Genomic DNA, 70,997 nt, shown 5'->3' with positions numbered 1-70,997 from the left:
GCGTGCTCGGAACACTCTGGTGGGTCCCATGAGCGTCCTCCATAGCTGGATGGCATCCTTGTGGGCAAGGATGTAGGCTCGGATTGGCCCGCTGCGAACAAAACAAGCACATGTGAGGAATCTGGCCATCTAGACTAGGAGGGTGTGCTGTGAGCAGGGCCTGAATAAACACGCACTCTATAAGAGTTTTCCTGCCTCTCCAGCTGAGTACCAATGCTGCTTCAAATAGGAGATACAGAGCCCCTGCTGGTGTACATAGAGCCTGAAGAGATCAGCAGGGTGGTTATGCAGCATTCAACGGGACTTTCCTAAACGACCACAGGACAGGTGCCTAACAGGTCAGCATTGGCTCAGTGACAGCCCAGACCCATGTTTCTTCAGACTTGACATTGATTACAACTTTATTTTTTGAGATGGAATCTCACTCTGTTGCCCAGGCTGGAATATGATGGTGCAATCTTGGCTCACTGCAACCTCTACTTCCCGAATTCAAGTGATTCTCCTGTCGCAGCCTCCCGAGTAGCTGGGATTACAGGCACCCACCACCATGCCTGGCTAATTTTTTTGTCTTTTTTGTTTTTTTTTTTTCTGAGACAAAATTTCACTCTTGTTGCCCAGGCTGGAGTGCAGTACCACGATCTTGGTTCACTTCAACCTCCACCTCCCGGGTTCAAGCGATTCTCCTGCCTCAGCCTCCTGAGTAGCTGGGATTACAGGCGCCTGCCACCATGCTGGGCTAAGTTTTTGTATTTTTAGTAGAGACGGGGTTTCACCATGTTGGCCAGGCTGGTCTCAAACTCCTGACTTCAAGTGATCTACCCGCCTTGGCCTCCCAAAGTGCTGGGATTACAGGCATGAGCCACTGTGCCTGGCCTGATTACAACTTTAAAGAATGGCAGTGAAATGAACAAATCCATTTAGGGGCAGGGGAGATTCGCCTCAGTGGATAAAGATGCTGGAACCAAATTAGAAGTACCTGGCCATGAATTCCACCAGCCGCTGATAGAAAAAACGCCCTGCAAAGAGAGAGGACCTTCATCAAGATACCTTCATCCTGGTGCCCAAGGCAACTTTCTGTACTTCTACCTCCTTACCTAGAATAAAAATTGTTTTAGAGAAAAGAACAAGCACCTTGGAGTCTGACAAACCTGGGTCTGAATCTAAGGTCTGCCACTTACAACCCGCGTAGTTTTGGGTAAATCATTAACCTCCAAAACTTGGCTCCCTAATCTGTGTACGAGGGATACAAGAACACCTACTTTTTAGAGTTGTTGGGAAAACTGAATGAAAAAATGAGCATGAGGACGATGTCTGACGGTGAACATTCATTCACTATATGTTAACTACTGACATCAGGACATAAAACTAAGTTTCTGGTTGGGACTACAAGGTAGAACCCTCCTTGGGAAAAAAAGATGGATAATCATGAAAAGTGTGTGTTTTAAACCAAGATTTTAGAAAACTGGCTGCAACTGTACACGGTTGGTAGGTCAGAGAGCCTGCCATTGTGTTCCAGGTAAAAATCTCTCTTACGGGCCTCTTTGGATTGAGGCACCTTCCGTTCAGAGGACTACTGATCCTACCTTCGTGCTCTCGGTAAAACCTCTGGCAGTCTTCCTTTCTCCACAGTAGTTCTCTCATTCGTACAATCAGGAACTTGTTGCTTAGAATCTGCTGATGAACAGCCTGAATAAAGACCACCCCCAAAATAAAAATCAATCAGGAGACTGAAACTGACCAAAAGAAACCATGAGGACCACTTGTTGCTCAGGACTTGAGGGTCTGTCCCATTGGAGGGTGAGAAGATGAGGTGGGGTGAGGTCAAGACCTTCAGTCACACAGCTACAGTGTGCACCTTGGGTGAAAGGGGATAGGATGCACTGTCTCTCCTCTTCTATACCTGCAACCCCTTGAGCTCAAGACCACAGGACCCCCCACTCAGACCACCGTAAAAGTCTTATTAGTGGTCCTGCCTTGAGTTTCTCTCACTCCCTCCAAACCATCACACTTGATAGATGAGAAACTCTGTAATTTACATGTCACACTCTGGTCAGGTGTTAACTAGTTCCTGTTATTCAAGGAATGAAATGCAACCACTTTAGCCCAGTGCTCAAGGTTATACTTTCCTTGCTCTGTACCAATTCTCTAGTCTCACCAATCCAGGCTGCCTGCGGCCCTCAGACCCATCACATGCATTCTTTTCTCAGCATCTCCCTTCTGTGCAACACCTGTCCTTCTCCTGGCACTAACCAAAATTTACCATTCCTTTGAGGCCCAGTTGAGTCCTGCCACTTCCAGGCTCCCATTCCTGACTGCTTGGATCTTCCTCTGCACCACAGTGGGCTTACTTAGCAGTGCTACTCTGTTAGTATTTATTAAACTGTGGTATGCAGAATGTGAAAATGACCCCGAGCCCCACCAAGACTTCCCACCCGAATCTCCAGGGCTGTGAATATGATGCCATATGATTATGTTACATTACATAACAATAGGGATTTTAGAGGTATAATTAAGTTACTCATCAGTTGATTCTGCTGTAATCAAAAGGGAGATTATCCAGGTGGGCCTAATCACGTGAGCCCTGTGGGATTAGAATTGTGAAGGCTTCTCAATGCCAGGCATTTTCTCTGGCTAGAGGCTGAGGAAGTCAGATTCAAAGCATGCGAAGGATTCGATGCACTGTAGCTGTCTTGAAGATAGAGTGGGCCATGTGATGAGGGATGTGAGTGGTCTCTAGAAACCGAAAGGAGTTCCTGCCCGAAGGCCAACAGAGGAATGGCAGCCTCAGTCCTTCCATCATAAGAAATCAACTCTGCCAACAACCTGAATGAGTTTGGAAGTGAATTCTTCCCCCAGACCCTCCAGATAAGGGCCTGGTCAGCCAATACCTTGACTTTGGCCTTTTGAGACGTTAAGCAAACAATTCAGCCAAGTCTATGGACCTCTAAACTATTGAACTGTGAAGTAACAAATGAGTGTTGTTTTAAGCTCTCAAGTCTGGAGTCATGTGTTATGTAGCGATAGAAACGAACACAGATACATTGTCTTGAGATTTGGTTCTATTATTGCTTTGGGTCCTTTCTTATATTTTAGATCTGCCTCAAGTCTCCAATAGATACTTAGCCTCCTCAGGTCAGAGTTCACGGCTTCTAGCTTTGCCTCCACAGCATCCAGCACAAGTCTGTGTTGTCAGTCACCATAAGTGGCCTGATGGCACCTGAAGCAGTGGCAATTCCCAGGGCATGTGGTAGAGGCTTAGGATTCATTCTTACCTCCAGAATCAGCGGATGGGCGACTGCATCAGGCTTGATCAGGGCTAGAGTGAGCTGGAGAGCCTGAGGGCTTCGCAAGATTGAGGCCATCTCACTCCTGCCATTAGAAAGCTGTATTAGGAACCATTCAGGACTGCACTCCCAGCCTTCCCTACATTGAAGCCATGTAGCCTTGCAAGCCAACGAGTGTTCTCACTCCTGACACTCATAAAGAACCTGACAGTTTCATCTTAAGGCCATATACATTATTTTATTTAATTGCCCATTTGGGGTCATGGGATCAAGGGAGGGGAGTGGTAGAGGGAGCATTCAAGTTTCCCCGTGGAGTATACAATCTGGTGCAACTGTAAGCCTATGAAGGAATTACCCATTCAAAAGAAACTCAAGTTTAAATACTACCTGTCTCTGCCAATATCCCTTCCTAACTTCCTTTTGTATTTTACAGAGGATTTGCAACTTATACTCCTCAACAGCCTATCCACAAGGGTATAATCTCTTAAAATCTTCCATCCCATAGTGCTCTCCTATCAAATCTAGAATTGGAATATTGATGGGCAGGAACTGAGGTGCTGCCAGGATACCAAAAAGTCTGCTGGATAAACACCATCTCTATTCTAATATTATGGAGAGATCAGGATCTCCTGTGCCCAAATCAAACCTGTTAATACACTCAGCTGTCCTCAGTGGCAAGACCTGTCAACACGCAACTCCAATGTCAGGAACAAGTCATAACCATTTTGCATTTGAAACAGTGCCTGGCACAAAGGTGCTTGATCAATTTTATTTACTAAATAAACCTATATAGTCTTATTTCTATTCATCTTTGTATTCCTAGTGTCTAGCATGGTATAAGAGCTCAACATTGTAGAAATGACATAATGGACATAAAAGCATTTTATAAACTGGACTAACGGGAATTTTGAGGTCTTTTCCAACTGTGAAATCCAAGTTATATGTGAGAAACTGATCACCTCTGCAGGAGTAAAGACTTTGTTTCGGCCGGGCGCAGTGGCTCAAGCCTGTAATCCCAGCACTTTGGGAGGTCGAGACGGGAGGATCAATGAGGTCAGAGATCGAGACCATCCTGGCTGCACAAGGTGAAACCCCATCTCAACTAAAAATACAAAAAATAACTACTGGCTTAGGTGGCGTGTGGCTTCTGTGGTCCCAGCTACTCGAGGCTGGAAGCAGGAGAATGATGAACTGGGCATGTGAGCTTGGAAGTGAGCTGAGATCTCTGGCCACTGCATCCCAGCCTGACATGAGCAAGACTCCCTTCCTCAAAAAAAGACTTTGTTTCAAAATCTTATCTCAATATTATCTCTCATTTGGCCATTGTGTAGTGGCTCACACTTGTAAATATCAGTACTTGAGGCCAGGAGTTTGACCTGGGCAACAAAGCAAGACCCTGACTCTACTATATGTGTGTGTGTGTGTGTGTGTGTATATAAAATCTCTCATTTGTCAACAAATACAGAGAAGGCTTCCATGAACACAGTCAGCAGGGACAAAGTCTAGACAACATTCTCATTTATTTTATCCTAAAGCCTGTCAATCATGTTAAAGGTGGTATTAGAATTTGGCTCAAGCAATTATGTCATGGTCTCTTCTATTCATGTCCTTTCTACAGCTTTCAACCTGATTTTCCACTCAAACCATAAAGCCACGTCCAATCTAACCAGCACAAGATCAGCCAACCCACTCTCCCTAATGCCACAGGTGGTAACATGTCATTTTCAGCAGTTGTCTACAGAAACATCCATGACACCTCCCCTCCCTCACTCTTCATATCCACACAATCACTAACTTCGGGCAATTTTCCCTACCTAATATATCTCAAAACCCATACCATTCTCCAACCCTCAACTACTATCACCATAACTCTAAGACATCATCATTCCTCTCTGGACATCTTGACAGCCTCCTCTTTGGTCTCCCAGTTTCTGTCCTGCCAACCTCTACAATCTCCACACAGCAGCCAAAGTGAACCAAACATGCAAATCTAATCATATGGTTCCCCTCCTTAACCCTTTAAAGGGCACCCTGCTCTTAGAATAAAAACCAAAATCCTTATCACAGCCTCCCAGGCTCTGCATGATCTTGTGGTTCCACACGTACCTCTCTAGCCTCATCTGGAACCCCACACTCCGTAAGTTTCTCTAGCTCCAACCTCATGGGCCTTTCAGTTTCGAAAGACCTTCTGGCTTGACAGCCTTTGTGTGAGTTTTCACAGTCCTGAATGTGCTTTCTCTGGTTGCCTCCTGCTCACCTTAATGATCTTAGCTCACTTCCCGTTGTACTTTCTCACAGCTCCTTGCAAATTCCCTTCAGTTCCATCTTCCCCACCAGAAGGTGTAAGAAGTACCTAGCACACAGCTGGCTCTTAAAAGTATCTGAAAGAACCAATGAATGCATCTGATCCAGCTATTCCAAGGCCAGGCTGCTAGGGGTTCTCGTAGCAAGAACACGCGGCCTGTAGGGAGAACATGGTTCCTTTATTAATGCAGCTAAGTTGTGGCGGTCTTCACTCTTGGTTTACAACAAACTGATACGTCGAAAATCCTGTTCGACTTAATGGTGACTCCATCAGAGAATTAAAAATTTTAGGCAGGGCTTGGTGTCTCACGCCTGTAATCCCAGCACTTTGAAAGACCGAGGCGGGAGGATCACGAGATCAGGAAATCAAGACCATCCTGGCCAACATGGTGAAACCCCGTCTCTACTAAAAATACACACACACACATACACACAAATTAGCCAGGCGTGACGGCGCGCACCTATACTCACAGCTACTAGGGAGGCTGAAGCAGGAGTATTGCTTGAACTCTGGAGGCGGAGGCTGCAGTGAGCCAAGATCGCGCCACTGCACTCCAGCCTGGCGACAGAGCCAGACTCCGTCTCCAAAAAAATGTAAAGCTATCGGTACATTGCCCCCCAGCACTCGAGCGGGCCACCACTCGGCTTCCTGGAGGGCGGCGGCCCAGTCCTAGTCCACCCACGCGCGGCCCGGATCTGCGCCTCTACCCCTGTGGCCCCGCCCTCCAGCCCCCCGGACTCACGGCTTCAACTCTCGACCCAGCCCCCTACTTCTCTAGGCCTACAACCGCGCAGCTCTCGTACCCGGGGCCTAAGCCCACCCCAGATTCTAGGTCATTCGGAGCCCCAGTGCAGCGGAAGTCCGGCTCCGGGTTCACCTTGCCCTCCCGCATAGGGCCCGGCCACCAGGCACCACTCTGGATAGCCTGCGGCCCTCCCGGGGTCCTTCAGGCGCTTGTTGGGCAGCCCTGCTCGGGGTCCTCGTCCGGTTGCGCCGCGGGGTGAAGCGAGGTGTGAGGAACTCTAGCGGGCAGCGGGTTTCCTAGGCGGGTGCACTTGCCGCGACGGGACTAGAGGATGCAGCCGTCCTGGGCGGCGGAACTGGCTTGTGGGAACCGCCCCTCGGAAGCCGGCGTGGGCGCCCTCGGCGGGAGGGAATGCCGGGCCGGATGCCGACGCAGTGCTACGCAGAGTGGCGGAAGCCAGAGGACCGGACGGGCCCGTTCAGGGTGGCGGGCCGGCGGGGGCGCTGCCGGCCAAGAGGGACACCGACGGGAACCTTGCCCACCTTGTTATTTTCTATGCCTAGGGTAGTTCCTGGAACATGGTTGATGCCCAGTGTTTGTCAGAAGTACGCGGAGGGCAAAGAACTTCAGCGCTGGATCGCGAGGGCACAGGCAGCCCTTCAAAGTCTTTTGAGCTGGGAGCGATACATTGGCACGAAGGATCGTAGCTAATATGGGGGTTGATGAAGGAGAATCCTTAGCTGGAGCCCAGGTGTGCATAGGGCCTGAGGGAAGCAAGTCATAACAGCCTTTCACGTGTAATTAGGAATCTGGGCAGCAGGTTGGTGGTTGCGTTACTTGAGTCTATTGAAGCAGCCCAGGGTGAGATTAGAACTGGGGGTGTTCCTGGTGTGTACTTGGATGTATGGAGAGGATGGGGACAGGGAGAATGGATCGGGGGTCACCTGTGGCAGGTGTGAGCAGAAACTTGGTGACAGGCTTAATAAAGGTGGTAAAAAAAAAATGTGTTTTGGTTTCTTGGAGATTTTTTGAGGGAAATCACTGAGAATGAGAAGAATGAAAATAAACGATAACTGTCATCAATTTAAAGACTTAACTTGCACATTTAAGTGACTTCAGTGTCTGCCTACACAAGGTATTGCCCTCTTGGAAGGTTTGTCCCCAACTCCTCATGGCTTCTCTCTCTGCAGCAATAAGAAGTCACTTCCCATTAGTTTCCTGATACCCAGTCACCTTTGGGAACTTCTGAGGAAAGTTTTTCCAGTCTCTCCAGAGAGCCTTGCATTTCTTCTCTTTTTGTTTTGACCCCTGACCACCACCCCCTACTCTAACCTTAACTGCTCTGATACTCAGTTCCAATCCTAACCCAAGCCCTAGTCCCTAAATTTATAACCCTTTAATCCTAGACCTGGTCTCTAGATCCTGAGGCCTTGATGCTTATCTTCTAACCTCCTAATCCCAACCTCTAATCCCTAAACCTCAACCCATGACCTCTGATTCTCAAACCCAGGCCCCCAACCCTGACTCCAAAAATGGCAACCCAGTACTTCTCCCTACCCTGAGTCACAGACAGAGGGAGTTGTAGCAACTGAAACTGCAGTAGGCCAAAGGACCCAGTGAGTCAGCCAGCAAACTACTCTAAATACAAGATATGGTGGATAACAGCGAGCCTAAACAAATCTTCCTTGAAGATGAGCAACAAAAATCCCAGTCATTATGACTACGCCTCTGTATCTCAACAAAGGGGCTTAAATCAGCAAGTCATCCCAGCCCCTGAAGGAAGAGAACAGTCCTTGTAAGTTGCAAAGCTCTCAGACAGAGGACATGGGTGGTTCAGTAAAGCCCCTGTTCTAGGACACAGCAAAATAAACAACACAATAACCACTATGGCCCAGCAGATGAGGGCCACAGCCAATATCGCCATCCCTGAGTCTTCCTTTGCAGAATGATCATCAGGACTCCAGAAGTCCCAGCAAACCAGTAGCAATCCAGCTGAACAGAAGACAAGAACCCTATGTGAAGCCAGATTCCAGACAACTGATATAGATGGCATTCCAAAATCTGCAGCATTCCAGCATGTAACAAACTGCAATAAGTGACACAGATCTCTCCCCAACAGTCACCTTATGAGAAGTAAGGGGAAAAAATGCTCCAATAAAATGGAATCCCAGAATCCCTTTACCATCCCACCCTCAAACCCCTCCCCATTGCCAGGATGCTATGGCATAAGAGACAAAGGACAATTCACAGTAGTAATAAAAAAACATTTACTGGCCGGGCGCGGTGGCTCAAGCCTGTAATCCCAGCACTTTGGGAGGCCGAGACGGGTGGATCACGAGGTCAGGAGATCGAGACCATCCTGGCTAATACGGTGAAACCCCGTCTCTACTAAAAATACAAAAAACTAGCCGGGCGAGGTGGCGGGCGCCTGTAGTCCCAGCTACTCGGGAGGCTGAGGCAGGAGAATGGTGTAAACCCGGGAGGCGGAGCTTGCAGTGAGCTGAGATCCGGCCACTGCACTCCAGTCTGGGCGACAGAGCGAGACTCCATCTCAAAAAAAAAAAAAAAAATTTACTAAACACTGAGAAACAGTACTGACCAGGTGCCTCATTTGATGCTACGCTTATGTGAATTCTGTATGTATACTGTACTTAGATATAATTTTTAAAAAATTGATACTGCTAAAGCTTTGCTTAGATGGAAATTTGTAGCCTAAAATACATATATTAGAAAAGAAGAAGGACTGGAAATTCAGTAAGCCTCCATCTCAACAAGTTGGAAAAAGAGGAACAGAGCCTCAGAAACCTGTGGCACATCATCAAGCATATAATATTGTTGTTGTTGTTATTATTATTATTATTATTATTTTTGAGATGGAGTCTCGCTCTGTCGCCCAGGCTGGAGTGCAGTGGCCCATCTCTCCTCACTGCAAGCTCCGCCTCCCGGGTTCACACCATTCTCCTGCCTCAGCCTCCTGAGTAGCTGGGACTACAGGCGCCCGCCACCACGCCTGGCTAATTTTTTTGTGTGTTTTAGTACAGACGGGGTTTCACCGTGTTAGCCAGGATGGTCTCGATCTCCTGACCTCGTGATCCGCTCGTCTCCGTCTCCCAAAGTGCTGGGATTAAAGGCGTGAGCCACCGCGCCCAGCGTTGTTATTTTTTTTTTTGAGGCGGAGTCTCGCTCGGTTGCCCAGGCTGGAGTGCAATGGTGCGATCTCGGCTCACTGCAGCCTCCGCCTCCTGGGTTCAAGCGATTCTCCTGCCTCAGCTTCCCGAGTAGCTGGAATTACAGGTGCCTGCCACCACGCCCGGCTAATTTTTGTATTTTTAGTAGAGACGGAGTTTCACCGTGCTGGCCAGACTGGTCTTGAACTCCCAACCTCAGGCGATGGATTGCCCGCCTTGTCCTCCTAAAGTTTTGGGATTACAGGCGTGAGCCACTGCGCCTGGCTGTTATTATTTATTATTAGCTCTTGCTTTATGCAGTTGTCTTTTAAGTCATATAGGGTATAAAAGATTTACAAACAAAACCATATATTTATACTGTCTTTACCTGTGTAGTTACCTCTACCAGTTCTATTTCCCCATGTTGATTTAAGTGTCCTTTCATTTCAGCCTAAAGTATTCCCTTTAGTATTTCCTGTAGGGTGGATCTGCTGGACACAAATTATTTCAGTTTTTATTAGTTTTGTTGGTCTATCTTACTTTCTCCTTCATTTCTTTTTTTTCTTTTATTTTCTTTCTTTTTTTCCCCTTTCTTTTCTTTTTTTTTGAGATGGAGTTTTGCTCTTGTTGCCCATGCTGGAGTGCAATGGTGCAATCTTGGCTCACTGCAACCTCTGCCTTCTAGGTTCAAGCAATTCTCCTGCCTCAGCCTCCCAAGCAGCTGGAATTACAGGCATGCAACACTGTACCCAGCTAATTTTGTGTTTTTAGTTGAGAGGGTTTCACTATGTTGGCCAGGCTGGTCTTGAACTTCTGATCTCAGATGATCCACCTGCCTCAGCCTCCCTGAGTGCTGGGATTACAGGTGTGAGCCACCGCTCTCTTTCATTTCTGAAGGATTTTCTTTATGGATATAGAATTCTTGGCTGATATTTTTTTCTGTTAGCACTTTGAATATATTATGTTACTGCTTTCTGGCCTCCATGGTTTCTGATGAGAAACTAGATGTTAATCTTACTGAGGATCATTTGTACTTAATGATTTACTTCTCTTTTGCTATTTCAAAATTCTCTCTTGGTCTTTGGCTTTTGACGGAGATTATGATGTGTATAGGTGTGGATTTCTTTGAGGTCGTCCTACTTGGAGTTTGCTGAGTTGCTTGGATGTGCATGTTAACATTCTTTGAAAAATTTGAGATATTTTCAGCCATTATTTCTTCAAATATCTTTCTGCCCTTTTCTTTCTTCCATTCTCCTTCCTGGACTACTATTATCTTCATGTTGTCTTGTTTGATTATATCCCACAGGCTTCCAGGGCTCTGTTCCTTTTTCTTTCTGCTCCTCACACTGGATAATGTCAATCTTTCTTCAAATTCACTTGTTCTTTCTTCTGGGCCTGTTCAACTTTGCTATGAAGCCTCTCTAGTGAATTTGTCATTTTAGCTATTGTACTTATCACCTCAGGAAAGTTATATTTTTTAAAAATAATTTCTTTATGATGTTCTCTACTTGTTCACACATCATTCTTATACTTTATTTCTTTAGACGTAGTTTATCTCTTTGAAAAAATATGTATACATGTATGTATGTGTATTGTTTTTAATAAGGCCTTGCTGTCACCCAGGCTAGAATGCAGTGGCACAATCATAGCTCACTATAGCCTAAACCTCCTGGGCTCAAGCAATCCTCCCACCTCAGCTTCCTGAGTAGCTAGGACTACAGGCACATGCCAGCATGCCTGGTAATTTTTTATTTTTTTGTAGAGATAGGGTCTTGCTATGTTGTCCAGGCTGGTCTTGAACTCCTGGCCTCAAGTGATCCTTTCACCTCAGGCCCCCAAAGTGTTGGGATTATAGCCATGAGTCACCTGTCTGGGCTGATTTAAAGTCTTTGTCTAGTAAGTCCAACATTGGAGCTTTCTTGGCAACAATTTCTATTGACTGATTTTTTTTCTTGTGTATGGGCCAGTCTTTCTTGTTTCTTTGTTTGTGTCATAATATTTCGTTGAAAACTGGATGTTTTAAATAACATAATGTGGCAACTTTGGAAATCAGATTCTCCCCTTCCCCTGGGTTTGTTGTTGCTGCTATTAATTTGTTTAGTGATTTTTATCAACTAATTTTTTAAAGTATGTATTCTTGGTAGTACGTAACCATTGAGGACTCTGTTCCATTAGTTTAGTGGTCATCTAATGATTGGACATAGTGTTTTTAAATACTTGGAATCAATAAGTCTTTCTGCCTTTGCTGAGGTGTTCCGTATGTATTGAGCCGTGCCTTCAATGGTCAGGCAGGCAGTTTACAACTCTGCTTTAGACTTCATTTCTTGCTATTCAGAGCATTAAAGTCAGCCAAGGTGAGCATATAGGGCCTTCTAAAGATTCTCCTGACATGTTACAGACCTGCTCATGCCCATGGTCTTCTAGGTTCCCAGAAATATGCCAGAGCTTTTCAAAAGCTCCGTGGACATTCTATTCTCAGCTTTTTCTTATAAGATTTTTTTTTTTTTAATTTTAGGTTATTTGTTTGTCCCAAATGTTATCACTGCTTAAGGTTTTTGCAAATTTTAAAAATTGAGGCTGTTTTTGACAGATGCCTCAGGGAAAAAGTTCTCGGTGAGAGAACTCTCAGTCAGGTTAAAACAAAACAAAACAAAAAGTCAAAGGCAAGCCTGCTAGAGGAGGTCTCTAGGGAACTGCCAGGCAAATCAAATAATGATCATTTTCTGGAAATGGTGTTTTTGGGGACCTCCAAACCTGTTCTTCCCCCTTTCGTGTCTTTTAGGAGCTGGTTTCCACCATGATATCAGGGTTGGTTTAATTTAAGCCTACAGCAGAGTTGGGGTAGGGAGAATGGGTATAAGGCAAGTTAAAAACACCACAAAACTTGCTCTTCTTACTAAGATTTTAGATTTCTGTGGTCATTTGCTCACAATCTGTGTAAGAACAGAGGGAACCCATGGCATGAGTCATGTAGATTTGGGATGAGAAAATAGAATATCTGATATTTTTTAAAGATTCTTATTAACCAAGAGAAATGTTTGCCAGCCAGGTTTTCTGCTGAGAACCATTTACTGAAGACAGAAATCAACGAGTTTGATCCAACCATTAGTAATTAAAGGGGATGTATTTGAAGAGGCAACCATTGTGTTTCACTTGGCCATCTGGAGATTCAGTAGGTTTTCTAATTCTTTGTGGTACGTTCAAGAGTTTTCCTGTAAGAGAAGTATCTGCTTAGAGAAATCAAATTTGAGGAAGTTAAGAGAAAAGCCACCACATTGGTAGCCACAACCATAGTCCAGCAGGGGAAATGCTAAACAATTATTCTCTGAGTTAAGGCAGGTTAGAGACATTCTAATTTCACTGGAGAAGAAAAAAGCAGAGTGGAAGTGGGTAGAAAAGAGGAAGGCAAAGGATGGGGATGTCTGGGTGAGCCTTTGGACCCCAGGAGAGCCTCTGGAAACTCCCAAGCGGGTAGAGGCAGTGGAGTTGACATGAAGCAGGATCCTGGCAGAGGCCCGTTGGGGGATATGGGAGGCATAGAAGATGGTGTTAAAGAACAGAGTCTAGAGGTTGACCCACTGGATTCAAGGCCCAGCCCTGCCAGTTCCTAGCTCTGTGGGTTTGGGCAAGTCACATGGACTCTCTAGACCTCTGCTCCTTTGAATATGAAATGTAGCTAATAGCAATGCTTTCCTCATGGCAGGGCTGTGAGGAACACAGGAGTGGAGATACAGGCAAAGCATATGATGCAGTGCAGGGCACATGGCTGGCAATCAGTGATATCACTAGTCTTCCTGTTACAGATCTCTTTTTTGTATGTGTGTGAGATCCTATCAAAAACAGTTTCTATGCTGCTTTGCTGAAGGGCTGTAGGGAGGAGCCACTATTCATTCATTCATTCATTCACTAATTCATTCATTCCCTTCCTCCTCACACCAGAGCCAATGATTTCAATGAGTTCAGTGTGTGTCTTTTTATGTTTGTGCCAAATATATATAGTGTTTATTTTTAGTTTATATAATGCTGTCATGTTACTTGTATTATTCCGTCCCTTGCTTTTCCTCTCAGTGTAGTATTTTAAGATCTATCCATACTGCTAATGGCACATCTCATTTCTTCTGAAAGCTGCATTGAAATCTGTAAGGACTACCTTCCACAGTTTACCTATTGATTTCTTGACTAGTCTCACTCAGGCTGTCCCCATACCTGCCACCTGCCGCATTGAATAACCCTGCAATAGACATACATGTCATTTCACGAAGCGATGAGGGAATCTTTTTGTGATTTCCTAGGGTTGGAAATGCTGGACCATGAGATATGAATATATTTAATTTCTTACTTTGCCTAAAAATGGCAGATTGCTTCCCAAAGTGTCTGTAACCGTCTTCACTGTCACCATAGATCATGAGAGTACAGATATCTCCAGGTCCAACCAACACTGGACGTACCCAGCCTTCTGATTTTTTCTAGTATGATAGGCAAATAGGCATCTCATTATATTTCAATTTGAATTTGCCCCTGATTATTTATAAGCTTTTGAATATCCTTTATATAATTAGCCTTTTGTCTTTATTCTTCTATAATAAAACGATAGCCTTTGCGGCTGTCGGTTTTCTTGTTGCTTATTTGCATGTACATTCTATTTTCTAGCTTATTGCAATAGCTCCTCTAGTTCTGTGAGCTGTTTACTCACTTATCCATAGTGTTTTTCATTTATCAGCGATCTTAAATTCAACTGGTTATTGATTGGGAATGAAATGAAGTTTTAGAATAGAGAAAACTAACATAGTCATAATACTTAAGTTATAATCTGGGGCATAGACTGTCTCTCCATTTATTCATATGATCTTAAATATCCTTTGGTCAAGTTTTAAAGTTTTCTCCTTTGAGTTTGCTCATACATCCAGCAGAATTTCAGAACGCCCCCACCGTTTTGTTTTGTTTTTTGAGATAGTTTCACTCTTGTTGCCCAGGCTGGAGTGCAATGGTGTGATCTCGGCTTACTGCAAACTCTGCCTCCCGGGTTCAGGCGATTCTCTTGCCCGAGCCTCCTGAGTAGCTGAGATTACAGGCATGCGCCACCATGCCTGGCTAATTTTTGCATTTTTAGTAGAGACAGGTTTCATCATATTGGTCAGGGTGCTCTCGAATCCCTGACTTCAGGTGATCCACCTGCCTTGGCCTCCCAAAGTGCTGGGATTACAGGCGTGAGCCACCGCGCCTGGCCCAGAACCCCCTTAATAGTGTTAATATTTGTGATTCAGCCCACGCCAGAATTGATGATTATCATATCATTGTTCTTGTCAGAGTGTCATTTAGCAAACAGACACAAAAACGGAAAGACTCAAGGAAAATAACAATGCTCATGTAGCAGTCTCTGGGGAGGTGCTTTGCCTTGGAGTGCAGCCATCTTCCAAGAAGGGATTTAGTGATAGGCTTTGTGATGGTTACTTTTATTTGTCACCTTGGCTGGGTCCCAGTGCCCAGATACTTGATCGAACATTGTTCTAGATATTTTGGTGAGGGTGTTTTTGGATGAGATTAACATTTAAATTAGTGGACTTCGGGTAAAGCAGATTGCCCTTCATAATGTGGGTAGGCCCCATCCAATCAGTTTAAGGCATTAATAGAACAAAAAGAGCTACTCCCACCCAACCTCCCACCCCTGAACAACAAGTAATTCTACCAGAAGATAACCTTCAGACCTGAACCGCAAAGTCAGCTCTTCCCTGGGCCCCGAGTCTGCTGGTGCACCCTGCATATTATATAGGGTGGATGGTTAGCAATGTTTTCTACACTTTGCAAATATTATATATATATATATATATATATATAGAGAGAGAGAGAGAGAGAGAGAGAGAGAGAGAGTAGCTCAGGCTCTCTGGTATTGTGTTAAACAAGTGTTCGTGACTTGTGTCTAAACTCAAAGGGAAGGAATCTCAAATTTCTGTTTTGTCAGATAGGTTTGTAGCTTCAGCTTTCTTTTAGCTTATAACTGATTCTCATGCTTGGGTGCATATATTTATTTTCTGTTTTTCTGTGTCCTTTAAAAATCAAGTATGTCTTTGTAGGCAACATTTTGTTGGATCTTCTTTTTCTTTATCCAGTTATCCAGTCTGAGAATATCTGTCTTTTGATTCACTGAGTATAACCTATTCATATTTACTGTAATTACTGTTATATTAGGATTTTTTTTTCATTTAGTATTTTCCTCTTTCATCTCTCTCTTGCTCACTCCCATTTAAAATTTTCTTTTCTTTTCTTTTTTTTTTTTTTTGAGATGGAGTCTCACTCTGTCACCCAGGCTGGAGTGCAGTGGTGCGATCTCGGCTCACTGCAAGCTCCGCCTCCCGGGTTCACGCCATTCTCCTGCTTCAGCCTCCCAAGTAGCTGGGACTACAGGTGCGTGCCACCACACCTGGCTAAGGTTTTGTATTTTTAGTAGAGATGGGGTTTCACTGTGTTAGCTAGGATGGTCTCAATCTCCTGATCTCATGATCCACCTGCCTCAGCCTCCCAAAGTGCTGGGATTACACCTGGCCTCTTTTTTTTTTTTTTTTTTTTTGAGATGGAGTCTCACTCTGTTGCTCAGGCTGGAGTGTGGTGGCACGATCTTGGCTCACTGCAACCTCTGCCTCCTTGATTCAAGCGATCCTCCTGCCTCTGCCTCCTGAGTAGCTGGGACTACAGGTGTGCACCACAATGTCTGGCTAATTTTTGTATTTTTTATTATAGATGAGGTTTTGTCATGTTGATCAGGCTGGTCTCGAACCCCTGACCTCAGGTTGTCTACAGACCTTGGCCTCCCAAAGTGCTGGAATTACAGGCGTGAGACACCACACCCAGCCATTAATAGAATATAACTTTTTATCATGTTTGAACATTTGAAAGATAATTTGGGGTTGGGTATGGTGGCTCATGCCTGTAATCCCAGCACTGTGGGAGGCCTAGATGGGAAGACTGCTTGAGTCCAGGAGTTTGAGACCTACCTGGGAAAAATAGTGAGATGCCATCTCTACAAAAAATACAAAAATTAGCCCAGTGCAGTGTTGTGTGCTCGTAATCCAGGTACGTGGGAGGATCGGTTGAGCACAGGAGGTTGAGCCTACATGGGCTGTGATTGCACCGCTGCACTTCAGCCTGCATGACAGAGTGAGGCAAGGCAAAAGGCAAAGGAAGTAAAGAATCGAGAGTTTCGACTCCGGGAATCCGCTTCGAAACACCCGATCAGGTTTCAAAATCAAATCCGTCACGATCGTCGAAATCATTTCATCGGTTTCGAGATTTTCAAAATCATTTTCAAATCCAGTTCGGGCATTGGTCTCGAAGACAGGTCAAAGAGACAAAGGAACAAAGAACGGAAACAAAGGACAAAGAGGCTCGAGATCAAGGGCAAGGCTCACGAGAAATTATAAAGACAAAGAACAAAGGCTCGAGGAAATCATAGGAGAACAAGGCTCAAAGAGTAAAGGCTCGAGGCTCAAAAGGACAAACATAATAGGCTCAAAATCGTCTCAAAAGGATTTCAGATCGAGGCTCGGCTCAGAGACAGGATCATCCGTTTTCAAGATCACGTCAGAGCTCATCAAAAATCGCTTTTCGGCATAGCGCGCGCTTTCTTCGGATGCTGTTCCTAATCTCTGGATTCTGTTTTGTCATCAAGAGGATCATGTCGGAAAATAATCCCCAATGCAACAGTGTTGAGGAGGTGGAACCTTTAATTACACTTATTATGTCTTGAGGGGGCTCTGCCCTCATGAATGGATTGATGCCATTATCTGGGAATGGGTTAGTTATTGTGGGAGCAGGTTTCTGATAAAATGATGAGTTTGGATCCTTCTACTCTCTCTCTCACACACATGTGCATGTGTGCACAGTACATGCTTTCTGACCCTTCGCCTTTTGCCATGGGACAACACAGCAGGAGTACAAGATGCTGGCATCTTGATGAGTGAACTTCAGCCTCCAACACACCACAAGCAATAAGTTTCTATTGTTTATAAATTACCCAGTTTGAGGTGTTCTGTTATAGCAGCACAAAACAGATTAAGATATATATTTTTTTCCCTTTTAACTTCAGGATTATATACACACATTACGTAACACACATATTCCTTGTCTTGTTTTTGTTTGTTTTTTGTTTTGAGATGGAGCCTTGCTCTGTTGCTCAGGCTGGAGTGCAGTGGTAAGATCTCAGTTCACTGCAGCCTCTGCCTCCCGAGTTCAAGTGATTCTTTTGCCTCAGCCTCCCCTGTAGCTGGGATTACAGGAGCGTGCCACCACACCCAGCTAATTTTTGTATTTTTAGTAGAGACGGGGTTTCACCATATTGGTCAGGCTGGTCTCGAACTCCTGACCTCATGATCTGCCCACCTCGGTTGCCCAAAGTGCTGGGATTACGAGCCGCCATCGCTTCCTGGCCCGTTTCTTGATTTTTTTTATGATGGAGCCTCGTTCTGTTGCCAAAGCTGGAGCACAGTGGTGTGATCTCGGCTCACTGCAAACTCTGCCTCCTGGGTTCAAGTGATCCTCCTGCCTCAGCCTCCTGAGTAACTAGGATGACAGGTGCCTGCCACCACGCCTGGCTAATTTTTGTATTTTTAGTAGAGATGGGTTTCACCCTGTTGGCCAGGATGACCTCGAATTTCTGACCTCAGGCGATCTGCCCTCCTCAGGCCTCCCAAAGTGCTGGGATTACAGGAGTGAGTCACTGTGCCCGGCCTTCCTTGTCTGCTTGCATCCAGTGTTGTGTGAAATCTGATGCCAGTCTGAAGTTTTTTTTTCTTTAGAGGGAATCTTTTCTCTAGAAGTTTTTATAATTTCTCTTTATCTTTGATATTTATAATTTTATTATAATGCTTCCATGTGAAGGCATCTTTCCTCTTTGCCACTCTACTGAGCACTTTCAAACTGAGGTCCTTCATAGTTTTACTTCTGGAATAGTTACTATTATTTATTCAAATATTTATTCTGTTTTTATTTTCATTATCTTCTGGGACTCCTTACATAGATTTTGGCACAAGTAGCTTATTCTTCATATCTCTTTGCTTTCCATATCTCCGTATCATTTAGAAGGCAGTCTCTCTAGTATGTAACCTACCAGCCTTGGTGGTTTGGAGGAGGAGAAAGGAGGGGTAAATGCCAAGGGTAACTGGCCAGTCCCCACCTCTTTTCATCAGTTCTTTGCCCCAGTGAGGCTTTAACACTGCCATGACATTATTCCTCAGAAATGGCCCTGCTCTCAGGGTTGTTGCTGCCATTTTCTATAGTGAAGGGTCAATAATTAACACTCCCGGGTGCCTGTAGTCCCAGCTACTCGGGAGGCTGAGACAGGAGAATGGTGTGAACCCGGGAGGCGGAGCTTGCGTGAGCCGACATCGCGCCACTGCATTCCAGCCTGGGCGATGAGCAAGACTCCATCTCAAAAAAAAAACAAAAACAAAAACAACACTCCCAGGCTGCATGAACTAAGGCAAGGGTAGCACCCAATCCTGCAGGTGCTGGATAGGCAGCACCCTATCCTCCAGGCCTCCTTTGTATTGATACCTCTGGTCACCCTCCCTCAAGGGGGCCATCCTCCTCCACCAAGCATGGGTCAGTTCAAGACAGCTTTGCAGGCCGGGCGCGGTGGCTCAAGCCTGTAATCCTAGCACTTTGGGAGGCCGAGACGGGCGGATCACGAGGTCAGAAGATCGAGACCATCCTGGCTAACACGGTGAAACCCCGTCTCTACTAAAAAATACAAAAAACTAGCCGGGCAAGGTGGCGGGCGCCTGTAGTCCCAGCTACTCGGGAGGCTGAGGCAGGAGAATGGCGTAAACCCGGGAGGCGGAGCTTGCAGTGAGCTGAGATCCGGCCACTGCACTCCAGCCTGGGCGACAGAGCCAGACTCCGTCTCAAAAAAAAAAAAAAAAAAAAAAGACAGCTTTGCATCTCCCAAAGAGTGTCTCAGGTTTCCCCTTCCCCTTCCCCTCTTTTTCCTTTCCTTTCCCTTTTCTTTCCCCTTCCTTCCTTCCTTCCGTCCTTCCTTCCTTCCTTCCATTTTCCTTCCTTCCTTCCTTCATTTTCCTTCCTTCCTTCCTTCTTTTCCTCCCTTCCTTCTTTTTTCCACTTCCTCTTCCTCCCTCTCCTTCCTCCATTTTCATATCTTCTTTTCTGCTTTCTCTTCCTACTCTCTCTCTCCCTCTCCATCCCCCTACTCCCCACCTCTTCTGGAATTATTAGTTTCCTCAAACTCCAATTGATTCTCTAAGGACTGATTTAGGGGAAGGTGCCAATAGCTCATTGTACTTCATCATTATAGTTGGCTCTTAATGCAATTATATATTCATATATATGAGTACATATCTTTATTAAGCCTACATCTCATTTGAGTTCATTCAAGTGCATATCTCATTTGAGTTTCATGATAACCCAGAGAGATGAGTTCTAGCTGAGTCATAGAGGTATTAACTGAAAAACTTGTGACTTTTTCTTCAACGCTCTTCCCCAGACATCACATTCTGTACTTGGGGTAACTGGGTTCACTACCTATACATAAGAATAACTAAAGCTGTCAGTGGTACTAGCTCTAGATCACTTAGTTTGTGCAATGAGTTCTGACTTCAGTCTGCATTCTTAATCTCTGCAAATCTTTGGCATCCGAGCTTTCTGAATTACTTTATAAAAGCAATATTAATTATATCAACAATTTCATCAGAGCCTTGGTAGAGAGACAAAATTGTGCTCTGCAGTAAAATTTTCAGGCGGTCTCCTATAGTTAACTTTTCATCCATGGCACAATTAATGTTTGCATTTGAAATAAATGAATAAAATGCATCTTTGTCTTAAATAGACGGTTGAGGTCCCAACATGATATAGGGATCTGCCCTAGAAGATTTAGGATTTTCTAGTCCAAATGTGATGAAAGGAAGCTCACTGTATTTGGATGCCACACAATTCTTTTCTAGATCATTCTGATTTAGGGAAAATTCTATCATTTTATACTGATGTGATATCTTCCTTACCAATCGCTCTTTCTACATGTCCCTAAAACTCTTCTCCCCTATTAAATACTAGTCTTTATTTTGGTGCATAAGTGATTCTTAGAACACTTTGAACACCATTCTATAGATATCCTTAAGTTTAAAACCACCTCTTTGATGTTAAAAGTTTAAAATGGATATAAGACCAGAGAGTTATTTGACAAGAGTCATAGACTGAGGTATGGTCCGGGTATGAAAGGAGGGATTTAGCAGGATTTTAAATGAGTGAGCCCAGCTCAGCAAGAATCTGACAGAAGTAGAAATCATGTGAGATCTTTTCATAGTTACCCCAAATCATGAAAGTGTCTAAAAGTTCTTGTGATTTCTCTTTAGTGGAACTGGAGAACATTCAGGTAATGGACTGTCACTAAGTGAGTAGTATGTGTGCTCACCTGTAAATCAGATGAGCCCTGTGAGTTTGTCATGGAGATGGTGTCAGAAGACCTTGTTGTAAAATTATTACTAAATTATATAATTGTCCTGTTTTACCTGCTTTACCTCCCCCCCTCTTTATTTTCTCTTCTACATTGATTTCTCCCAGTCTTGTTGTCATGCCTCATAATGCAATAATGATCTCTATGGCTTTGGCTGAGTTCTTGCTTTGGAATATAACCCTGAAGTCAGGGACAGAATCTCTAGACCTGGGGCTCAGGCAAGTCCTGGCCCATTCACTCTCAGAATAACTGTTCACATTTCAATTAGTGTCTTTCATTAATATCCTAGATATTGGACATGAGAGGGAAGAGCAAGGGTGAAATAGATGTTCCTTACAGCTGAATTATCAGGCTAAATTACATTTCTTCCTCCAGAAGGTATTATTTTTGGGTGGGGAGATTCAAATATGAAGTATGTATTAGAAGATGACAATGAAATAATTAGTTGTAATACGACATTTTGAGTATGTAAGGAAATGCCCAAACTTATTAGAGAGGAACTTTGAAGTATGTAGGAGTAAATGACATGATGTCTGAGACCTGTGTTAATATACTTCATCAAAGAAAAAAGAGAAATAAAAGAATAGAGGGAGGAAATGTGGCAAAACATTATAATTTATTGAATACACATGATAGGCTTATGGGATCTATTATTGTCTCTTACGTATGTTTGAAACTTTTCATAACAAAACATTTAAAACCCTCTAAAACAGTGAGCTCTTATCTAGTTTACTTCTGAAAATAAAAAATAAAAGTGTCTTTACTTACACATTGTCCATCATACAGTTTAGTTATGTTAAGCCCTTCAAATCTGAAAGAAATTATATTTTGAAATTACTTTTGCTGTATGGTATATCATAAATTGTGACTACATTTTACTTGATAATCTTTGGCTAAGTTTGGGAAATAAACATTCTGCTAATAATGAATTCTTAACAAATATTAAAAAATTCTACTATATGAATTATTATTTGTCAAAGAGATTGAATATGTAAAACATACTCAGCCTACAATAAAATACAGAAGTTCAAAATAGCCTTTGAAAATTCAAATAGAAATACAGAGGATTAGAAAAAGAATGTGTCTTAAAGTTAAAACATGCATTTGATGAAAGCTGAAACTTCGCCACTGACCTTACAGAAACACAAAGGATTATAAGAGAATACTATGAACAATTGTATGTCAACAGATTAGATATTCTGAATGAAATGAACAAATTCCTAGAAACACACAAATTATCAAAACTTACTCAATAAGAAATAAAAAAATCTCAACCAACCTATGACAAGTAAAGATACTGAATCAGTAATAAATGTCCCGACAAAGACCAGATGGCTTTACTACTGAATTCTACCGGTTTTTGTTTTTTTGTTTTTTTTTTGTTTTTTTTTTGTTTTTTTTTTTGAGAAGTAATTTTGCTCTTGTTGCCCAGGCTGGAGTGCAGTGGCGTGATCTCGGCTCACTGCAACCTCCGCCTCCTGGGTTCAAGCTATTCTCCTGCCTCAGCCTCCCAAGTAGCTGGGATTACAGGCATGTGCTACCAGGCCCAGCTAATTTTTTGTGTTTTTAGTAGAGACTGGGTTTCATCATGTTGGCCAGGCTGGTCTGGAACTCCTGACCTCAGGTGATCCACCCGCTTCGGCCTCCCAGAATGCAGGGATTACAGGCATGAGCCACTGCGCCTGGCCTACCAAATATTTTTAAAAGATTTAATACCAATCTTTCTTAAACTCTTCCAAATAATAAAAGAGGAGGGAACACTGGGAGCATTACCTCCTCATAGAGGCCAGCATTACCATGTTATCAAAGACAGGCAAAGACATCACATAAAAGAAAACTATAGACCAATATCCTTTATGAATATAGATGCAAAGATTCTCAGAAAAATACCAACAAATTGAATCCAACCACATAGCAAAAGGATTATATACCATGACAGAATGGGCTTTGTCCCAAGAATTTAGAGCGGTTCAAAAAAAAAAAAAAAATCAGCCAATTTAATAATATCACATTAACAGAATGACAGAAAAATATCGCATGATAATATCAATTGATTCAGAATATACACACATAATATTCAACAAAATCCAACATCATTTCATAATAAAACACCCAGAAAACTAGGAATAGAAGAGAACTTCTTCAACATGATAAAGAACACTTATGAAAAACCCATAGCGAACATCATACTCAATGGTGAAAGACTGAAAGACCTGTCTAAGATCAGGAACAAGACATGAATACCTGCTTTCACCACTGAGATTCAACATTCTACTGGAAATTCTAGGCAGAGCAATTAGGCAAGAAAAAGAAATAAAAGGCATCCAAATTGGAAAGGAAGAAGTAAAATGATCTCTATTCAAAGATGATATGATTCTATATGTAGAAAATCCCAAAGAACTAATATAAAAAATGACTAAAGCTAACAAATTCAGCAAGTTGCAGAGCACAAGATTAACACACAAAAATCAGTTGTATTTCTATAACTATAAATCAGCAATGAACAATTTGAAAATAAAATTAAGAAAACAATTCAGTTTACAACAGCATCCAAAAAGAAAATACTTAGTAATAATCCTGGAGGTGAAAGACTTGTACACTGAAAACCACAAAACTGAAACTGCTGAAAATAAATAAAGAAGGCCTAAATAAATGAATGATGTCCCATTCTCACTGATTGGAAGAATTAATTTAAGATGACAATACTTCCCAAAGCAATCTACAGATTTAATGCAATCCCTATCAAAATTCCAGTGGTGTTTATATTTTGTGGAAATAGAAAAGTCAATCTTGAAATTCATACAGAATTGCAAAGGGCCCTGAGTAGCCAAAATCATCTTGAAAAAGAAACAAAATTGGAAAACTCCAAATGTCCAGTTTCAAAAACTTACTACAACACTATAATAATCTTGCAGTCTCAGCTACTTGGGAGGCTGAGGCAGGAGGATTGTGTGGGCCCAGGAATTCAAGACTGCAGTGAGCTATGATCATACCACTGCTCTCCAACTTGGGAGACACAGTAAGACCCTGTCTCCAAAAATAAATAAATAAATAAATATACAATAATCAGTGGTACTGGTACTGGTATTAGGCTATAAACACAGAACAAAAGAAAAGAATCAAGGATCCAAAAATAAACTCATATATCTATGGCCAGTTGATTTTCAACAAGGGTGCCAAGGCCATTCAATGGGGGGAAAGGATAGTTTCTTCAACAAATAAAGCTGGGACAACTGGATAACCACATGCAAAATAATAACATTAGACAGGACGGGCATGGTGGCTCACGCCTGTAATCCCAGCACTTTGGGAGGCCAAGTCGGGCAGATCACCTGACGTCAGGAATTTGAGACCAGCCTGACCAACATGGTGAAACCCCATCTCTATTAAAAATACAAAAATTACCCAGGGTTGGTGGTGGGCACCTGTAATCCCAGCCACTGGGGATGCTGAGGCAGGAGAATTGCTTGAACCCAGGAGGCGGAGGTTGCAGTGAGCTGAGATTGTGCCACTTGCACTCCAGCCTGGGTGACAGAGCGAGACCCTGTCTCAAAAAGAAAAAAAAAAAAAGTTAGACCTCTATGTCACACCATTTATAAAATTTAATTCAAAAATGGATCAATGGGCTAAAACTACTAAACTCTTAGAAGAAAAATTGTAAGAAAATCTTTATGCCTTTGTATCTTACAGTGGTTTCTTGGGTGTAATATCAAATGCAGGAGCAACAAAAGAAAAAATAGACAAATTGACTTCATAAAAATTAAAAACTTTGTGCATCAAAGAACATTATCATGAAAGTAAAAGGCAACCTATAGAATGGGGGGGAATATTTGAAAATCATAGTATTTAGTAGTCAGAATATATAAAGAATTCTTACAACTGAAAAATAAAAAGACAACACAATTTTTTAAAATGGGCAAAGGACTTGAGTAGATGTTTCTTCAAAAAAGATATATGGATAGCCAAAAAGTACATGAAAAGATGTCCAACCTCATTAGTCATTAGAGAAATGTAAACGAAAACCTGATGAGATACCATTTCATACCCACAAGGATGGACATAATAATATTTTTAAAAAGTAGTAGCAAGGATGTGAAGAAATTGGAACTCTCATATTTCTGGAAGAATGTAAAATGGTTAGCCCCTATGGAAAAGTTTGATGGTTCCTCAAAAAGTTAAACACACAATTACCATATGACTCAGCAAATTCCACCCCTAGGTGTATAACCAGAAGCCTGAAAACAGGTACTCAAATAAATACTTGTACACAAATGTCTGTAACAGCACTATTCACAATAGTTAAATGTGGAAACAACCCAAATTTCCATCAATGAATAAATAAAAAAACATTGTGGTATATACACATAATGGAAAACTATTCAGTAATACAAAAACAAATGAAGACATATGCCACAATGTGGATGAACCTCAAAATGATTATGTAAGTGAAAGAAGCCAGACACAAAGATCATATGTTGTATAATTCCAGTTATGTGAAATACACAGAATAGTAAATCCGTAAAAACAGAAAGTCTATTGCTAGTTGCCAGGGACTGTGGGGAGGAGGGAATGCGAAGTTAATTGCTTAATGGACATGAGGTTTTATTCTAGAGTGACAAAAATGTTTTGAAAGTAATAAAAGTGGAAGTTTTATAACATTGTAAATGTACTAAATGCTACCAATTTGTTCACTTTAAAATGGTTCATTTTATGTCATATGAATTTTACCTCAATCTTTAAAAATATGCATTTGCACCCATTTATAGTTATAAGAACTTTGATAAGTTGCTCCCCTCAGGTCTCAGTGTCTTCATTCAAAAGTGAGCCCTTTGGCATGGACAGTGAAAATGGAGAAGAACCTTTAAAAATTCTCTCCTCCACAAAAGCAACAAGAACACTGACAAAAAAAGTCAGAATCAAGTTTTCAAGAATTCTGGGAATTAAAAAAAAAAATCAAACCATGCAGCAATCCAAGGAACATCTATTCAAGAAAAATTGCTGCATCTCAGTAAGAATAGTGAGCTTCGTGGCATTTTATCTTGCTCTGAACCCATTTGCAGCATCCCCAGTTCCATGGTAGTAATGAAAAACAACCACCCAAAAATAATGGTGAAAACCAGCAGCCTGGTAGCACCTAGAGGGAGAAGACTGGTGTTGGAACACCTGTAATCCTAGCTCTTTGGGAGGCCGAGGTGGGCAGATCACCTGAGGTCAGGAGTTTGAGACCAGCCTGGCCAACATGGTGAAACCCCATCTCTACAAAACACAAAAATTAGCTGGGCTTGTTGCTGTGCGCCTGTAATCCCACCTACTTGAGAAGCTGAGGCAGGAGAATCACTTGAACCCCGGAGGCAGAGGTTGCAGTGAGTTGAGACCATGGCATTGCACTCCAACATGGGCAAAAAGAGTGAAACTAAGTCTCAAAAAAAAAAAAAAAAAAAAAAGAAAAAAGAAAAAAAAGCATTTATTTATTTATTTATTTGAGACAGAGTCTTGCTCTGTCACCCAGGCTGGAGTGCAGTGGTGTGATCGCGGCTCACTGCAAGCTCCACCTCCCGGGTTCATGCCATTCTCCTGCCTCAGCCTCCTGAGTAGCTGGGACTACAGGCACCCGCCACCATGCCCACCTAATTTTTTGTATTTTTAGTAGAGAGGGGGTTTCACCATGTTAGCCAGGATGGTCTCAATCTCCTGACCTCATGATCTGCCTGTCTCGAAAGAATTTTGCTCCGTTGCCCAGGCTAGAGTGCAGTGGCATGAGCATGGCTCACTGCAGCCTTGAACTCCTGGGCTCAAGCAATCATCCTGCCTCAGACTTCCAAGTAGCTACGACTATAGGCATGTGCCACCATGGCTGGCTAAGTTCTTAATTTTTTTGTAGAGACAGGATCTCGTTATGTTGCTCATGTCTCAAATCCCTAGGCTCAAGCAATTCTTTTGCCTTGGCTTCCCAAAGTGTTGGGATTACAGGCTTGAGCCACCCCTCTAGGCAAAAATATTTTTAAAGATTTTTGTAATTAAGTTGGTATTGATCCAAATTAGATTGGTATAAATTAAAATTTAACTTGTAATCTCCAGTGCAACTGCTAAGAGAATAATTTCTTTCTTTCTTTTTTTTTTTTTTTTTTAAGACAGAGACTTGCTTTATCTCCCAGGCTGGAGTGCAGTGGTGCAATCTCAGCTCACTGCAACCTCCGCCTCCTGGGTTCAAGGGATTCTTCTGCCTCATCCTCCTGAGTAGCTGGGATTACAGGCATGCACCACCACACTTGGCTAATTTTTGTATTTTTAGTAGAGACGGGGTTTCGTCATGTTGGCCAGGCTGGTCTCGAACTCCTGACCTCAGGTGATCCTCCCACCTCGGCCTCCCAAAGTGCTGGGATTACAGGCATGAGCCACCGCGCCCAGCCAGAATAATTTCTAAGATACACTGAAAGGGAGCTCTTTGGAGGCCATCTCTCAGATGTCTCCTGGTTCTAGCATCGTTTGACCCTGTGATGCTGCGCATTCCCCAGCTGATGCTTTCTGATAGTCAGGTGTTGGTGTCTGTGCCAGTGATTGAGGCTGACACCAAAGTTGTTTACCTTACAACTTTTTTATGGGTTCTAGTGTAAGCTTTAGTGTTTATTCAGCCAAGAATACAAGAAAGTCCGATCCTGCCCAGCCAAATATCCCTCATCCTGATCAAGAAGATTCTTATTCCTTCTCTGGAGGAGAAGCTAAGAAGAGGAAAGAGAGAGAGAACTAACTCTGATCTACTCTTGTGTTTTTACTTTTCTCTCTTAAGATACTGCACTCAACCTGTAAGCCTTAGTTAGACAAGGGTGTAGCTTTTCTCCTTAAAGGAGAAAGCAGATGTCAGAGAATCCTCCTCCTATCACTATAGGGAGTTTCCTTAATGCAAACCCCTCCTCCTTGCTATTCCCCTTGGGCTCAACAATTGGGCATTTCACTTGCGTGTTACTCAAAGCTTCTAACATGTGATAGGTGCAGAGACAAAACCACATACTAAGTTGAAAGCTAAAGAAAGTTGTTTTGGAAAATAATATCCATTTTAGGACCAATAAACTCTTAGCTGGGAAGATTCTTCACCCAGCTTCCTCTTTCTCTTCTTTTTGTTCTTTGTTTCTGTTCTTTGGCCTGAGGGGGCATGAGGATGACCTTCATGTAAGGTCACATGATCTAAATGCTGTGGCTGCTTGTTTCTGAGTGCCTCCACTTGAGGCTTGAACAGGTCACACACAGTGCCCTCACCTTGTGGATTTCTGTTTCTGCATTGTCTGAATAGGATCACATGTACCTTTTGAGGTCACAGAGAGGGATGGAAGAAAGGGAGGAACAAATACTGGAGGCATGTCTGGAGAGAAGATCTCATTGGATGATGTAGGAAGTGGGCTGAGGTCATCACCCTCTTTTGACCACCCTTAGCCTCTTGATTTGAAAGAAAGGGAGAACAAAATTAGGACTTACAGAATTTTGGAGCAGAGATGGCACTCACTACTGTAGGTAACCTTGTCACTGCCACAAATAGGTTCACTGGGCTTGATGTAGGACAAAAACCAGCAGTTATTTATATTCTTGAGGCATTCAACCTGAAGGTGAGACACACACAACTGCTTCAGACACTTTCATCCAGGTCCTTTGGCCATTACGATGTGTAGCTTGGGAGGTGGATGGAATATGAGCACCAGACCAGGAGTTCAGAGAACAGAATTCAGAAGCCTCAGTGTTTGACCCCAACAGTTACCACCCACAATATGTATATAATTGTAAAATAATATAAAATCTGTGTACTCTCCAGTCTCCCATAAATTCTTTATTAAGAAAAAAATACCAGCCTGGTGCGGTGGCTCAAGCCTGTAATCCTAGCACTTTGGGAGGCCGAGACGGGCGGATCACGAGGTCAGGAGATCGAGACCATCCTGGCTAACACGGTGAAACCCTGTCTCTACTAAAAAAATACAAAAAAAACTAGCCGGGTGCGGTGGGGGGCGCCTGTAGTCCCAGCTACTTGGGAGGCTGAGGCAGGAGAATGGCGTAAACCCGGGAAGCGGAACTTGCAGTGAGCTGAGATCCGGCCACTGCACTCCAGCCTGGGTGACAGAGCAAGACTCCGTCTCAAAAAAAAAAAAAAAAAAAAAAAGATAAAAATACCTGCCCTCTGTAACATAACAATCATATTTTTGTACCAACCACAAAATATGGTTGTTAGGTTACAGAGAACAAAATTAGGGAAATGTCTTTCCAGGTTAAAATTTCTAATGAATGGCCAGGCATGGTGGCTCATGCCTGTAATCCCAGCACTTTGGGAGGCCAAGGTGGGCAGACCACGAGATCAGGAGTTTGAGACCAGCCTGGCCAACATGGTGAAACCCCATCTCTACTAAAAATACAAAAATTAGCCGGGCATGGTGGCGGGCACCTGTAGTCCAAGCTACTCAGGAGGCTGAGGCAGAAGAATCGCTTGAACCTGAGAGGCGGAGGTTGCAGTGAGCTGAGATCGTGCCACTGCACTCCGGCCTGGGCGACAGAGTGAGACTCCGTCTCAGGAAAAAAAAAAAAAATCTGATGAACATTACCATATGTGATGTCTCAGATGGCAGGGGCTCAAACTTGTCACAGCAGGTTGAAGGCACCGAAGGAAGGAGATGGAGAAAATACCACATAGGGCCTTGGTATGAGGGAGGCAGGGGGTATGCCTGGCATATCACAGTGGAAGGAGTATCCACTGCAGCATAGGACCTACCTGAATTTGTGCCACGACATCCTCATCCATTTATTGGTGCAAAATACTTGCTTTCTACCCCACAGGTGAGTTATGTAAACTGATGGGGAGAACCCTTGAGAAGAGGGCTCAGGAACACATAAAATGTGCTACACATACTTGGTGACTCAGCTTTTATTGTTCTGTTATTCCCATGCATGCCCCTTCCACTGCCCACCTCCCAGAAGAAAGAGCTGGGGCTTTTGGGGAAACTGTCTCTCTCCCCATTCCTGTTCTTGGGAACCAAGGAAGCAGTACTCACTTTTGTTTCTCCTAGCTGACCTCTTTCAGAGGCCATAGGAAGGGGGAAGTCTGGAAGACAAAAGCACGTACAGAAAAGTTGCTTCTCTGTCTTCTGCCGTCAGGGAAAAAGGTAAGACGAGGGGAACCCTAGTTGGCACACAGGAAGCATCAAACCCCATTAGAAGAGACTGGGATCCTCTTTGATGCAAGCTGCCCTCTAAAGGAGTGAAGAATCAGGAAATACCTGCCTTTACCTTCTTGTAAAATGGAGAGCTTAATTCTAGCCCTTCCATTTCATAAGTAACAACTTCTATAATCCTTGTCAGTTATTTTTAGTAAACATGCTCTAAGTTACAAATTACCATGAATTCATTATATTGAGATGCCCTAAAAGATGCTGATTTTCATTAAGGTTTACATATTCAATCCAAAGCAATCTTTGCAATTACATAGTATATAAAATTTTATATAAGTATATATTATAATCATATGATATAATAGTATATAATATGTATGATATGTTATCAACTCTCATATATATCAGCTTTCTGGAGTATAATTCACATATCATAGAACTTTACCAGATTAAAAAAAAATGTTTTGACCAGCCTGGCCAACATGGTGAAACCCTGTCTCTACTAAAAATACAAAAATTAGCCAGGCGTGGTGGTGCATGCCTGTAGTCCCAGCTACTTGGGATGCTGAGGCAGGAGAATGGCTTGAACCCAGGAGGTGGAGGTTGCAGTGAGCCAAGATTGCGCCGTTACACTCCAGCCTGGGTGAAACAGCAAGACTTCGTCTAAAAAAGAAAAATGTTTTGAGACAGAGTCTTGCTCTGTCACCCAGGCTGGAGTGCATTGACAGGATATCAGCTCACTGAAGCCTTAACTACCTGGACTCAAGTAATCCTCCTACCTTAGCCTCCCAAGTGACTGGGACTACAGGCATGCACCACCATGCCCGACTCATTTTCTTGATTTTTTTTTGGTGGAGCTGAGGTCTCACTATGTTGTACAGGCTGGTCTTGAACTGCTGGGCTTAAGCAATTCTCCCACTCAGCCTCCTAAAGTGCTGGGATTACAAATGTGAGCCACCGTGCCCAGCCGAATTTACTGGTGTTTACCATCATATAGAGGATTTTTTTTTCTTTTTCAATGATTCACCAAAAGTGTACAGTTTGATGGTTCTTAGTATATTCACAGTTATGCCACCATCACCCCAAAAATAAAACCTGTAACCATTAGCAGTGGTTTATCATGCCCCTCTCCCAACAATTTCCCCTCCTGCCCCACCCTCGCCCCTGAAGAACAATAATCCACTTTCTTTTTTTTTTTTTTTGGACAGACTCTCACTCTGTCACCTAAGCTGGAATGCAGTGGCACGATCTCGGCTCACTGCAACCTCCGCCTCCTGGGTTTAAGTGATTATTCTGTCTCAGCCTTCGAAGTAGCTGGGATTACAGGTGCATGCCACCACACCTGGCTAATTTTTGTATTTTTAGTAGAGATGGGGTTTCACTGTGTTGGCCAGGCTGGTCTCGAGCTCCTGACCTCAGGTGATCTGCCCACCTCAGCCTCTCAAAGTTCTGGGGTTACAGATGTGAGCCACCAAGCCCAGCCTCTACTTTCAGTCTCTATAGATTTGCTTCTCTGGACATTTCATATAAATGGAGTCATGCAAGGAAGTATGTGGTTTTTTGTGTCTGTGTTTTAATGTTTTAACTATATTGTAGCTTGTTTCAGTACTTCATTCCTTTTTATAGCTAAATAGTATTCAATTTATGTATATTCCACATTTATCCATTAATCAGTTAATGGACATTTGAGTTGCTTTCACTTTTTTGCTGTTATGAATAAAGCTGCTATGAATATTTATGCACACATTTTGGTGTGGGCATGTGTTTTTACTTCCCTTGAGTATATACAAAGTGTGGAATTGCCAGTCATATTTAAAAGGAGTTGCCAGGCTATTTTCCAAAGCAGCTGCATTTTACATTCCCACCAGCAATGCACGATGGCTTCAATTTCTTCACATCCTTGCTAACACTTGTTACTATCTCTCTTTTTGCTTATAGCCATCCTAGTAGGTGTGAAGTGGTATCTCTGTTGTTTTTGTTTGGTTGGTTGGTTTGGTTTTGTTTTTTGAAACAGAGTCTCGTTCTGTCACACAGGTTGGAGTGCAGTGGCATGATCTCTGCTTACTGCAACCTCCACCTCCCAGGTTCAAGCAATTTTCGTGCCTCAGCCACCTGAGTAGCTGGGATTACAGGTGTGCACTACCACGCCTAGCTAATTTTTGTATTTTCAGTACCTCAGGTGATCTGCCTGCCTCAGCCTCCTAAAGTGCTGAGATTACAGGCGTGAGCCACCACTCCTGGCCATATTGGTATCTTTATTGGTATTGTTTGAATCACAAAAATTTTTAAAAGTCCAATTGATCTTTTTGTTTTTGTTGTTCCTTTCTGCCTTTGGTGCCATCATTAAGAAGGCTTTGCCTAATTCAAGGTCACAAAATTCACTCATATTGTTTTCTTCTAATAGTTTTATAATTTTAGCTCTTACATTTAGTTCTGTGATCCATGTTAGGGCATTATAATTTGTGTCTATGGTGTGAGGAAAAGGTCCAAATTTATTCTTTTGTGTATAGATATCCAGTTGTCCTAGCAGCATTTGTTTAAAAAGATTATAGGCCGGGCGCGGTGGCTCAAGCCTGTAATCCCAGCACTTTGGGAGGCCGAGATGGGCGGATCACGAGGTCAGGAGATGGAGACCATCCTGGCTAACACGGTGAAACCCCGTCTCTACCAAAAAATACAAAAAAAAAAAAACTAGCTGGGCGAGGTGGCGGGCGCCTGTAGTCCCAGCTACTCGGGAGGCTGAGGCAGGAGAATGGCGTAAACTCGGGAGGCGGAGCTTGCAGTGAGCTGAGATCCGGCCACTGCACTCCAGCCCGGGCGACAGAGAGACTCCGTCTCAAAAAAAAAAAAAAAAAAAAAAAGATTATTGTCCACTGAATTGTCTTAAGACCTTGTTAAAATCAATTCACTCCAAATGTAAGATGTTTTCCCCCTGGATTCTTATATTTTATTGATCTGTATTTCTTTTTCTTTTTCATAAAACGTATGACTCAAACATTGACCTATATTTCTATTCTCATGCTAGTACCAAACTGTCTTGATGTCTGTAACTTTGTAGTAAGCTTTGAAATTGAAAAGTGTGAGTACTTCAACTTTGTTTTTTTTTCAAGATTGTTTTGTCTATTGTTAGTCTTTTGCTTTTCCATATGAATTTTAGGATCAGCTTTTCCATTTCTGTGAAAAAGCCAGCTGGGACTGTGATAGGATTTGCATGGAATCTGTAGATTGATTTCTAGAGTATTGACATCTTAACAATGTTAAGTCTTCCAATCCATGAAGATGGGATATTTTTATGTTGGTTTAGGTCTTCTTGAATTTCTTTCATCAATGTTTTATAGTTTTCAGGTACAAGTCTTTCACCTCCTTTGGTAAATTATCCTTAGGTATTTTATTATTTTTGATGCTACTATAAGTGAAATTGGTTTCTTAATTTCATTTTCAGGATGTTCATTAGTAGTGTGTAGAAATACAAATGATTTTTGTATATTGCTCTTGTATTCTGCAAACTTGCTATTAACCCTAACTGTTTTTAGAGTCCTTAGGACTTTCTATTCACAGAATTATGTCATCCACAAATAGAGATCATTTTACTTCTTCCAATCCTATCTGGATAACTTTTATTCATTTTCTCTTGCCTAATTACCCTGTCTAGAACCTCCAGTACAATGTTAAATAGTAGTGGTGAGAGCAATGTTGCTCCTACTCACCTCCTTTGTGCTGTTATTGTCAAATATATTACATTTCTATATAGAGAACATACAGAAATACATTCAAAGAAATATTTCTATATAGTAGAAAAAGTACTTTACTTTACTTTACTTTACTAAAAGGATTTCAATCCTTTTAGATTTATTGAGGCTTGTTTTATGATCTAGGATATAGCCTATACTGGAGAACATTGCATGTGCACCTGAGCAGTATGTGTATTCTGATGTTGTCAGATGGTGTAGTCTGTAGATGTCTGTTAGATCTAGTTGTTTAATAGTGTTGTTCTAGTCTTCTATTTCCTTATTGGTCTTCTGTCTAGCTATTTTAGCCATTATTATTTTTATTTTTTATTTTTTGAGATGGAGTTTCACTCTTGTTGCCCAGGCTGGAGTGCAATGGTGCAATCTCAGCTCACCACAACCTCTGCCTCCTGGGTTCAAGTGATTCTCTTGCCTCAGCCTCTCAAGTAGCTAGCATTACAGGCATGTGCCACCATGCCTGGCTGATTTTTGTATTTTTATTAGAGACAGGATTTCTCCATGTTGGTCAGGCTGGTCTCGAACTCCTGACCTCAGGTGATCTGTCTGCCTCGGCCTCCCAAAGTGTTGGGATTACAGGCGTAAGCCACCACACCCGGCCTATGTTTTAGCCATTATTAAAAGTGTGAGGTGATGTCTCCAACTATTATTGTTGTATTATCAATTTCTCCCTTCAATTCTGTTAGTTTGCTTCATATATTTGGGGCTTTATTTTTAGGTACATATATGTTCATAATTGTTTTATCTTCCTGATAGACTGACCCTTTATCATAGAATGTCTCTCTTCATTTGTAGTAACATTTTTGTTTTGAAGTCTATTTTGTCTGATATTAGTATAACCATTCCAGCTTTTTATGGTTGCAGTTTGCATGATGTATTTTTCTCATCATTTTACTTTCAGCTTATTCGTGTTTTTGAATCTAAGGAGTATCTCCATAGAAAGCATATAGTTGGATGTTGGGTTTTTTTCTGTTCAGTCTGACAGTTTCTGCCTTTTGATTGGATTGTGTAATTCATTCACATTTACCATTTTTATTGGTATAGTTGAATTGACTTATACCTGCCATTTTACTTTTTGTTTTGTATATGTCTCCTTTTTTCTCAAGTCCTCCTTCACTGGTTTATGTTGCATAAGTAAGTATTTTTTAATGTAATGTTGTAATTTTTTTTTTTTTTTTTTTTTTTGAGACAGCTGCTCACTCTGTTGCCCAGGCTGGAGTGCACTGACACATTCTTGGTTCACTGCAACTTCCACCTCCCTAGTTCAAGAGATTCTCCTGCCTCAGCCTCCCCAGTAGCTGGGACTACAGGTCTGCACCACCATGCCTAATTTTGTATTTTCAGTAGAGATGGGGTTTCTCCATGTTGGTCAGGCTGGTCTCAAACTCCCGACCTCAGGTGATCTGCCCACCTCGGCCTCCCAAAGTGCTGGGATTACAGGTGTGGGCCGCCATGCTTGGCCATCCTTCCTTTTTTTTTTTTTTTTTTTTAAGATGCCGTCTCACTCTGTTGCCCAGACTGGAGTACAGTGGCACAACCTTGGCTCACTGCAACCTCCACCTGCCAGGTTCAAGCGATTCTCCTGCCTCAGCCTTCTCAGTACCTAGGACTACAGGCACATGCTGCCACGCTCTGCTAATTTTTTGTATTTTTATTAGAGATGGGGTTTCACGATGCTGGCCAGGATGGTCTCAAACTCCTGACCTCGTGATCCACTCGCCTTGGCCTCCCAGAGTGCTGGGATTACAGGCATGAGTCACCATGCCTGACCCATCCTTTCTTATATTAACCTTCTTATTCGCCATTTTTTGTTCTCTTCATTTGTTCCTATAGATTTAAGTTACCATCTGGTGTCATTTCTTTGCATCAATCCTGCTTTGTTCCCACTCATCTCTTTTGTGCTTTTATGGTCAAATACATTACATTTCTATATGCTGTAGGCAGATATAATTGCATACATATGGTCTAAAAGTTTTTAGTAATTTATCTTTTAAAAGATGGGATCTTGCTATGTTGCCCAAGCTGGCCTCAAACTCCTGGGCTCAAACAATCTTCCCATCTTGGCTTCCCAAAGTACTAGGATTATAGACATGAGACACCATGCTGGCCCACATATATGATTTTATACAATAATTTTTTTTTTTTTTTTTTTTTTTTGAGACTGCGTCTTGCTCTATCACCCAGGCTAGAGTGCAATGGCATGATCTCGGCTCACTGCAACCTCCACCTCCCGCGTTCAAGTGATTCTCATGCCTCAGCCTTCCAAGTAGCTGGGATTACAGGCACCCTCCATCATGCCCTGCTAATTATACAATGATTTTAAACTCAGTTAAAATAAGAAAGGAGAAGAAATGTGCATTTATCCTTTTATAATTACTTATCTTTACCTTGCTGTGTGTTGTTTATGTGGATTTGAATTTTTGTCTGCCTCTTGCTTTCAGCCTGAAGAACTTTCTTTGGTGTTTTTAGTAAGGTAATTCTGCTAGAAAAAAGTTCTCTCAGTTCTTGTTTATCTGGGAATGTCTTAATTCCACCTTTTTTTTTTTTGGAAATGTCACTTTGCTGCATATAAGATTCTTGGATGATAGCTTTCTTCCTTTTAGCACTTTGAATATGTTATACCACTGCCTTCTGACCTTCTTTTTTTTTTTTTTTTTTTTTTTGAGACAGAGTTTTGCTCTTGTTGCCCAGGCTGGAGTACAACGGCATAATATCGGCTCACTGCAACCTCCGCCTCCTGGGTTCAAGCGATTCTCCTGCTTCAGCCTCCCGAATACTTGGGATTACAGGCATGCACCACCATGCCCGGCTAATTTTGTATTTTTAGTAGAGATGGCATTTCTCTATGTTGGTCGGGCTGGTCTCAAACTCCCAGCCTGAGGTGATCCGCCCAACCCAGCCTCCCAAAGTGCTGGGATTATAGGTGTGAGCCACTGCGCCCGGCTTATGGTTCCTAATGTGAAATCAGTTGTTAATCCTACTGAAAAATCACTTGCAAAGAAGTTTTGCTTCTTTTGCTGCTTTCAAGATTTTCTCTTGGTCTTTGTCTTTAGGTAGTTTGATAATGATGTGTCTACATATGAATGTTTTTGTGTTTGTCCTACCAGAAGTTCATTGAACTTTTTGGATGCACAGATTAAGGTTTTTCATCAGAATTTGGAATTTTTCAGCCATTATCTCTTCAAGTATTTTCTAAGATACTGCTCTTTTTTTCAGTATTTTTTTCTCTCTGTTCTTAAGATACCATAATCTCAGTTGTTTTGTCTTCAAGTTTACTGATTCTTTCTTCTGCTAGAAGAACAATCTACTGTTGTGCTTTCTAGTGAATGTTTTTATTTATTATAGTTTTCAACCCCAGAGTTTCCATTCTTTTTAAAAATTGAATTTGTCTCTCCTTATTGATAAGACATCATCATTTTATCTTCCTTCACTTCTGGAAGCATGAGTTCCTTCAGTTTTTGTAAATATTTATATTAGTTCCTTTGATGGTTTTGTCTGGACCCTCTCACAGGTAGTCTCTGTTGCTTGCCTTTTTCCTCCTTTGTATGGATTTCATGCTTTTTTTTTCTTGTCTCATAATTTTTTATGAAAACTAGATATTCAGATAGTGTATTATAGCAACTCTGGATACTGACTTCTCTCCATTCTCAGGATTTGTTGTTGTTTGCTTGTAATTTGTTTAATGACGTTGCTGGAATGTTTTAGTGAAATCTATTTCCCCTGCAGTGTGAAGCCTCTGATGTCACCCTTTTCTTTTCTTTTCTTTCTTTCTTTATTTTTGAGACAGAGTCTCACTCTGTTGCCCAGGCTGGAGTGCAGTGGTGTGATCTCGGCTCATGGCAACTGCTGCCTCCCAGGTTCAACCGATTCTCCTGCCTCATCCTCCCAAGTAGCTTGGATTTCAGGCATGAGCCACCTTGCCTGGCTAATTTTTGCATTTTTAGTAGAGACAGGGTTTTACCATGTTGACCAGGCTGATCACAAACTCCTGACCTCAGGTGATCTGCCTGCCTCAGCCTCCCAAAATGTTGAGATTACAGGTGTGAGCCACTGTGCCCGGCCTGATATCACTCTTCAGAGGATACAGCTTTGGCCATGTGCCCAGTCATCTTGGGGTGACAGTGGTTTTAGCAGGGCTAAGTTTGACTATCTCTTTCTCTGATTTCTCTGTTAAGATGTTGCCTCTATTGGTATCACACCAGATGTTACATTCTGCTAATTGCTACATGATTGCTCTATTGCTTTCAACAATTCTCTGAGGCATAAATTCTTCCACAGTCTGATCCAATTAAATTTGGATCCCTCTACATGATCGTTCTGAGACCAGCCTCTGAGGTTTGCCCTGACCCCTCTACCCCCAGGGGGGGCTCTTTTTAGCAGTCTTTTTCCCGATTCTTTCTGGTAGACTAGTTGACCTATGGCTTAGCTTATTGTTTTCATGGAGCCACCTGCCTTCTCTTAATTGCTGCCCATTAAAATCTCTCTTGTTTTTGAGAGTGCCTGCTATGGTTTGAATGTGTCTCCCAAAGTTCACGTATTAGAAACATAATCCCCAACACAACAGTGTTGAGAGATGAAGTCTTTGGGAAGCAATTAGGTCATGAGGGCTCTGCCCTCATGAATGGATTAATGATGTTATTGCAAGAATGGTTCCTGATAAACAGATGAATTCATTCCTCTTGTGTGTGTGCACACATGTGCGTGTTCTCTTGCCCCTCCACCTTCTGTCATGCATGACACATCAAGAAGGACTTGCAAGATGTGGGCTCCTCAACTTTGGACTTTTCACGTTCCAGAACTGTAAGAAATAAACCTCTGTTCTTTATCAATTATTCAGTCTTAGGTATTCTGTTATAGCAGGACAAAATGGACCAAAACAGTGTCCTTAGGCTTAAACTTCACCACACAAATATGGTCAGAAAGTGTTTTTCTTTATTTGGTTGGTTGATTTTCAGAAATCTCTGGAGATCTCTGTTCTTATGACCTGCCTTTCTCCCTGGGCAAAATATCTGTGTCATTGCTCTGGACAGTAGCCTGCTTATTTCAGAGCAATAACCTGCTTTACAAGCAGAATACTGTGTAATCATGGTAAGAATGCTGTTCTTGTGATAGCCTCGAATCTTCTCAGTGTGTTTCTTCCAGCATGGAACCTCCCACCTACAAGCTAAGTGATATGATTTGTGTGTGTCCCCAGCCAAATCTCATCTCAAATTGTAATCCCCACCTGTGTCACCTGTTAAGGGAGGGGCCTAGTGGGAGGTGTTTGAATCACAGGGGTGGTTTCCCCCATGCTGTTTTTGTGATAGTGAGTGAGTTCTCATGAGAGCTGAGAGTTTTAAAGTATGGCACTTCCTTGCTCTCTCACTCTCTAAGTCTCCTGCCTCACCATAGTAAGATGTGCCTTGCTTCCCCTTTGCCTTCCAGCATGATTGTAAGTTTCCTGAGCCCTCCCCAACCATACTGAACTGTGAGTCAATTAAACCTCTTTTGTTTATAAATTACCCAATCTCAGGTAGTATCTTTATAGCAGTGTGAAAATGGACTAATACACTAAGCTAGGGTGAGGGCAATCATGGCCCCACTACTCTCAGTCTGCCTCACCTGGGATAGAGCCTCAGTCTCACAAGTAGCAGATGGGTGGGAAAAGACAGGACTCTGCCTCTTGGACTCATTCTCCTGGAATTTAGCCTCAGCAACACAGAGGTATGGGGGAATGAAAAATGTTGATGACGTGTCCTTCCCAGGGAGATATACCATTGTCCCCTGTAAGCTTAGGGAGAGAAGAAAAACTCATCTTGGCCCTATCTGTCCAGAGTAGATCTTCCATCACATTGCGCTGGGAAGGGGAGGGGAAAGATAGGCAGTGGCTTAAGTTCTACACATTCTCACTGTTCCTACCTTTTGAGACACTTATCAAAATGTGTGGCCGGGTTGGGTGTAGTGGCTCATGCCTGTAATCCCAGCACTTTAGGAGGCCGAGGCAGGCGGATCACCTTAGGTCAGGAGTTCAAGACCAGCCTGACCAACATGGTGAAACCCTGTCTACTAAAATACAAAAATTAGCCAGGCATGATGGTGGGTGCCTGTAATCCCAGCTACTCAGAAGGCTGAGATGGGAGAATCACTTGAACCTGGGAGACAGTGGTTGCAGTGAGCCAAAATGGCGCCACTGAACTCCAGCCCGGGCGGCTAAGGGAGACTACATCTCAAAAAAAAAAAAAAAAGTGTGGCTGGGTGAGGTGACTCATGCCTTAATCTCAGCACTTTAGGAGGACAAGCCGATGGATCACTTGAGGTCAGATGTTCGAGACCACCCTGGCCAACATGGTCAAACCCCATCTCTACTAAAAATACAAAAAGTTTAGCCAGGCATGGTGGCACATGCCTATAGTTCTAGCCACTTTGGGGGCTGAGGTGGGAGACTTGCTTGAACCCAGGAGGTGGAGGTTGCAGTGAGCCGAGATCACACCACTGCACTCCAGCCTGGGTAAAAGCAAGACTCTGTCTCAAAAAAAAAAAAAAAGTGCGTTCATATTTGGAATGAACCATGATATCTATACACCTTCCACCACTGGTGTGTTCAGGTACCATTCCTGCCACGTAACCAGTGTCTAGCCCAGTTACTGGCATAAGGTCAATGCACAGTATGTATTTATTGGATGTGTAAATAAATGGGTGCTGGGAAACCCAGCATAGTAGTTAAGGGCCACATCACAAAGGCTTTTGTGTTCATTACAGCAGAAGTAAGATAAGATTTGCACTAATAATGACAACTATTGTAGCAGTGGTACATGGGTGAGAGTAAGTCAAGTTAGAGGCAAAGGGAATGGTTAAGGAGAATATAAAAACATTTTCATGAAATGATGAGAACCTTCACTGAGGAAGTCACTGTTGTGGAAATGTGGAAAATGCACAAATTTACATGATATATGAAGTGTTCTATCAATGGAACTTAGTCACAGGTTATGGGCATACAGTGGAGAAATAGGTTTGAGGAAACAATATGAGGCCATACAACTACGAGAACAAGGAAAGGGTGATTTGCAAGAAAGATGGAGTGGTCCACCTTGGTTGAGTTATGATGTGTTCCCAACAGAGGATGAGACTCAGCCAGAAGGGAACACAGCGGGCTTGCAGGGAGGCCGATGCCAATGACTGATACGTTCAGTAGCAGTGGGGGTGAGGATTGAATGAAAGGTGAGGAAGTGTAGAAATATACCTAAATTTGTCAACAGATGATTAAATTGGAGAGGGAAGGGGAGGAGAGGGACCAGGCCTATTTGTTTTTTTTACGTAAGATATGAGAGTTATGAAAAATAGTTTTCAGCCTGTTACAGAACTCTCCTAAGATGTGAGAGGCTTGAAAAAAATGTTTTAAGTGAGACACAGTACCAATGGAAAGTAAGAGATTGAAGACAAGTAGGAAAGAGTTGCAGAAACCGAATAGAAAAATGACATGTTGAGGCCTTCAGAGATTCCCTACACTTAACTATAAGCACAACTTTTGCTAAAACCCACCATTAACCAGAATAATATCTGAGTCTATTTCCACATAGCCTAATGAGGTTCTTTTTTTGATTTGAGATATGTAAATATACAAACTCTAGAAATGTACATTTCTGAGGTTTAAATACCTTAGGTAGTAACCTGGCATTTTGGAAAGTTCAATGTTCCTGGACTTCGATGGTTTGGATTTGACTCCTAGCTTTGATACTAACAACATTGTGTGAATCCTTTCTCTGGGTTTTAATGTCTACTTTTGTAACATGATAAATTAGGATTAAATAAAACTGAACAGCACTTCCACTTCCATCTCTAATTTTCTCATGATTCTAGATTTACTGCAGAAAATGTGGGCAGAGCAAGGACACATAACTCACCAATTGCAAAGGCCATCCACATGGAGGTAGCTAGAACAAGGATGGCATCTGAGCAGGTCCCCTTCATGGTGACAGAAGAACTGTGGAAATATGCAACTTTTTATGTAGGACAAACATCTATGCGAAGTACAAGTTCTCACAGAGATCCCTCACTGACCAGGAAATGAAGTCTAAATACTTTGTCCTTTCCTCAGGTCATTTGGAATGAATTGTGTCTGATGCAACTCAATTGTTTAATTCATTTCCCTAAAATCATTGGACATTTGGGAAAAAAAAGTTAAAAAAAGAATTTTAGAAGATGCCAGAAAAAGAGTTAGTAAAGAATACTTGCAAGGGAAAGAATAAACACCTAGAGTTTTTCAATAAAATATTTAAAAGTAGCCGGGTGTACCAGGCGTGGTGACTCATGCCTGTAATCCCAGACCTTTGGGAGGCTGAGGTGAGTGGATCACGAGGTCAGGAGATCGAGACCATCCTGGCTAACACGGTGAAACCCTGTCTCTACTAAAAATACAAAAAGTTAGCTGGGTGTGGTGGCGGGTGACTGTAGTCCCAGCTACTCAGGAGGCTGAGGCAGAAGAATGGCGTGAACCCACAGGCAGAGTTTGCAGTGAGCTGAGATTGCGCCACTGCACTCCAGCCTGGGTGACAGCGAGACACCGTCTCAAAAAAAAAAAGTAGCTGGGCATGGTGGCTCATGCCTGAAATCCCAGCATTTTGGGAGGCCAAGGCAGGAGGATCACTTGAGCCCAGGAGTTCGAGACCGGCCTGGGCAACATAGTAGGACCCCATCTCTGAAGGGCAGTCACTCAACAACATGTGTAAGTCAACAGACAGTAAGAAACAGGAAGGGACAAAACACCAAAACCTCACTCTTATACTTGTAATCTTCCCTAGTGTTGTTACTTTGGTGTAGCTTCTATTTTCTTCATCCTACACATTTTCCAGGCAAACATTTTTCATTCTATATCTAGGTAATTTCTACCCAAGACCTCCCCTGAGAAAAAAACAAGTAATAAATAATACAACCCTTTAAAGTTTGCAAATTTAGAAGTCCACTTTACCTGCTGTGACTCCCATGGTTGCTCTGAGAAACTGGCTGAACAGGATGGTTTTTGTTGATAGTTTGTTCATAATGAACAAGGAAGGGAGGCAAAGCTTATTTGTCTTTTCAAGGTTCCAATGCCTGGCAGTAGAAGAGAGTGAGCTTTGAAATTAGGAAGTATAGATATGATTCAAATCTATTTCTTTCAACTCTAAATTCTATAATGCCTAAATCTTGTGAGTTCATATTTCAAATTTCTGAGGCTGGTATGTACTGTCCAGTACTACGCCAAAATCTAGCTGTTCTTGCCAAAGCTGAACCCACCATTTTAGATAGATGTCATACACAATTTTTGAATTCCTGCATTATAATTATTACATTCAAGATGGCTTCAGATATTGACACAATACTATAAATTACCACATCTGCATGTGCAGTTATTTTATCAAGTCAAAAGTATTCACTTTATTGAAACATCTACTTTTGATTATTTCTGTATTGTCTCATAGAAGTTCTATTTATTTTTATTTCTTTAGAGACAAGGTCTTGCTCTGTTGCCCAGGCTGAAGTACAGTGGCATGATCACAGCTCACTGCAGCCTTGAACTCCTAGCCTCAAGTGACCGTCTTGCTTGGCCTCCCAAAGCATTGAGATTACAGGTGTGAGCCACTGATCTGGCCTGATTCACAGGGTTTTAAAGTAGAAAATTACCTTATATGGAATCCTCCAAGTTCATTCTTATTTAGCAGAGTTGAGAAATCTGGAGATAGAGCGCTCATTCCCTTAAATGATAGGCTGTTTGACCATTTGAATAAAAATTTCTCAAAACGCTAACATTTTTTAAAGTGGAAGTTCAGAAGCTATTGGGTATCATAAATTCCTTAGGTCTAAGTCCTAAATGAATGGCCTTAACTGGGGACATGCCACATAGTTCTTGGGGGTCAAGTGTATTTTCTCAGCACTGCTCTGATCAACCACAGTGTCTACCATGGTGGTCTTCAAAATTTTTGCTTTTAATCCCTCTAAATTTGGTGCCTGCTTTTACATATATATATATATTGTTTGGGTGAGGGAAAAGGGACAAGATGGAGGAAGGTGAACAAGATGGAGCAGTCCCCATTGTTTCCGGGTTCTTCATCACAGATTTTCCCGCGCCCGGGAAAAGAACCAAATCAACTGAACATGCGCAGAATGACGTCAAGCCGGGGACACCGAAATTCAAGAAGCCACTCCTACATACACGCCCCAAACTCCTCCCCTTCCAGCTCCCAGGCATAAAAGTCCACCGCCGGCAGGAGCCAGCGTGACTTCTTCGGCCCCCCGCATTTGTGGACCGGAGAACATCACCCGAGAGCGCCAGCGCGACTTCCCTGGCCCCCCACACCTGAGGACCAGAGAACCTCGTCTGAGAGTGTATGCATATTTGCAATAAAAGACTGCCACTTTCTTATGTACTTTGGCCTCATGTTTAATTACTTAGCTCTCCTAAATTAAGTTACATTACATTAAATTAAAACATATATATATATTTTTTTTTTAAGTGACATGTAAAATTTTTCATCAGAAATTTTAATAGGCTGAGTACCGTGGCTCAAGCTTGTAATCTCAGCACTTTGGGAGGCTGAGGCAGGCGGATCACTTGAGGCCAGGAGTTCGAGACCAGCTTGGCCAACATGGTGAGACCCTGTCTCTACTAAAAATGCAAAAAATAAAAAACTGGGCATGGTGGCATGTGCCTGTAATCCCAGCTACTCATGAGGCTGAGGCACGAGAATGGCTTGAACCTAAGAGGCGGAGGTTGCAGTAAGCTGAGATCGCATCACTGCACTCTAGCCTGGGTGACAGAGCAAAACTGTCTTTTTTGTGTGTATGTGTGTGCAGTTGCAAGATTTAATAGAGTGGAAACAGAGCTCCCATACAAAGGGAGGGGACCCAAAGGAGGTTGCCACTCCCTGCTGGAATGCCTGGGTTTATATCCCGATCATTGTCCCTCCCCCTGTGTTCTCAGGTGATATATGATTAGACTATTTCTTTACCTCCTGCCTTTAGCCTAATTTATATTTTAGTGAGCCCTCTTTACTACCTGATTGGTTGGGCTTGAGCTGAGTTACAAGCCCTGTGTTTAAAGGTGGGTGCAGTCACCTTCCCCAGCTAGGCTTAGGAATTCTTTGCCAACCTAGCAAATCCAGCTAGTCCTGTCTCTCAGTTCCCCCTCTCAACAGGAAAACCCAAGTGCTGTTTGGGAGGTTGGCTGACAACTGCTCTAACTGCTTCCTGCTGAATTCGGGTGTAGCAGGGGTCGTGCAGTTGAGATTTCCTCTGGAGGGGTGGCTTCTGTGTCATCAACATCAGAGCATAGGCTAGCAGGCTGGTCCAGGGGTACGCAGTAGGTCTTAGTCATGGACTGCATCTGGGGCTCTATTTGAAGAACCATTTGTAGTTTTTTTTTTTTTTTTTTTTTTTTTTTGAGACAGAGTCTCGCTCTGTCACCCAGGCTGGAGTGCAGTGGCCGGATCTCAGCTCACTGCAAGCTCCGCCTCCTGGGTTTACGCCATTCTCCGGCCTCAGCCTCCCGAGTAGCTGAGACTACAGGCGCCCGCCACCTCGCCCGGCTAGTTTTTTTTTTTTGTATTTTTAGTAGAGACGAGGTTTCACCGTGTTAGCCAGGATGGTCTCGATCTCCTGACCTCGTGATCCGCCCGTCTCGGCCTCCCAAAGTGCTGGGATTACAGGCTTGAGCCACCGTGCCCGGCCCATTTGTAGTTTTACAGCTTTGGTTCTGGAAGAGACAAACTTAACAAGGAGGTTAAAGATACAGGGATTGAAATGTATGGCCTGAAGTGCAGGGGCATATGAGTGTGGGGATGAAAGTGGGGTTTCCTTTAGAAAAACTCCTATACAATGAGGCTTCAATATTTCTGGGAAGCCGCATTCTCCACAGAAGCTCTTGGTAAGGGGAGCTACTAGTATTACAGCGGCATGGAGGGTATTACCCTATACTAGGGGTCCTTCTATAAGCATTTCTAGTGGAAGGTCCTGCCTTGTGGCTCTTTTGGCTTCAATATCTGCTTGGCAGTTCCCTTCTATTTCCCCTTCTTTTCCTTTCTGATGACCCCGGCAGTGTAAGACTGCCACCTCTTTAGATTTCTGTACAGCCAATAATAATCTCCTAATGGCTTCCTGATGTTTGATAGGTGTTCCCTCGGAAGTTGGGAATTCCCTTTCTCTCCATATTGCTGCGTGGGCATGGAGGACTAGGTAAGCGTACTTAGAGTCTGTATTTACCCTTTTTCCTTCTCCTAATTCTAGTGTATAATGGCCCCTGCTTTTGCTGGAATGTCTCTCCCTAACAAGGAAGTGGGGCTTTCAGGCATAATTAGAAAGGCATGTGAAAGGAGTAAAGTTCCCTAGTCACCACTTAGTGGCTGGGAGAAGTGTCTAGTGACTGCCTGTCCTAGGACCCCTCGGATAGTGACAGATCTGGAGGACAGTTATCCGGGACAGGAGAGTAAGACTGAGAAGGCCGTGCCAGTGTCCAGGAGACAGTTAACCTCCTGGCCCTCAATGGTCAAGCATACCTGGGGCTCTGTGAGGGTGATGGCATGGGCTGGCGCTTACCCTGGGCACCCTCAGTCCTGCTCTTGGATCATCTGGTTAGTGGCTTCTGACTCAGAGGACCTTCGTCTCCTGGGGCAGTGGGCCTTCCAGTGATTCCCTTGACATAAGGGGCATGGATGAGGGGGCGGCTTATTTCTATTTGGACAATCTTTTTAAAGTGTCGTTGTAGACCACACTGGAAGCAAGCCCTATTAGGCATTCGATTTGCCCAGTCTTTCCCTTTTCCAGAGCCTCCAAAGTCCGCTTGCCTGAGGGCCAAGAATAAAGCGGTGGCCTTCTTTTTATCCCGTTTGTCCCATTCTGTCTGCTCCTCCTGATCTCTATTTTAAAAAAAACCTAAGTTGCCAAGTTCATTAGGGTTCTAAGTTTTGCTCCAGGCCTAAGGTGGACTTTTGAAGTTTTTTTCTAACGTCTGTAGCTGACTGAGTGATAAACTTATCCTTTAAGATTAGTTGACCTTCAATAGAGTCAGGTGACAGGGAGGTATGCTTCCTCAATGCCTCCCTTAGTCTCTCCAGAAAGGCAGTAGAATTTTCTTCCTTTCCCTGTGTTATAGTGGACATCATTGAATAATTTATAGGTTCTTCCTAGTTTTTCTAGCGCGCAAGTTAGTTAATGTCTGCGGCACCAATCTCCACGTTCTGATTCTGCATCCTAATGAGGGTCTACACTGGGAACTGCCTGCTGCCCCTTGGGAAATTGTTCTTTTTCCTCTGTTGTCATCCTATAACTGACCTGACTGAGATACCAGAGATCGCCAAACTCTCAGGCTGCAGTTATGGCGGCACTTCTCTCATTTGGGGTTAGTGTCTGTTTTAGCAGTAACATTATATCTCTCCATGTCAGATCAAAGGATTATCCTAACCCTTGTAAAACATCAATATAGCCATCAGGGTTATCTGAGAATTTACTTAGGTCTATTTTAATTTGCTTCAAGTCCAAGAGGGAAAAAGGTACATGCACTCTGGCTGGGCCAAATTCTCCTCCTCGCACCACTTGGAGGGGGCATAATCGGGGAATACTGGCACTCTTTGGTTCATTGTTTACCCCTTTCTCTATCTCCTTTTGGACTGTTTGGGTTGGAGGGGGGTCCTTATTAGTTGGAGAAGGAGTTGGGGGAACGCTGGGGCAGGGAGGTAGACTCTGAGGGCTTCCCGTAGGGCATAAATTACACTTTTAACATAATCGCAAGTTGTCTCTTAATGAAAAGAAAGTTTGCACATATGGCACTTCATTCCATTTGCCCTATTTTCTACAAAAGAGGTCTAGCTGTAAGATGATGTTATAGGCCGGGCGCAGGGGCTCACACCTGTAATATCAGAACTTTGGGAGGCTGAGGTGGGCGGATCGTGAGGTCAGGAGATCGAGACCATCTTGGCTAACACGGTGAAACCCCATCTCTACTAAAAATACAAAAAATTAGCCAGGCGTGGTGGCGGGCGCCTGTAGTCCCAGCTACTCGGGAGGCTGAGGCAGGAGAATGGCGAACCCGGGAGGCGGAACGTGCAGTGAGCTGAGATCGCGCCACTGCACTCCAGCCTGGGCGACAGAGCAAGACTCCAACTCAAAAAAAAAAAAAAAAAAAAGATGGTGTTATAATTTATACTTCCCTTGGAGGGCAGGTTTCTCCCTCTTGAAGAGGATATTGTGGCCAGGGGTACTGCAGAAGAATATAAGTCGTTTCTTTCTTAGTGTCTGAGGGTTAAATTGGTCCTAATTCTCCAGAATACATCTTATGGGCGTTTTTGCCTGGCGGGGAATGTTTAAAAAGAACATAGGGATGCCAGCACCCCTGGTCATTTTCCGATGAGCATTAGTCCTAGAGCATCATCTATTATCCTAATGCTTATTCCTTTCCAGGGTGCGTAACCACCCACGGACCTCTGCTTACTGGATTAGTTACACTCACCAATGTAGCAGTCCTGCACCTGTTTTCCTGCCTTTCTGGACCACAAAGAAAGGGGTCCGGGCTGCTGGATTCTAGTGGTCCTTTACCAAGCTGCCCAACATTTCGTTTGCACTCAGGGGAGAGTTCTAGAGCTCGGCTGGGTTTCTGAGTATTTCATAACAACCCAGTTGCCCCATCAAGATGCATTTTTTGTTGTTGTTGTTGTTGAGATGGAGTCTTGCTCTGTTGCCTAGGCTGGGGTGCAGTAGCGCGATCTTGGCTCACTGCAAGCTCTGCCTCCTGGGTTCACACCATTCTCCTGCCTCAGCCTCCCGAGTAGCTGGAACTACAGGCACCCGCCACCATGACTAGCTAATTTTTTGTATTTTTAGTAGAGGTGGAGTTTCACCATGTTAGCCGGGATGGTCTTGATCTCCTGACCTCGTGATCTACCCGCCTTGGCCTCCCAAAGTGTTGGGATTACAGTGTGAACCACTGCGCCTTGCCAAGATGCATTTTCATAAACAACAGTTCTTATGCAAATTTGTTTCAGAGAGGGTGTAGGTAACATTTTGAGTCAGGATTGAGATAGAGTTTTTGCCCACTAGGGCCTTTCTTTCTTTTCCTTTGTAGGAATATGCCTTAATTATTGATCTTAAGCTTTTTGTTGCTCCGGATTAAGTCCTTTTGGGTATGAAACATGAGAGATGGATCCTGTTTATCCTATGTGCCTTTTTCCTATGAGAAAGAGAGCGAGGAGGAAAAGATGGGCTTGCTGGTTTTGTAAGTACTTTAAGGCTTGGCTGAGTGCGAACAGCTCGCATGTTTGAGCAGAGCAATTATTAGGTAATTCTAACTCTGCTTCCACAAGAGTCTCCTTATCAATTACTGAATACCCACTGTGGTTTTTGTTTGGGTGAAGGAGAAAGGACAAGATGGAGGAAGGTGAACAAGAAGGCATAATCCATGTTGCTTCCGGGTTCTTCCTCACCAACTTTCCCGCGCGCGGGAAGATGCAGATCAACCGAGCATGCTCCAGGTGATGTCAATCCGAAGAGATAGAAACTTACCCGGCCACGCCTACGGAGATGCCCCTATCACGCCCTTATCCTGCCCACTGCCCTCCCCCTTCCAGTACCAATGCATAAAAGTCTGCCACTGGCAGGAGCCAGTGTGACTTCTTCGGCCCCCGCATTTGTGGACCGGAGAACATCACCCGAGAGCGCCAGCGCGACTTCCCTGGCCCCCCACACCTGAGGACCAGAGAACCTCGTCCGAGAGTGTATGCATATTTGCAATAAAAGACTGCCACTTTCTTATGTACTTTGGCCTCATGTTTAATTACTTAGCTCTCCTAAATTAAGTTACATTAAATTAAATCAAAACAGTTGGTGCCAAATTAATTTAAATTAAAACAGTTTTTTCCTCAATCACCTGGGAGGAACCATCTATCGTCCTGTCCTGAAGGGAGTTCCTCCTAGGTCTGGTTGGACATTTATATGGTGATTAAGATTTAAATCCCCTGTTAGGAAATCTGCTGGGTTAAGGGAATTATCAGTGGTTAGTGTTAAATCACCTTTTTCTAACAGAGTAGCCCCATACTTCAAGATTTTTGGGTTAGTAAGCTACTTTTTTTTTTTTTTTAAACTTAGGATTGTTCTGAACTGGTGAGGTGTGTTCACAATGAGGTTTCCTCTAAAGGTTATTTTTCTACTTTCTTCTGTTAGCAAAGCAGTTGCTGCTACAGATTGAATGCATTTGGGCCATCCGCAGGTTACTCGGTTAAGGATTTTTGATAGGAAGGCTACGGGTTGTTAGTGGTCTCAGTGTTTTTGGGCTCCGCCCTTGTTTACACTGACAACAAAGTAGTATTGGAGTGCTATAGGGTCATAGAGAAGATCTTTAATTATCAATTATAGGTTTAAATTTACCTTGGCTTTTAAATGAATAGGGTACACTGTTTTTTCTTTACTACCTCTCTCTTTCCCGTTTTTCTTTCTCTCTCTCTTTGACTTTCTGTCTCTTCCTCTCTCTTTCTTTCTTTTTTTAGGTGGATTTTGGAAACACAGCAGAAGGATGTTTGCTCGTTGCCCCCATTTGCTACTGTAGGAACATGTGCCTCCCTTTAATTTACTCAATTCGTTTTCATCCTGATCTATTTTGTTGTTGTAGACCCAGTTCCAGTTGTTAAAATACTGGGTTATCAGTTCTAAGGTCCTGGCCAAGGAGCCAAGGCTTGGAGATTGTATTGCAGCGAGGATTAAGCTGGGTAGAAACTAGGGGAGGAGAGCATCTTACACAATGGGAGAGCAATCCTCCTAGCCATTTACAAACTTGAGGCCCTGGCAAGGGTGGTGGGGAACGGGTCCCACATAACTGCCCATGTCAATAGCTGTATGCCTAAATTGGGAGGGACACCAAGGGCAAGACTCCCTGGGTTCATAGCCTAGGTACCTAAGGCCACAGCATAGAGCTTCCTTAGATCCCTTTGGAGATACAACTTGCTCTAATACTTGGGAGAGGAAATGAAAGTCTGAAGCATTAGTACCTAGGAGGCAGGGATTGGAGGAAGTAGATTCAGAGGTAAGGAGAATTTTGGAGGCTACACTTTCAAGAAAGTCATGGTCAGGACCCAGGAGGTATGGGTCAGAAGGAGAGGTAGGGCACACGCATGGGCGACTGTTGAGTAGAGACTTCTGGCTGCACCATGATCTTGACGGGCCAATGCCGGGAGTTCAAGGTGACAGCTTTCTGCCTCTAGTCGGCCCTTGGTATCCCCCAGGAAATTGTGAAAGCAGAAGCTGGTTCCAGGCAGACCAATGCTCCCAACCCAGAAGGGTTGGGGGTTGTCAGAAAGCCTTTTCCCTGAAAGCCTCACAGTTGAGTCTTAAGTCCGGTGGCTATGCTAATCATTTTTAAATGGCTGACAGATGCCCGGTATTTCCTCTGATTCTAAGGAAGGATGGGACAGGATAGCAAGCAAAAGTGGTCCAATATTACTAACCACTTTGGAGAATCCCCATACAGGCCACCAGATGTTACCAGGCAGGTCTTTGTTCTTAGAGCTCCCAAGATGGTGGCTGGCCACTCCCAAGATGGCGACAAGCCTTTTGTTCTCTGACCTGGGGTTCTTGGCCTCATGGATTCCAAGGAATGGAACCTTGGGCTATGTGGTGAGTGTTATAGCTCTACTAGAAGCCGTGGGTCACAGAAGAGAACCCTGGAACCCAGCAACTAGTGTTCAGTTCGATTAGGATGAACCCAGGCACTTAGCTGCGCAGGAACAATGGCAAGCCTCTAGCCTGACTGGGAGCGGCAATGGGCGCCTTGCTGGATCAGAAGCATAGCGGACACCCTGCCCAATCTGGAGGGGTGGAAGGCAATGGCGGGTCTACGATGGTGGCTTTCAGCAGTGGTGGACAGTGAGTGAAAGCTCAGTTCGAGCTGGAACAAACACAGGCCAGAAGAGTGTGCAGTTGCAAGATTTAATAGAGTGAAAACAGAGCTCCTATACAAAGGGAGGGGACCCAAAGCCTGTAAAACTGTCTTTAAAAAAAAAAGTTTAAATAGTTACAAATAACTCAATTACTGGCCTAGTTTAAATATTACTATTTTTTTAAAAAATCATTATTTTAGATATATCCCATGGAATTTACATTCTATGGCAATTTGATTTCACATTGTATATCTGAAAACCACATAGATGAACTCAGTTAGAAATTTACGTCATTTCTTTTTCTCCTTTAATGAACGTTTCATTCTGCTTTCTCCACATAACTTTTATTTCAATGTTGTGCTTGATGGTGCATTACTGATCAGGCTTTTCTACTTTTCATCAGCAGAAATATGCAAATAAATGGATTTTTCAAATTTCCTGGGATGATAGGATATAAAGTTTTAATCTGTTTCTCTTAAACTGAGTTATTATCACAGTTAGTAGTACATGTTGATCAAAACATAGGGATACTATGAAATTCGATAGTTATTTAATATAGAGGTACATTTCTTTTTTTTTGAGACAGAGTCTCACTCTGTCCCCAAGGCTGGAGTGCAGTGGTGCAATCTTGGCTTATTGCAACCTCCGCCTCCCGGATTCAAGTGATTCTCCTGCCTCAGCCTCCTGAGTGGCTGGATTACAGGCGCATGCCACCGTGCCCAGCTAATTTTTGTATTTTTAGTAGAGACAGGGTTTCACCATGTTGACCAGGTTGGTCTCGAACTCCTGACCTCGTGATCCACCTGCCTTAGCCTCCCAAAGTGCTGGGATTACAGGCATGAGCAACTGTACCCAGCCTAATTATACATTTCTTAATGTGATGGATTAATTTGGTTTGGATCTGTGTCCCCACCAAATCTCATGTCACATTGTAATCCCCAGTGTTGGAGGTGGGGCCTGGTGGGAGGTGATTAGATCATGGTGGTGGTTTCTCATGGTTTAACACCATCTCCCTTGATGCTGTTCTCCTCATAGCAAGTTCTTGCAATAACTGGTTGTTTAAAGGTGTGTTTCACCTCCCCATTCTCTCTCTTCCTCCTGCTCTGGCCATGTAAGATGCCTCCTTCCTGCTTTGCCTTCTGCCATGATTGTAAGTTTCCTGAGGCCTCCCCAAACGTAGAAGTCTATACAGCCTGTGGAACCATGAGCCAATTAAACCTCTTCTCTTTACAAATTACCTAGTTTCACGTATTTCTTTCTTTCTTTCTTTCTTTCTTTTTTTTTTTTTTTTGAGACGGAGTCTTGCTCTGTCACCCAGGCTGGAGTGCAGTGGCTGGATCTCAGCTCACTGCAAGCTCCGTCTCCCAGGTTTACGCCATTCTCCTGCCTCAGCCTCCCGAGTAGCTGGGACTACAGGCGCCCGCCACCTCGCCCGGCTAGTTTTTTGTATTTTTTAGTAGAGACGGGGTTTCACCGTGTTAGCCAGAATGGTCTCGATCTCCTGACCTTGTGATCCGCCCGTCTTGGCCTCCCAAAGTGCTGGGATTACAGGCTTGAGCCACCGCGTTCGGCCTCCTTCCTTCCTTCCTTCCTTCCTTCCTTCCTTCCTTCCTTCCTTCCTTCCTTCCTTCCTTCCTTCCTTCCTTCCTCCCTCCCTCCCTCCCTTCCTTTCTTTCTTCCTTTCTTTCTTTCTATTTTCTTGAGACGGAGTCTCACCGTGTCACCCAAGCTGGAGTGTAGTGGCGTAATCTTGGCTCAGTGCCACTGCTACCTCCTGGGTTCAAGTGATTCTCGTGCCTCGGCCTCCCAAGTAGCTGGGATTACAGGCATGCACCACAACACCCAGCAAATTTTTGTATTTTTAGTAGAGACAGCATTTCACCATGTTGGCCAAGCTGGTCTTGAACTCCTGACCTCAAGGGATCTACCCACTTGGCCTCCCAAAAGCTGGGATTACAGGCGTGAGTCATCGTGCCCGGCCGCACATATTTCTTTAAAGCAGTGCCAGAACAGACTAATACATGGTTGATGCTTGCTAATGCCTTTCAGTAAGTTTAAATATCTACCCTTGAATATTACTTGTTGCTAGAATGACTCAGGATTCAACATCAGTTCTACATTTATTCTTTGTTTTCCGGACACTGAAAAATCATGTTTACAATAAGTAAGTAGATGAGAATTGAAAGAGTTTTATATAGCAGTGTCACTTAAGTCTTGAAAGTTCTTCCAAATTTTATACCAGAAATAACATTGTGATAGGCGAGTGAGGTCAGCAAGATGGCTTACACTAGAGTTGCCTGGCTCTTGTTCCTCCCCTACTTCCCGCCCCAAAAAAGGAAGCAAAACAATAAATAACCAACTATATTTTGTCTAGAGTGGCTGAGAAGTGCAAGGGAGAGCACGAGGAGAAGAGCAAAACTCTCGCAGAGCACAGGAGCCCAGGATAGTGCCATAGGGTGGGGAGTGAGGCATCTGCCTCTGCACACTGTCTCCCCTGCCAGGATTGGACGGGATCCAGGGAGGACTTCTTCCAGGAAAAAGGTAAGCTGAAGACCCTTGGCTGTCCCCAACACCACCACAGATGCCAGAAGTCATTGCTACAGGAGCATCCCCCAACTGCCCCTGTCCTCACGGAGCAGAGTTCAATGTGAACAGTTGCCAGGAGTCTGCCTGGCTACATTATCCCAAAGCAGGAACCCCCTTGACATCCTCAATCCTCATGACCTTAACGGCTAGCATGGGGCCATCTTGAAAGAGGACCCATATCTGTAGTGAGGCCTACCTGGGGACCGGTAGCCGCAAAACCCCTCCATCCCTGAGGTCCTGCCATAATTCCACTGAATTCACATGGGTACCTACAACACCAAAACCCTGGATGCCTGGAGTGTAGGTCCAAAGGAATGACTGGGATCCTGAGCCCAAACCCACAAGGCACCCTATCACCCAGGGACACTGGCTGACCTACACTGCAGGGAGGCCCCTGCAGCCATTGGGCCCCAAGCACCCACTCCAGGATTGACAGCTGGTCTGGAGGTGGCCCTGAACCACCAGAGAGCATCTGTCACAGGCACTCACCTAGTCTTCTTGCCCATGGCAGATAGCCAGCCCACTTCCTCAACCACAACAGTTGAAATATCCAGACAGAAAGTCAACAAAGAAACACTGGGCTGAAACTACACCATAGACCAAATGGACCTAACAGACATTTATAGAATATTCCATTCAACAACTGCAGAATACATGTTCCTAACCACACATGGACCATTCTCCAGGACAGATCATCACATGAAGAAGTAAGAAGTGTTCTCTGCTGAGTTAACCTCTTCAGTGAAACTCTCCCTGACTTAATACATATTTTATTCCATTATTTGATTCCCTTGTCTTGCTTTATACATCTCCATTTCATGATCTCCATCAAAAATGTTATCTGGAATGCATTCATTCATCGAGTGATTATTTCCACCTTTAGATGAAAGGTAAGCTCTGGAAAGGAGTAAACTCTGTTGTTACTGGGCATCTTCTCTTGAGGTTTGAAATTAGGACACCAAAAGTTTGGTGACCTATAGGTGAACTGTGGCAATGGTAGAGGATTCATGCCCTAATTCTTACCCTTCTGAAACATGTTCAAATTTGTGTGCATCCTTACCCAACTCAGCACATATTTTACTTGTGCTTTGTTGAATCCTTGTGGATTCCTCAAAACCAGGTAAGGTCCTTTTAAGAAAAGTTCTTAGCACAGTTTCGCTTTTATCTGGATATCCAATGAAACAGGCAAGCAGGTAGAAGCCCAGAAAGACAATGCTTGCCTCAGTTTACAGGCAATTTAGTCAGTGCTGCCTGACTGGTTTTCCAAATGAATGATATAGTCAAGAGCTTACTTAGCTTATTAAATTACAAATAATAATAATAATTATAATAACAAAGGCAGTATATAGAGAGTTGAAGAAAACATTTATTCAGTGCCTACTCTGGAATGGGCACAGTATCATAAATGTTTATATGTATCATATATATTTAAATATTTTTTAAGCCAGGCACAGTGGCTCGTGCTTGTAATCCCAGGGCTTTGGGAGGCCAAGACAGGAAGATCACTTGAGGCCAGGAGTTCAAGACCAGCCTCGGCAACATAATAATACCCCTGTCTCTACAAAAAAATTAAAAAATTAGCCAGGTGTGGTGGCGTGTGCTTGTAGTCCCAGCTACTCAGGGAGGCTGAGGTTGGAGGATTGCTTGAGCCCACAAGTTTGAGGCTGCAGTGAGCTGAGCTCACACCACTGCACTCCAGCCTGGGTGTCAGAGAATGACCTTGTCTCAAAAATTATATATATATATTCATGTTAAATTTTATTAAAATATATGTATGTATACAAAATATATGCATGCAAAGTACATATATTTTGTATGCATACATATATTTTAATAATATTTAACATGATGCATGAAATTATTACTAAAATTTAATATTTTAAACAATCACTTTAAATTCCCCAAGTACTAATCACTGAGAATCGAGAATGTCAGACCCTGAAGGTTGCTGAAATCTAATCCAAACCAGTCATTTGACACATAAAAACAAAGTGAGGCTCTACTGATGGGGCACTGGAAAGAAAATATTAAGACTAATTTTCCTTTGGGAGGCCGAGACAGGCGGATCACGAGGTCAGGAGATCGAGACCATCCTGGCTAACACGGTGAAACCCCATCTCTACTAAAAAATACAAAAAAACTAGCCGGGTGAGGTGGCGGGCGCCTGTAGTCCCAGCTACTCAGGAGGCTGAGGCAGGAGAATGGCATAAACCCGGGAGGCGGAGCTTGCAGTGAGCTGAGATCCGGCCACTGCACTCCAGCCTGGGCGACAGAGCGAGACTCCGTCTCAAAAAAAAAAAAAAAAAGACTAATTTTCCCTTACAGGTGGACAGCTTTCAATGAATCGTAGAAAAATCTTAATTTATCTTCATTTGGCATGGTAGGCACCTCCAGGTTAGGACTTAAGATAGTGCGGGCCACGCTTCAGAATTTCACCTAAACAGATGTGGTTAAGAATCATCTCTGTGCTAATACTTAGACTCTCCAGGGAAAACTCTGAATTCATCTCTTAGAAATCGGACGTTAGGCCGGGCACAGTGGCTTATGCTTATAATCCCAGCACTTTGGGAGGCCAAGTCGGGGACATCACTTGAGGCCAGGAGTTCAATATCAGCTTGGCTAATATGGTGAAACCCCATCTCTACTAAAATTACAAAAATTAGCTGGGCATGGTGGCACACGCCTGTAATCTCAGCTACTTGGGAGGCTGAGGCAGGAGAATTGCTTGAACCCAGGAGATGGAGGTTGCAGTGAGCCAAGATGGTGCCACTACACTCCAGCCTGGGCAACAGTATGAGACTCTCTCAAAAGAAATAGGACGTTGGTAGAGGACTACATGGTCACACATAAATAGAAAATTTTTAATATTGTTCGTAGTATTTGTATGTGAAATAACATTTTATGGAAGATGGCACAGGAACATTTAGAATTCTAAAACACTTTGACTGGGTGTGGTGGCTCACGCCTGTAATCCCAGCACTTTGGGAGGCCAAGGTGGGCGGATCACTTGAGGTCAGGAGTTCAAGACCAGTCTGGCCAACATGGTGAAACCCTGTTTCTACTAAAAATATGAAAATTAGCCGGGCATGGTGGCGTGGGCCTGTAATCCCACTACGCAGGAGGCTGAGGCAGGAGAACTGCTTGAGCACAGGAGGCAGAGTTTGCAGTGAGCCAAGATGGTGCCACTGCACTCTAGCATGGGTGACAGAGCAAGACTCCATCTCCAAATAAAATAAAATAAAACACTTTAAAAATCAACTTTAATTAGAGTCAGTGTTAAACAGCAAATGGGTATTCTTAGAAGATTATCCTAAATGAAATCTAAGTAGTTAGGGACAGAAAGGTTGAGAATATCTGAGCCCTTTCCAAATCTAACCCATACTGCAGAATATTCCATTCCAAGTTCTCAGAAAGTGGTAAGATATAAAATGCTAAATGTGTGCATTTATGAAAAGAAAATTATCCCAGTTTCAAAGTACACATATAATGGAATATTTAATATGACAAGAGAGTCCGAATTAGAAAATCATTTAAGTTTGAGACATAGAACACAAAGGCATGGAATCAAGCAACCTAGATTTTGCCATATTATAGAAAGCCAGTATATTTTTAAGATATTTAAAGACAAGCGTGCTGGGTGCGGTGGCTCATGCCTGTAATCTCAGCACTTTGGGAGGCTGAGGAGGGTGGATCACCTGAGGTCAGGAGTTTGAGACCAACCTGACCAACATGGTGAAACCCCGTCTCTACTAAAAATACAAAAATTAGCCAGGCATGGTGGCACGTGCCTGTAATCCTAGCTACTCCAAAGGCTGGGGCAGGAGAATCGCTTGAACCAGGGAGGCAGAGGTTTCAGTGAGTCGAGATGCGCCACTGCACTCCAGCCTGGGTGACAGAGTAAGACGAAAGAAAGAAAGAGAGAAAGAGAGAGAGAGAGAAAGAAAGAAAAGAAAGAAAGAGAGAAACATAAGCAGATGAGCAGGTGGGGAAAGAAGGGGAGAGAGAGAGAGAAAAGAAGTGAGCAAATGGAGTTAGAGCGCCACAGAATAGTAATAGTAGAGATGAAATATGAAGTTTTGTTTTGTTTTTTGTTTTGTTTTTATTTATTTATTTATTTTTTTGAGATGGAGTCTCGCTCTGTTGCCCAGGCTAGAATGCAGTGACACCATCTCAGCTCACTGTAACCTCCGCCTCCCAGGTGCAAGCAATTCTTCTGCCTCAGCCTCCCGAGTAGCTGGGTCTACAGGTACCTGCCACCATGCCCAGCTAATTTTTGCATTTTTAGTAGAGACAGGGTTTTACCAGTTGGTCAGGCTGGTCTCAAACTCCTGACCTCGTGATCTGCCCGCCTTGGCCTCTCAAAGTCCTGGGATTACAGGCATGAGCCACCATGCCAGGCTTTGAAGTTTTGTTTTTTTATAAAGGTAAGAGTGATGTTTGATTATATGTTTCTATTGAAGGATTTTTTCCGTCAGTGAATCAATGCTTGACTAACATTAAAGACTAAATAATGAAAAATGACAAATGAAAATAGTATTTAAAAAGTATTTTTAAAATCTACAGAAGGGTCTATGATAAAGATAGAAGCCAGGATAACAGCACTCAAATAAATAAGAGAAAAGGAGTTAAGGAAAGTAAACAAACAATAAAAGTGGGCAGGAATCTGAAACAGAAAAGCTGAAGACTAACAAAATAGGCAATAATCATTAAGTGAAAGATAACGACTCACTATATACGCTTAATTTCCAAAGGGATTGATTTGGAATGCTTAGGTGCTTCAAAAAATGATATATATATATATTATATGTATCATATATACATATATGTCAATTATATACAATGCTTACATGTTATATAAAACATGTACTTCTCTAAAACAGTAGGTCTTTGAACACAGATATAAGCTGAGATTATTAAAAAGAGTAGATTGCTTAAGAGGAAAAGCACAATGCAGTATAAATACAGCTCAGAAGAAGCTTGGATGGATTTATTATCATCCATTGGCCTCTGGACTTGATTAAAAATTGAGGAGACAGTCTCCCTAAAATCCATGTACACTCTCACTCTCCAAACTTTGACAATTTTTTTTGCACAAGCAACGCAGCACTGCCACTTTGGCATTACTACTAACATGGCACTTTTCATGTTGCAATGTTTTAGAGTCTCTTAGAGCTTAGAGAAGATGACAAGGTCACATTTTGGATGTGTGATGGGATAAAGGTGATCATAAAAGTCAAGTATGAGGGGAAATGTCTTAGCTTTATATTCTGTATGAAAATAAATCCAGTAACTCCAATGTTATTGGCAAGTATTTAGTTTGCTTTCTTCTCTTAAGAACTTCTCTTAAGCCGCTGCTTTCTTCTTTTAAGCCAGTGATTTCATGATATTCAACATACAGTGATAGGCTCAGACTCCACACTGACGGACGCTTTCTTAGGCCCACTAATGCTTAACTGAAGACGATACAAATGGGACTGTAAACCTGTTCATGAGCATTCAAGTGAATCATTTTCTCAATGAAAAAAATACATCAGGCTCATCCAGCCAGAGCCCAGAGGGAAGGTGGTAGATGAACATGTATTAAATATAACTCATGCGATAATTGCTTTGATGATCTCATCTAACTATAGTCATGCATCGCTTAATGATGGGGATACATTCTGAGAAATGCGTCATTAGGCGATTTCATCGTTGTGTGAACATCATAGAGTGTACTTACACAACCCGAAATGGTACAGCCTACTATGGTATAGTGTATGGCTCTTAGACTACAAACCTGTATAGCATGTTACTGTACTGAGTACTGTAGGCAATTGTGACATGTGGTAAGCATTTCTGTACCCTAAACATATCTAAACATAAAAAAGGTATACCATAAATATGGTATAAAAGACAAAAATGGTACCACTTGTATAGGGCAATTATCATGAATAGAGCTTGCAGGACTGGAAGTTGCTCTGGGTGAGTCAGTGAGTGAGTGGTGGTTGAATGTGAAGGCTGAGGACATTACTGTACACTCTTGTAAATTTAACACTGAACACTGAGGCTACACTAATTTAAAAGTTTTTTTCTTCAACGATAAAGTAACCTTAACTTACTTTAACTTTTTACTTTATAAACTTTTAAAAGACATCTACCTTGTAGGTAACAGAAAGCTTAAAACACAAACACATTATATGACTGTACAAAAATATATTCTTGATATCCTTATATATAAGCTTTTTTCTTTTTTTTCTTTTTCTTTTTTTTCACTTTCTAAACTTTTGTTAAAATCTAAGACACCAGACCAGATACAGTGGCCCACGCCTGTAGTCCCAGCACTTTGGGAAGCCAAGGTGGGCGGATCACCTGAGGTTAGGAATTTGAGACCAGCCTGACCAACATGGTGAAACCCCATCTCTACTAAAAATACAAAAATCAGCCAGGCATGGTGCAGGAGTACCTGTAATCCCAGCTACTCTGGAGGCTGAGGCAGGAGAATTGTTTGAACCCATGAGGTGGAGGCTGTGGAGAACTGAGATCGCACCACTGCACTCCAGCCTGGGCAACAGAGTTAAACTCTGTGTCAAAACAAAAACAAAAACAAAAACAAAAACAAAACAAAACTGAGACACAAGCACATTAGCTTAGGCCTATATGGGGTCAGCATCATTAAGATGTCACTTAGCAAAAGGAGTTTTCAGCTCCATTATAATATTATGGGACCACTGTCATATATGTGGTTCATTGTGGACTGAAACGTTATGCCGTGCATGACAGTATTAAAATATCTTGAGATGTGTGTGCTATAATGTTTATTTTGCAGATTAAGATGATAAAAGTACTTTTATCAGCAAGAATAGGTAGATAAATTCAGACAGCACTTTGGCTGGAAGACTTAGGAAGTGATATAGCTAAGGCTGATCAAGAGGAAGCGCCTTGATCAGAACTGCAATTCCAGGAAAGAACTCTTTGTCTTCACTGGAGAGCCAAGTTGGCATCTCTTCCAACATTTCCTCTTGCCTGAAATATATGAATACTCATCTAACTGACGTCTGCTGCTAGGACTGTGGCTCAGGGATGACAGTCTCTCTCTGTGTGGTCAGGAGCAGCTAAACTCTGGGTTAGAACTTTGGGAACCTCTGACCTCATTTCTTTCCAGAGCTGTGATTATTATGTCATCTGCAGCAGTAATGACAGTGGCTAAAGGGACATCATGCTAATTCTCTAAAAACATTTCATCCAAGGTATTAATTGTTGTAAACAACTACTAGTGGTTAATGAAAATACCCAAAGAGACTGTCAAAAGTAATTAGAAGAGAAACTTTCCAGCAATTTCCAGAGTGATGGGAAGCAGATATCCTCAGATGCAATAAATAAGTGTAGAGAATTGAATTCTACTTTCCAGATAGACTTATGGTTCCTTTGAGGGATAAATTTCCCTGAATGTGTGATTCCACATACTTCCTCACAAATATTAAATACTCAGACATTTATGATAGAAATAGTGAAATAGAAACACAAGAAAGAGTGGAACTTCCCAGTGAAGATTCTTACTAACAAAAGAAAATTAGATATATATTTTTAAATGAGTGGAACTGCCAAGGAGATAGAAATACATAAAGACCATTTTTTTTCCTCCCACCAATGCCATCTCAACAAAGAGGAAATGCTGATTTTGTCCAAAACTATTAAGAGAGACTTTAATGTAACACTATAGGAGTAACTCCTGAATTAAGCATGAAGGAAGTTTTTGAGGGATTGATGGTTATAGCAGCCTCATTTAAACTGTGGTTTTGGAGAAGTCTAGGAAGTGGAGGCAAACATTGTTATGTGAGAAACTCTATTAAATCTTTTAAAAGTGAAAAGAGGAAGGATTTTTAGCATTTATCATATCCTCTGATACACATATGTCATACCATGTCACCCAGAGAACCTTCTACTTCCTATCCATGAGATTCAATTAGCACGATGTTCTCAGTATAGTAAAATGTCAAAATGATCAGGATCACTTCAGATACATTGTGACATAGTACAGAAAAGTTGCCATCATCTGTGGAAAGAGAGAAACATGAACTGCTTTCTTATCTAGGTAAATGAAAATCGTTTTTGATCATCTTTGCTGATAAAGATGACAAAGAACACATTCTCCAGATAAATAGGCACATGCCACCTGCCAGAGCCTGTTGATCTAGTCCTGTAAGGTTAACACAATATGCACCGCAGCTGCTTATGAAACAACCACAGGGTTAGGGTAGTTGACTCTCATCTGCCCTGATCCATCTTGTTTTTGCAGTAGCCATTCTTGGGCTATGATGGGTCCTATATCCCCTTTATCTTCATGGCTGCAATTATACCTGAGTGAAGTATGACTCTGCTTTACAATATTTTGATCAGTCAAGGTAGTTTTGGGAATAATCACTTACTTCTACTTACTGTAATGAATTTTACTTTATGGGTCATAAAACCAGTATGTGTGCTCTGCCAGCTGCCATCATAATTTTATAATTATAGACCAGGGAGCTGACAATAGGGTAAGTTTGCAGAACCACTGGATCCAACAGAAGATGGACTTGGGGCCGGGCGTGGTGGCTCACACCTGTAATCCCAGCACTTTGGGAGGCTGAGGCAGGCGGATCACTTGAGGTCAGGAGCTCAAGGCCAGCCTGGCCAGCATGGTGAAACCCATCTCTACTAAAGATACAAAAAAATTAGCCAGGTGTGGTGGCACATGCCTATAGTCCCAGCTACCTGGGAGGCTGAGGCAGGAGAATGGCTTGAACCCGGGAGGCGGAGGTTGCAGTGAGCCGAGATCACACCACTGCATTCCAGCCTGGGCGACAGAGCAAGACCCTGTCTCAAAAAAAAAAAAAAAAAAAAAAGATAGACTTAGGCCATGTATCCTCTGGTGTCCACATGCCCCAGTTTAACATTTTTATCATCCTAGTATCAGGGTGAGCTCATTATCTATATCCAACAGTCCTCAATAAATCTAGGCATATTCCCTTCCCTAGTGTTTATTACTTGGGTCCATGGCCAGAAGTCCCACTGCAAAGACTAGGCAGATACAAGTTTTCTATATTTGCAGAGGTTCTGTTGCTTGCATTCTCAATGACACCCAGGTCCCCATTCAAACAATGGGCCCTATGTGTAAGAACTTGTTCGGATATCAAAATTGTGGGAAGGGTCATCATTTTCTGCTTGGTGGCTGACATGAATCTTCTTCTGTACGCCTGATCTTTGTCATTTCTGGTCATAGAAGCTGAGCAGTATCATCACTGGCTGCCCATCCAATCTCATCCCTAGGAACAAGAAGACCTATTTGCCTTTTGCCACAAATCCTTCTGGATCAAGGCCCCCCAGTTTGCAAAGCCAGCCGTTACTTGGAAGATGGTCCTGAAAAATAAAAGTATGGAAGTGGGGAAATGAGACAAGGAAGGTAGAAAAGCCATCCAAGGTGAGGTTTCTGCTCACTCCCACTTGGGGAATCGCTGAGAAATGCTGTGAAACAAACTTGGAATCCTCCCGGTTGAGTATGTAAAGCTGCAACATTTGTCCATCAGCTCTCATGCCCCAGTGTTTGACTTTTACCCCCACAGCCTTGGTACCTGCCTGTGTTCGAACAAGTAAGCTCACGCGATACCAGAGAAAGCCTCAGGCAGAGAAGAGATGCCCAGATGTGAGATATTATGAAGATGATAGCACACAGGAAGCTCTCCTGCCCTACGGCTGCAGGTGAACTCAGGTGGGCCAAGGGAGCACCAGCAGTGTCTGACATACATCTCAGTGCAATCTAGTGAATGAATCAGAGCTTCCATCCCCAGGACAATCAGTGGAACCACTCTATTCCTCTTCATTGAGGACCTGAGAAACTTGCCAAATTGCTTATAAACATGTTCAAAGCGCAGAGCAAGTTCAGAGAATCATATTTTCTCTAAATCCTTATTCATTTCAGGAAAAGACATTTTCTCATTAGAAGACATTTAACAGGGGTCTTTAAGATTTCAAGATTATAAATATCAGCCATGGACATCCTACACTCATGTGGTCTGAGAGTTGCTGATTTACTCTCACTAGGAGGATGTGGCTAACCAAATTGAGAGCCACTGAGACACCTAATTGTGGGGAGAAATTATGGATTTTCCTAAATGACAGAAAATAGTCATGAAGAAGAAATACTTTTTTTTTTTTTTTTTTTGAGACGGAATCTCACTCTGTCACCCAGGCTGGAGTACAGTGGCACCATTGTGGCTCACTGCAACCTCTGCCTCCTGGGTTCAAGCGATTCTCCTGCCTCAGCCTCCCGAGTAGCTGGGATTACAGGTGCCCGCCACCATGGCCGGCTAATTTTTGTATTTTTAGTTGAGACGGGGCTTCACCATGGTGGTCAGGCTGGTCTCGAACTCCTGACCTCAAGTGATCCGCCCACCTCGGCTTCCCAAAGTGCTGGGATTACAGGCGTGAGACACCGCACCCGGCCTGAAATACACTTTTTCAAAGGCTGATATTTTTATATAATCATGGGTACTTACAAAGAAAAATTTAAATACCAATTTACAATGAATGGAAAGAATTTTCCACGAGAAAAATAGTGAAATTAAACTTAGATGAATACATGCTATTTGGTGGAATGTGGCAAAAAACATGTGTTTGTCCTTCACGTAGAGGTGTCAATACTCTTTGCATCTGGATGGGGTCTTTTGAGGACTCACTACCCATGGGCTGCCACACTTGCCAGACACCAAGTCCTGTGGGTGACTGCTAGGCCGGGGTGGTTAAGGCATGGTTGTGTCTCCACTGTTTTTCATCCCACCTGCATATAGTGGGCTCTGAGGCCACACAGGATGGTGGAGCCACATCAGACTCCTGTGCCAGTGGCAGATAAACTTCACGTATTATCTCTGGATTCAGGCAATTTATTTCACTGAAAAATTGTGGTGCTTACTGTTCCAGAAACTGGAATAACCTTCATTGATATGAAAAATATCAACCTTCAACCTAAATAATGGCTCTTGGGATATGACTTTGGCAGAGATTCAGTAAGGTCCTTGTGATCCCCATGTGTAGAAGAGAGCAAGGGAAACATCAGATTTCTTCATATTAGACTGGAATGATTGTGCCTGAGCTGTGATGTGATTTTTTCTGTTATTTTGCAGGTTTATATTTATCGTCATGATCTAGTCAGCAGAATACATTTTCTCTTTTCTTAAATTACGTATCTGCAAATCTTCGGCAATGTTTAAATTTTCCATGTAAACAGAATGGGTTTTTGAAATACAGCTCTTCCAGCAAAAAAAAAAAAAAAAAAGAAATACAGCTCTTTCAAAATCATGAAGACAGCTAGAAAATAAATTTGAATATGAAGTTTATTCAAGAGGCATCCTGATGTCAAAAGTATTTGACTATGCATTGTTTTATTAGTTATATTGCTACATACAAACCACCCCTAAAACTTTGCTGCTTTAAATAAACCATTTTTTTAGCTCATTCTTTTGTGGGCCTGGCTCAGTCAGGCTGTTCTTCTAATCTGTTTCTGACTTAGCTGCATCTCAGCTGGGCTCATGCACACATCTGCAGCCAAGCAGCAGGTCACTCAGGTGCTGCTTGTCTTGAGTGGCATCACTTACGTGGCTGGAGGATGATGATGGTCCACTCTATGACAGGAGTAATGAGGCTGTGCATCTCTGCCATCCAACAGGCTAGCCGAGGATTGCTTGGCATGGGCATGGTTCACAGAGAGAGAGGGGGAATCATGCCTGTCCTCTTGAAGCGTAGGCTCTGAGATGACACAGTGACATTTTGGGGGCTCTGTATTGGCCAAAGGAAGTCACAAAGCCAGACCTGATTCAAGAGGTAGAGAAGTAGGACTCATCTTGGGAGGAGCTACAAAGTCTCATTGTAAAGGACCACACACACCAGGAGGCATGGGAAATTGTACCCATTTTTGCAACTACTCCAAGTCTAGATTTTTCTCTTTCTCTCCCTAGAAACAACTACCCATGAGCATTCAAATTTGTATCAATCGTCTATAATTAAGCCCTCTCCTAATTTGCATATCTTCCCCCAGAACAAGAAAAATCTATTCTCTTTATCAAGATATTCAGTGTCAATTGTCACTTGAGAAAGCCCCTTGGGGGCCTCATCTGTAACTCCATGGGTCTATCAAACATGTACCTGAAAAACGTAACTGTTCAGAAAAAGGCAGGTGGCAGTTTGGGATTGTTCAGCAATACATATTATGTATTTTTTTATATTGTGTTTCTTTCTATTGAGAAAACTAATTCTATAATTCTACTATATTTTTCCTCATAAAAGGGTGGGAAAATATAAAACACAACTAACCCTCTTCCAGCTCATGTAGCTAGATCTTTGATTGTGACTTCATCTTCATTTATGTTGGATATGATTCATGTTTATCTAGCCCTTTGGAATATTGCTTTGGGGACAAATGAGCATGTTTAGAATACGTCTGAAATTTATGTAATCTCAAGACAAATATTTTTTTTTCTATCTTTGCCAGTGTTGTGGAAATATATAATTAAAAACAAAATATTCTCCCAACTCAGAAAACCTCTTCACAAAGGTAAAAGAAATAAAATAGTTTCATTTTTATTTTTAATTTAATTTTGTGAGACAGGGTCTCACTCTGTCACCCAGGTTGGAGTACAATGGCACAATCTTGGCTCACTGCAACATTCACCTCCTGGATTCAGGCAATTCTCGTGCCTCAGACTCCCAAGTAGCTGGGATTACAGGCAGGCACCACCAGACCTGGCTAAGTTTTGTGTTCTTTAGTACAGAGAGGGTTTTGCCACGTTGGCCAGGCTGGTTTCAAACTCTTGGCCTCAAGCAATCCTCCTACCTCAGCCTCCCAAAGTGCTGGAATTACCACCGTGAGCCCCAACACCCGGCTGAGAAATAAAATAGTTTTAATAAGCACTCAACTAGAATGTAATGTGCATCACAGGCGATCCACTAAGAGACTGCAGAGACAGAAAGAAATCTCACCCTTTCATATAGCCAAGCAGATACGATCTGTTACATACATGTTCTCAAAAATAAACAGTAATTAGTCCTTAATTAGTCTTCAAGTAAGATAACTTGATAGCACCATTTATTGCACATAGTTCAGCCTAAATTCACCTGGTAATTGGGGTATCCATCTGTGTTAGTAATGGTTTCATACAAAAGTAAAATAAACTTTGATCTTTATGACAGGAAGTAGTTTTGCAACTGGGAGCAAGGCACCCAGTGGAGTTAGACTCCTACCCCGATGGAAACTGGGAGATAGGGGCGCTCTTATGTTTCAATGAAATGTAAACATCAAGGGAGACAGTGCCCCTATGGCTCCTAGGTCTTTGAGAAAGACATCCCTGGGTCATAAAGTTGGCAAGAAGCTTATTTAGCTTCTTAAAAGCTGTTGTTGTTGTTGTTTTGTTTTGTTTTGTTTCTGTTTTTTTTTTTTTTTTTTTTTTTTTTTTTGGCAGGGTCTCACTGTGTCACCTAGGCTGGAGTGCAGTGGCACGAGCATGACTTACTGCATCCTTGACCTCCCAAGCTCAATGGATCCTTCTGCCTCAGCCACCTGAGTAGCTGGGACTGCAGGTGTGCACCACCACACCCAGCTAATTTTTGCATTTTTTGTAGAGACAGAGTCTCCCTGTTGCCCAGGCTGGTCTCAAAAACCTGGGCTCAAGCGATCCGCCTGCCTCAGTCTCCCAAAGTGCTGGGATTATAGGTGTGAGCCACCGTACTCAGCCTACATGCATTTTGAGACAGAAAAAGAACTTACAGTGACAAATTTTCTAAAGTAAATACTCCAAGAAAAGGGAAGGGAGGGAAATTTCTTCCCTTTTTTTCAACCAGAAGTAAGCCTCATTTTAAATTTGTGTTTGCCCTTGCATCAAGCAAGAGTTCTTCTGTGTTAACCATGGTTGCTAGTGACCATGTTTAGGGTACTCGTAATTCTCATCAGCTTAGAATTTATTCATCCATCCCATCATTCATCAGGTTATAATTAAATCACATACACCAGAACAAGCCTGGACTATGTTTATTCAGAAGTGAATCAGAGAGGCAGATTCCTTTCATCAAAGAAATTATATTCCACAGAAGGAAACAGACAATAAGCAAATAAATAAATAAATTTACTTAATAATTTATTTACAATCTAATTACAGGGGCTGTTGAGGGTAATGACAAATAAAGTAGCATGAAGGACCAAGCTGGATGAGAAGTGTTATTTTAGGAAGAACTTTATGTGGCGATGGTGTTTGAGCTGAGCCGTGAAGGGGGTGATGAAGGACTACAGAGACGATGAGGGCAGTTAGCTTCATTAGCAAAGAGAAATCCAAAAAAAACACTGAGATTTCTGGCCTGAACAAGGGAATAAATGTTAGTGGCCTTTACTGTGAGTGGGAACATAGGGAGAATGTATGTTTATTGAAGCGGAGATAATTCTGTTTCAAACATGCAAACTCTCGGCTGCCTTTTAAACACAAAAGTACAGATGCTAAGAAGACAACTAGTTGTACAGTTTTTAATTCACATATAGTGTGAGAGAGGGAAGGGTATACAGATAATGGGAGTCATCAGTACATAGACCTCATTGAAACCAGGGATCCAGACTTCCTTTTCTGGCTGTTGGAGTGATTTGTGGAAAACTCGTGCTCCCATGAAAAACAGATTAAGAAGGAAATAAGATTTTTAAAAATTAATCTGTATGAAACCTTCAGAGAGCTGCCTAGGCAACATGGATTTGAGTGGGCAGATGGCAAAAGGAAGTGAACTGGTGTGGTGAGCCAGAATTCGTTATCTGATTTTTGCCTATGGGCGTTTGGCTGTTAATAGCGCGAAGGAGCCTGAAAACCCGGGCACAAGGAGGTCTAGGCGGAGTTGCTGCTAAGAGACCAAAAGGTGAACAAAACAAAGTGACAAAATTAGAATGCACGATGGCAAGCAGTCAGGATGTGGGTGGCCAATATCCCAGGGAAAGGAGGTAGAAGGATGAGACCCTAACACCTGGTTTGGTTTTTCCTTCCATTTCAGGCATTTGTCAGATTCTTGGACTGCATTGAGTAGGGGAATAAGAAGGTAGGCAGAAAGCCCCTAACATATGTCCCAATCTCTCCTGGCTAAAAAGGAAAACACTGAATTTCAAGGCCCAACCAAGTCAAGGGCCCCCTTAGTAAATACACTACGCTTTGGGCTGGGTGACCTCAAGGTGCACACCTGAGGTAACATCAAGGCGATCCAGAAGCAGATCTTAAATGTAGCGCAATCTTGGCTGGGCATGGTGGTTCACGCCTGTAATCTCAGCTCTCAGCACTTTGGGAAGCCAAGGCAGGTGGATCCCTTGACGTCAGGAGTTCAAGACCAGCCCGACCAATATGGTGAAACCTCGTCTCTGCTAAAATTACAAAAATTAGCTGGGCATGGTGGCAGGCACCTGTAATCCCAGCTACTCAGGAGGCTGAGGCAGGAGAATCGCTTGAACCCAGGAGGCGGAGGTTGCAGTGAGCGGAGATTGCACTACGGCAATCCAGGCTGGGTGACATAGCGAGACCCTGTCTCAAAAAAAAAAAAAAAAAATGCCATCTTAAAATGCTGCAAATTGGTCTCCTGTCATCTCAGTGCCTTGTCTGATTAACATAATTTTACCCCAGTCTTGATAAAGAAGTGAATAAATTAATCACTTACATAGATCAGTGGAGCATAATGGAGAATCCAGAAACAGATCAACGTATATACGATCACTTGATTTTAAGCAAAGAGGTCAGAGAAATATAATAAAGAACAGTCTTGAGAGTCAGAGGATGAGAAAAGAAAAAAAAAAGAAGAATGATCTTTTCAACACATGGTGCCATGTCCATTGGCTATCCCTACGGAAAAAGTCATTCACAGTAATCACAGGTTTACATATGAAATGTGAAAAGAATAAAGATTCAATTAATAAGTGACTTTGTGGTGGGCAAATGTATCTGAAAAAGGAAACACAGTCCATTAAAGAACAAAATTGATATATTGGATTTCGTAAAATAACTTCAATTTATCAAAAGCCACCACAGAGGAGTACAGGGGAATTTGGGAGGAGAGGTGGGAAATGGAAGTGTTCTATACCTCAATTATGGTGTCATTACACAACCATAGGGTTAACTAGGTTAATTCAAAATATTCTCCACCAGAGAAATACTGGCCATATTCAGGGAGGAGAGGAATTATACCACAAAGGAACTACAGGGCCTGTTCAACATGTGCCAGCAAGACTGGAAGTTGAATATTCAGTGTGTCGCAGTTCTCTGGGCCTTAGAGTTTTCTTCTTTTAGGAGGGAAACAGAATAGAAATGTCTTCATTGGTAACTTTGAGGATTTAATACTTGGAACAATGGCAGTAAGGTAGGAAGTGTCCAAAGTATGGTAAAGTTCCTGGACATCTGGTGGGTAAAGAAAGGAACAAGCCATGAGCAATGAGTTCTCTTTCTTTGTGTAGGTCCAGGGATAGCTCTGGCCCCGCCATGGGCCCACAGCTCCACTTTTTTTTTTTTTTTTTTTGAGACGGAGTCTCGCTCTGTCGCCCAGGCTGGAGTGCAGTGGCCAGATCTCAGCTCACTGCAAGCTCCGCCTCCCAGGTTCACGCCATTCTCCTGCCTCAGCCTCCCGAGTAGCTGGGACTACAGGCGCCCGCCACCTCGCCTGGCTAGTTTTTTGTATTTTTTTT

General features: G+C 42.8%; 2 protein-coding genes and 1 long non-coding RNA gene across 19 annotated transcripts in view; 1 reads left to right on the top strand and 2 right to left on the bottom strand.

Annotated features, from left to right (window-relative positions):
• The window catches only part of NME6 (NME/NM23 nucleoside diphosphate kinase 6), a 7,438-nt gene extending 734 nt beyond the window's left edge, over window positions 1-6,704 (bottom strand). Inside the window, exons 1-6 of one of the 13 annotated variants that reach the window (XM_021934444.2) lie at window positions 6,467-6,704; window positions 5,638-5,745; window positions 3,273-3,369; window positions 1,584-1,686; window positions 977-1,016; window positions 1-91 (exon numbers count right to left, since the gene is read on the bottom strand). The exon at window positions 1-91 is cut by the window's left edge and continues 70 nt beyond it. In XM_021934444.2, coding sequence (XP_021790136.1) covers window positions 1-91; window positions 977-1,016; window positions 1,584-1,686; window positions 3,273-3,369; window positions 5,638-5,687 — 381 coding nt within the window. In that variant the 5' untranslated portion in view covers window positions 5,688-5,745; window positions 6,467-6,704. Of the gene's footprint in view, window positions 92-976; window positions 1,017-1,583; window positions 1,687-3,272; window positions 3,370-5,541; window positions 5,949-6,049; window positions 6,248-6,331 lie in introns of those variants that run through there. The other 12 variants (XM_009200858.3, XM_009200863.2, XM_009200857.3 and 9 more) reach the window with 12 other exon arrangements.
• Window positions 6,705-12,551: 5,847 nt separating this feature from the next.
• On the bottom strand, window positions 12,552-51,389 carry SPINK8 (serine peptidase inhibitor Kazal type 8 (putative)). 5 transcript variants are annotated; one of them, XM_021934451.2, is made up of 9 exons: window positions 51,284-51,389; window positions 42,793-42,914; window positions 41,729-41,808; window positions 29,986-30,035; window positions 28,430-28,551; window positions 21,728-21,770; window positions 15,207-15,256; window positions 13,666-13,732; window positions 12,627-12,713 (listed from the first exon to the last, which is right to left on the bottom strand). In XM_021934451.2, the coding sequence occupies exons 3-8, from the start codon at window positions 41,793-41,795 to the stop codon at window positions 13,687-13,689; spliced, it is 378 nt and encodes a 125-aa protein (XP_021790143.1). In that variant the 5' UTR covers window positions 41,796-41,808; window positions 42,793-42,914; window positions 51,284-51,389; the 3' UTR covers window positions 12,627-12,713; window positions 13,666-13,686. The 5 variants fall into 5 exon arrangements, with proteins under 5 accessions (XP_021790146.1, XP_021790142.1, XP_021790143.1 ...); XM_021934450.2 differs by lacking the exon at window positions 13,666-13,732 and having other exon boundaries at window positions 12,581-12,713; window positions 15,199-15,256; XM_021934452.2 differs by lacking the exon at window positions 13,666-13,732 and having other exon boundaries at window positions 12,632-12,713; window positions 51,284-51,388.
• Window positions 51,390-51,510: 121 nt separating this feature from the next.
• On the top strand, window positions 51,511-55,079 carry LOC108584585. Its single transcript, XR_001899821.3, has 3 exons — window positions 51,511-51,701; window positions 54,090-54,256; window positions 54,813-55,079. It is a non-coding gene; the product is annotated as an uncharacterized LOC108584585 (long non-coding RNA).
• The last annotated feature ends 15,918 nt before the right edge of the window (window positions 55,080-70,997 follow it).

Source organism: Papio anubis, chromosome 2 (genome assembly GCF_008728515.1).
Source record: "Papio anubis isolate 15944 chromosome 2, Panubis1.0, whole genome shotgun sequence".
Lineage (NCBI taxonomy): Eukaryota > Metazoa > Chordata > Mammalia > Primates > Cercopithecidae > Papio > Papio anubis.
This window is presented reverse-complemented; position numbering and strand designations above follow the sequence as displayed.

Excerpts from the sequence above, each read along its gene's own strand:
- SPINK8 (XM_021934450.2), bottom strand. The coding sequence starts at position 41,795 with ATGAAGGGGACCTGCTCAGATGCCATCCTTGTTCTAGCTACCTCCATG. Across the intron at positions 21,771-28,429 it reads CATCTCTGCTCCAAAATTCT|ATTTGAAGGGCTTAACATAA; the intron begins GTAAGTCCTAAT and ends AATTTCTTTCAG. Across the intron at positions 15,257-21,727 it reads AACTGTATGATGGACAATGT|GGTGCACCAGCAGACTCGGG; the intron begins GTAAGTAAAGAC and ends TATAATATGCAG.